Raw genomic sequence first — 72,089 nt, forward strand, 5'->3', positions numbered from 1 at the left:
ATACCAGATTTGAAACAATTAATACTCAAATATCATGTATTTATACCATATTTTCAATGTTTTGTACCGATTTTCATCCGAGAAAAAACAAGTAGGTCTAGGAAGTGCAGAAAATATTTTTGGTGGATCAGGGAGTATAAACACTTTTATTTTCTGACAAGGACTGATCACAAACTTATATTTGGATCTAGGGATTTAAAGTACATTTACCCTTTTTTTTCAAAATTTTATTTTTATTATGTTGAGAACTGGTTTTAAAAAGGCAAAATTTAAGTATTGTAAAAAATGTATTTTAAGAGTAAATTTGTTTTAAATCCTCACATTCAAATATGACTTTGCATTCAATCTCTGTTAGAAAAAATATGTTTGAGTTCTCTGATCCATAGCAAAATGCTTTTGTACTTCTTGGGTCGACATGTTTTTTCTCGGACGAAAGTCGGTACAATATATTGAGAATACAATACAAATATATTATTTGTTATCATAAAGTGTTTCAAATTTGGTACTAATATATGATTTTTTAGTGCTTCAATATGTATGTAAGCATTGATATTAATTTAATATTAATTTTTTTTAATTGAACGATGTGTGATGTTGGAGTATTAACTGTTTTAGATTTGATACTAATATATGATTATTAAAAACATGTGTTGCAAGTGTCAGAAATATTTTTGTGTGGATCGGAGACTTCAAACATATTTTTTTCAGACATGGATTGAATGCAAAAATATGTTTGAGTTTTGGGAAACTTGCCCATATTTTAATGCTTTCTCCATATAATTATTAATTATCAAATATATTCAGTCATTTTATATGTAGCATTTGGCAATGCCTTGATGCGTGTTTGTGTACATTTTTTTTTAAAAAATTCTTTAGATTACAGTTAGTCTTTTTAACCTTTTGGATTTATATTATATTATAAAAAAAGGAGATATTATAGTTATGAAATTTTACTTCGGTGAAGGTATAATAATAATTTTATTTCGATGTGGTGTAATTTGATCGTATCAAAAGGAGGTTGTGACTTATTATGTAATTATTTTTCAACAATTTATATATACTAATATCCTATCGTGTCTTTGTACGATCTTTTATTTTGTAAAATTTTATTTAAGATTTTAATTTTTTTTGTAAATATTTATATTATAAAATAAGAGCAATATTATAATTTTAAAATTGTATTTCGGTAAAGGATATAATGATAATTTTACTTTGGTATAATTTGATGATAATACCAAGAAGAGGTTTGAATAGAAAATGCGTAGTATTGACTATTGATAGACGTGACGACATTATCATTAATGACATATTTTAAATAAATTTTGCAATAGAAGAAAAGATTTTTACATGAAAAGATTCAATAGTGATAGCTACATTAAATTACATTTTTATTTTTTAAAAAAAATCAAAGCCTTGACAGTAAGTTAAAATCTCTCGTCACAGTGGAAAATTTTATTTGGATTTTCAATGGAACCAAACTTTAATGTCAAATTTGAAATTACATTGGCTAGATAACCCTGCGACAGAGTTGTTATTGAAATAATCAAATTTTCTGATGTCAATATGATGTCAGAAACGTAAAGTTTTCAATAGAAGCGAGTTATAGTAACTTCTGCAATTAATTTAACATATTAAAGTAAGATGATGGGAATGAAGCAGAGGAACCAAAGGGGAACAAAATAATAATATATATTAGGCGTTTAAACAAGTAAAATGCACACCATTTTAAATTAATTAAGAAAGAACAAAACTAATACGTCTTACATCAGAATAACCGCACAGCGATCTGGCCAAACGAGAAAAAATTAAAAGAAAAGAAAAATAGACACGAGCACACGGTAAGAGGGATGGGATTGTGAGCAAGTAAATCACTAGCAATTGAGAAATTGCAGTGTTTTGGCGCTGCCCAAAACAACTTCGATAATAATTCACACCCAAGCAATAAAAAAGGTTACTTTTTCCGCATATATCAAATTACTATGACAGGATAGAACCCCTCAAATGCCACAGACCAATATACATTTGCGCTGGAACGAGGACATCCAATCAAGGGACGAATCCAATATCCTTGAAGTACTCGTGCTCAAGAGCACTTCTGGCTGTAGTCCGTTTGCTGGGATCCAAGCAGAGCATTTTCTACAAGAGTGAAAGTATCAGTAACATAATCAACACAATCATTTCTTTCGTAAATACATGCAAGGATTATCCCTCTGGTGGTAATGACATCTATACTGGAGTTCCAATCACAAATATATGTGTGTGTGTTGTGTGTGTGTGTGTGTGGGGGGGGGGGGGTGGGTGTGGGTGGGGGGGGCGGTGGAGGGGGGATATAATATACACATGCAGAATCATTATCCTTCCATGCAACTCCCCGAGGAAAACAATCAAGACGTCTACCATCTAACTCGAAGGGTATATTGTAGTATTTTTCTGCGTATAGATGAGGATCTGGGCATCTGGCTACAAAAGGGACATAAAAAAGTTTTTCTTAAAGCCATACAGAGCCACTTCGCTGAACACACATGCTAAAGTTCTGTTTAGTGTGTAGGATCAAATAGGAATTAGACTAATTCTTTGTTATATTTCTGATTCCTCTATCATATCCTCATCCTCAGACAAAACTTACACCAAGGAGGTTGAGGCCAGCTGCATCAAGATTTGGAACCACAGTAGACAGATCCTGCAAAGAGAGCTCACAATTAAAACTAGTCCTAAATGTTTCAAACAAGAAAGTAATAAGCAGAAATATAATTTAAACAAGGAAAAAAAGCAACAATTGTAATCACCTTTGATGGCCATTTTGGAAATGCTGACTTAAAATCAGGAAGAGAAGTCACTCCTGGCCATGTATCGTCGTTTGGGGTACCCATGACTCTGTTACAGACAACAAAACATAAAAAAGATCATTAATGATACAGAACACGCTTTGGTAAATAAAAAATATTGCAGTTGTTTTGAATTGATCTCATACAAATAGTTGCTGGCCCATCAACCAACTCAAACACAACTAATTCTATGTGTGGACTCTGGAGAAAGGATCGCAAAAGCACAATTATATCGCAACTTTGCAAGGCATACATCAAATTTGTTAAAAGTGCATGCATATCGTCCCCATTCAAGTCAACAATAAAGGCAAAGTATGTCCATTTGAACTTTGATGGATGAGCAAGAAATCATTGATGAAGCACTTTACAGTCTATACACATTAAGTAGCGAAAGCATCATCAGGTTTCTTTGTTATCATGATAATGAAGTGTCAATGGGGGTACGATCCATCTCAAAAGAAAGAGATGCGCTCAAGAAAGAAGACAATTTTAGGTCAGATATATTACCTAAAAATTTTAAAGAGTTCATCAATCTCAGAGTCCCCGGGAAACAATGGTCGCTGATTTACCATTTCAGCAAATATACAACCAACTGACCACACATCTACTGGAGTGGAATAGTGGCGCGATCCAAGTAGTATTTCTGGAGCTCTATACCATAGTGTCACAACCTGCAAAAACAATGGTAATTGAGGCAAACGAAACAGTGCATAGATCAGGATACAAGTTCCTTTCATAGCTGGGTTTAAGATGACAGTACTGATTGTAAACTACAGGTAATATCTAACCCTCTTTGCTTGAGGTAATGAGGCCTACAACCAAAGCGCCTGCAGCTTTGGAGGAACTTGAATTTTGGCCACAACAAATTACTATCAGTGCAACAGCATACTTGTGTAAAGCATATGCTGTATTATTGTTATTTGTCCATAATAAAATCTGCTATTGTTCACATAAATAACCACCAGGCCACTGGAGGCACAAAAATTCCAAGGGTCATGTGCAATAGCTTCAAAGCATCTAGCACATGCGTAAAGTTTAAAAGCATTTACCTCATGCGTAAATGTCCTGACAGGTATACCAAATGCTCTAGCCAATCCAAAATCTGCAAGCTTTAATGCATTAGTCCGGCGATCTATCAGCAAGTTCTGAGGCTTCAAGTCCCGGTGAAGGACACGGTGAGAATGACAATAGGCGATACCACGAAGTATTTGATACAGAAACATCTACAAAAGTGAGGATTGATTCAATGATAATATGGATCAGCACACAAAAGAGAGTTTTCTTTGAGAAACCACCCAATCCCTGTACAACACAGCTTATACTCACACAAATAAAAACAATTCTCAGCTAGTGAACAAAAAGCATTAACCATATCCTTCATTTAAATATGATCAGATATTTTTTTCCCTAGATGATGAATTCAAAAGGCATGAATCTTTCAATCTCAACTCTCCTCAGACGTCAAACTCATCCTCAAAGCATCGCGTTTTCAAACCAGCACTGGCCGCAGAGGTTACTCACTTTGACCAGACGAGGATCCTTTGAGAATTCTGGGCAAGAATCCATGTGTTTCTTCAGATCCAAATCCAGATATTCAAACACCAGATACAAGCGTTTTTCACTGTGCACCACATCCTGCAACCTACAATCAAATAGTGTATTAACGTATTGGTGCATGGCATGGATAAAAAAACATACAAGGAAGAGCCATTTCAATCAAGACATCCCCACAAAAAATATTAATCTGACTTGAAAGTTGTCTTATGTGTTGAATTAGATGCAATCCCGATGTCAACTGGAAATGGCATATGCATGTAAATTGAACAGCCTGCCCTCACATTCGTTTTACAAACATACATCTGTTGCCCTTAAGATTAGTAAGCAGCCAAGTTGATTATAATCACTATGTACCTCACAATATTCCCATGTTGCATCTCTTTCAAGAGAGAAATCTCTCTGATAGCTGTGCTAGGCACACCCTCATCTTCCTGCTCCAAACGGATTTTCTTCAGAGCTATTGTTTCATTTGTTGTGCGATCACGAGCCTTGTACACCACTCCATAAGTACCCTCGCCAATTTTCTCAACTTTTTCATACTGCAGCCAATTTTCAGGAGTATCACAACCCATTATGAGCAATAACTAATGAGAACATACACAAAAGCTAGATAAATTTACCTGATCCATCTATTTGAAAGTGATTGAATTCGCTGATCAGTTGTAGAAACGATTTTGTAAGAAGAAAAGAGAAAGGGAAAAAAAGCACCATGAGGACATGATGCAAAAGTAACACAAATACAGCTTCCAGGTATTTAACTTAAACAGGATCTGTAAACAACCACACATTGGGCATATGTCACTCTGTCTCTTCGATGTTTTAAATTAAGCACATGGAATAAATCTATATGTATGAATAAACATCTCAATCACAAACATCTCAATCACGTGAAAAAGGCTATAGTCAATGGTAGTTAAAATAGCTTCTTCCTACCTTCACATTACCCCCATTAAATCCATAATTTGCAGCAAAATTCACATTAGAAAACCACCACAACAGAAGTTAAAATGCATAACAAAAGTTTTAAGAGTTTAGATCATGCTGAAACTGAAAAGAAATAGCAAGTTTCACGGTGATTCACTTCATAAAGCAATAATTATCCCAAAATAACACTCAGCGAAGCCTCAAAAGATCCGCAACATTTTCTTCACCATAAAAATCAAACATGAAAAACAATACACAAAATGACGAATTCAGTTGAAGCTCTAAACTAATCTCAGTTCTATCAATCAAATCTTCCAATCGCATTAGCACAAAATAAAAATAAAAAAATGACAAAAAAAAAACCTATCAATTCACACAAAATCAACAATCAAACGTACATTATAGCATCAGAAATCGAAGGGTGGGGAACTAGATTGATCGAGAAACCGTTGAAATGAGTTTATCAATGTAAATAATGCAAAGAAAAAGAAAGAAAAAGTTGAGAGACGATTGTTTTAGACATACCAGAGATCGATGAATGTGGGGAGAGTGAAAGAAAGGAGTGAGGAAAAGGCAGAGAGTGTGGCTGTGTTTTCTGCAATAGGGTTGGCTTCTTTTTTCTTTTTCTTTTTCTTTTTCTTTTTTTTTAAATTTATATTTGTATTTCGTTATTTTTAAATTCTGTGATTGGGTGAAAATATTGGCGCTTTGACCAAGAACGGATATGGTAAGTCAAGTCACTCTCTACTTTACTATTTTATTTTTTACCATTTTATAAATAATATATATTTGATATGAGTTTCCGAGTTTAGAAATGTTCAATCTTGGACTTTTATTTATTTTCAATGAATTTTCTGGATTTTAAAATTTTAGGGGTATTTAATCTATATTTTTTATAAACTTTATAGAAATATGGTGGTATACAAATTAGATTTTTGTAGAGTTTTAAAAATCATGTATTGACTATTTAAAACTCTATAATATCTTTTGACATCCAAACTTTCAATAGATTTTTTTAGTATTCTTTTGTTACAAACCTTAAATACTTGGTACAACATTTAAAAATAAAATTCATCTACTCACTCACCCTCGAGATTTCTGTAAACTTTTATATGTATTTTTTTCTCTCTCACAAGATGAGACGTTTTTTTTTTTCTTCAGTGAATGACATATTTGAAGGTTCTAACCTTCGATCAACTTAACAAAAAAAATTATCTACTCACCTTTAATATTTTTGTAGACTTTTAACCTTATATATGTCTTCCTCTTTTCTTCTCTCACAAGACGAGACGTTCATTTCATTTCTCTCCAGAAAACGATACAATCGAGGGTTCTCATAGTCAACTTAATAAAAAAAATCTCACAATTAAGATTTATGTAAACTTTTAACCATATGTCTCCCTATTTTTATCCTGTAACAAAACGAGACATTCTTTTCTCTCCAGAATACGACACAATCGAGTTCTCGCCGTGTACTTTCAAAACCTTTTTTTTCATTCAATCGTAATAAAATATCCACTCTTTCAATTCAAAATAAGGGGGACAAAAAAGAAAATAGAAAAGAATGTAGATATATTATATATATTTCACTGAATTTTATTTAAATGTATTTGAGATGAGTTCACATTTCATAAGTTCAAGTACAATTTATTCTAATAAACTAGCACGTACATGAGATTGACCTTTTGTAGTAACCCGGTCTCCGATTTAAGTAATTAAGTGTCTTAACATGTTGAGATAGTTAAAACATGATCGGAGAATCTTAAGTTGGGTTTATTTGAGTAAGAAATCAAATTCAAAATGTCTCTAGATGATCCGGAAGGTTCCAAGGACCAAAGTGGTTCAGAAGGTTCGAACTTGAGAGCTAGGATGATCGGTGGTTCCGAAGTGATCGGAAGAAGCGATGTAGTTCGGAAACAGAGGGTGATTGCAGAAGCTCCGAACCCACGATCGGAAGTTCCGAAGTCTTGCAGTCAGACAGGGTATGAGTTCTGATTGGGTGATTGGATGGGTGATAGTTCGGAAGCTCTGAACTAGAGTTCGGAAGGTTCGAAATAGTGTCGGCAGCAGTGAATTGTCCAATAAGGGACACACGTTCGATAGTGAGGGATCGGAAGGACGATCAGAAGCCCCGAAGAGCGTTCGGAACGTCCGAACTGGCGATCGAAAGGTTCGATTTCGTCTATAAATAGAGGCGAGATTTCTCATAGTTAGTACGTGTTTTAGGTGTGGGTTTTGAGCCAGTGTCTGATTCTTAGTGTTTTGGTCGTCTTTTCGAGTGCCGGACGTTAGCGAGGTGCTAGGGGGCTTGTAGCTGAGCCGTGCTTGGGTCAAGGTCTTCGACGTCAACGGACTGACGATGGACATGTACAAGTCTGGACTCTTGGTAGTAGCTATTGGGAATAACTATTAGTCTAGTTAAGACTTTTTAGATAAATATTAGTGATATGATGTTGTCTTGACTTGTAGGCTTGGATTGTAGACAGTTGTTTTGCTAGGCCAGTAGTGAGGTACGTACGTACTGACTGAGATAGCCAGCGAGTACGCATATTTATATGTTGCATTACTATCTGCATGAGATGCACGATATTACTGTCCATGGTTTATATTGAGCATTAGAATATCACGTTGAGCCTGCATATTCTTTCAAAAGATAGCCTGTTATTTCTAGGGCCGCTCAGCCCTAGGGTTTCTTTGTACGATCGGGTACCGTGTGACACCCACTGTTTCGACGGAGCAGCGTGTGCGGTTTTACTCAGGACGGTGATAGTCCAAGATCAGATTTTAGTATGTGTGACACCAACTGTATCTTCAGAGCAGCGTGCGCATACTTGAGGTGCTTGTGTTCTAAGTAAAGCCGTCAATTTGGGTTAGGTGGGTTTTTGGTGGGCCGACCCGCCCTGCCATGGGTTGGCCCGTTTGACAGCTCTAGTTCTAAACATGATGTTCTAGATCTTGATCTCAGTATACCAGAGCATTCATTATTTCATGTTGCATGCATTATATTGACTTGTGTACTCGTACTTTGCGTTTTGAGAATTAGCGCTCACGTCTCTGTTTTTATCTCGGACATCACATTCGATGAGACAAGTTTGCAGGTGGATCAGGATCGAGTTCAGTGGTTGATCAGTGACCAGGGCTTTGTAGTAAGAGATAACTAAAGGTTTTCAGTTTTAGACTTTGTTTCAGTATCTATTCGATTGAGTTGTATTGATTAGGTTCAAGTGATTTACCAGTTGTACTCTGTCGGGTTGTTAAGATGGTTTAAGTTTTCTACAATTTATCTGATTATCATTGTTTAAGTTTTAATTGCATGCGTAAGATTTGTTTAGTAGGCGATTTCAGAATGGATCGCTACACCTTTCGTAACTTGAATTCACTTGATCTAAGAGTTTAGTAAATAGAGGACATTCCTTTCCCAGTGTAGCACATGATAGATAGGACTTATGAGGGAGTTGAATATGATTTAAATCAAAATTCAAAATGCATGTATACGATACTTTTGACAGTGTAATGAATCATTTTATCAAGGTTAATATTAAATAGAAGATTTATTATGTTTTGTTTTGTTTTTTTAATTTTCAAACTTTGGATATTATTGATTTATTATTTGTTTCATACTAAGGTAGTATTTGGGAGAGTTTTTAGAAAACGCTTCTCAACTTTTTCTTAACAAAATTTCACAAAATTTCAAAAATTTATTAAGGAAAAATAGAAGTTTTATCAAACACTACCTAAAAGAACAAGATTGATACAAGGCCTAGATACAATATAACTTTCAAAATTAGTCGTGATTAATGGAATTTGGGTCTTGTCTTATATCATATATAATATATTGCAACTGCAAAACGTTACTCCCACTCCCACTTACAATCTACCAACCTGTTTGGTCCAAAATTAGATAAATCCATCTTACCTAGATATAGACACTCAAACATACATCTGTTGAGAGAAATTTCAAGTTACTTTTGGGTATCATTTCAACGGATCATTTGAAAGTGGATCTTTAATAATATATGTGAGCTAGCTCCACTGAAAAATCAATAACTACACTTGTTTTGATAAATGTACATCTTTACACTAAGGAAAAATAGAAGTTTAAGAGTAATATAATCAATAAATATTATTTACACTAAATTAATAATCACATTCCAACTAGCTGTTTATCTAAGATTAGGTCTCATGTGACCTAGTTTATATTATTTGGAGTGAACAAATATATTTTTTTTAAAAATAATGTTTTCTCATAAATCGAATCAAATATAATATTTAACTTACAAAATTAACTTGTGAGACAATATTTTCATACTAGCTTTTATATTTATCTAATTAATTGCCAAGATTACCCCTCATAGATGCTATATAGTTAATTTTAAAAAATTACCATAATTAGTTTTTTCAAATTAATTACAATGAAAATCACACTTTAAGACATAATCACAATTTTTGTCTCATATAATGACAATAATAACCGAAAATCTTGTCTCATTTTTTAAATTGGTATAGTTTCAAATCCATCTTAAATTAGTTTTTTTAATACATCTTAAAATTTAAATGGACATTAGAATTTGATTTAATCTAGCTATAACAGTCCATTAAACAAATTTAAGTTGAAGTTTGTTTTGTTTAATATGATATATTGATTATTAATTCATAATAAAATATTCATTAATTTATTTTCATTCTCTCCATATTTTTATTTTCAATTAAATGATCGATTGAACATGTATTAAAATTAAAACACATAAAAGTTTAACTTCTAATGTAACACGTACAGATCCAATAACCATCATTATTTTATGAAAATATTAGCCAAATTAAAGTAAAAAAACGAACCTAATATCTTTTGACTAATTACGGCCATTTGGATTATAACGAGGGTAATTAATACGGGATATATCGTAGTATGATGATAATTGATAAACAAATGTACGTACCTTATTTAATTGAATAAGAAAAAGACCATAGATCGAACGAATAAATCAGATCAAGAAGATTGCTGTATCAAAAACGCAAAAAGTTAAAAAAAAAAAAAAAAAAAAAAATACAAGCCAAAGATTGTCCAGTCTAGCATTATTCTGATTGAAGCTTTCCAAAAAGGCAGTTGAAACACATTTAATGGCTGGCTTTATTTATACGCATTTTTACAATTCTCTGGCATCTTGAAAACTGCCAAAGAAAATAGCTCATTAACTACACCTACTTTACTCTTCCTTTAACAAATCCAATATACCAAAGTTAATTAAATATTATTCATTCAACGCATGTATTTACTTCTTACTTTCTCAACTATCAATTCAAGGGAAACATTTTGTTAAAGGAAGAATCACTTGTCACTTGTCAACCCAACACACGAATAGTTTGACTAATTTTGAAGTCATTAAATGACGTTTTTTGGATCTTTTTTTTCAGGTCTCTCTTGTTTATGTACATGGCCTATAAATCAGGGTTAGTTCGGTCCAAAATGCTGTGTTATTAAACCTGCATGGCCATTAATTTTCTTGGCAGCTAGTATTAATTAGTTCATAATTAGTAATAAGCTATAAATACCGTCAGATTGTTCAGAGAAACCATTAATAATTAGAAGAGATCATGAGGTTTGTAGATGAAAGTATGCAAGTTGAGGCTTGTGAATCAGCCAGCTTGGGAATTCAGAAAGTTGCCGCTACTGCAGAATTAGATGATGATGGAAAGCAAAGAAGAACAGGTAATTAATTTATAGATCATACAAAAACACATGCATGCATACATGTTTTGGTGATCTACATCTCCATGCATGGCGATTTGGAGGAAAAAGTTTACTGTAGAACATTTTACAGTGAGGAAAGTATTAATATATTTGAGTTTTTTTTTTTTTTTGGAAGAGTTTGATGATGCGGGGTTTTTGTGTGTGTGGCGTGGGTGGTGGTGGTGGTGGTGTTTTTCTTCTTTTTTTTCATTTTTTTTTGAAAAAAAAAGGTGTGGGTGGGTGTTGAATGTTTGATATATTTAGATTTTGATGAAGGGAAAATATATTCTTTAAACAAGTATAAATTTCTCATTCTCACGAAGAGTAATTATTAAGATGCAAATTACAATATTTTACCGGGAATGGAGTTATCGTAATATATATACAATATGGGTGATGTTACAAATACACGGGAGGTTACACATTGGGTTACACATTACACATGAAATTACAAAATTATTCATCCACTTTATTTGAAAAATCTCTTTCCAAAATACATCAATGAAAGTTATGTAATTTCAAGTACAATGTGTAACCCAACGTGTAACCTCCCGTATATTTGTAGCATCACCCTATATATAATAAGGATCTTTTTAATTTTCTCTGCATTAAATTCTTAGAAAAGAAATGCATGCTACTTGCTAGCAAGAGAAGAACAGGGGCCGTGCGGCAGTATCCATTGTTCTTGTTGTTTTACTTTTTTTTTTTTTTTTTCTTCCTAACAAGAATTTTTAATTAGAGACACGAAAAAACATACTTTATAAATTTGTTCCTATATCTTTAGAAACATTACAGTTAAAATATGATTTATTAATTTTTTTTAATAACATCATGTTCAAAGAAACATATAAATATCAAATGCATTCGGATTTGAAAAACGCGATTTCGAAAAGAAATACTAATAATCCGATTATATCTCCTAATATTCCACCATAACTAATTAAATTAAATGGAGCAAATTCCCTTTTTCTTTCTGAATTCTTTATGACTTTATTTTTAATGTTTGATTCTCATTCGATGCCTTGAGGCTTAAAAAAGTTGGAATTATTCTTGCTTTCTTACAGGGAATGTTTGGACTGCAAGTGCCCACATAATCACAGCAGTTATAGGTTCTGGGGTCCTCTCACTAGGCTGGGCTATGGCACAGCTTGGATGGATCGCCGGAGTCACCACCCTGCTCGTTTTTTCCGGTATCACATTGTACACTTCCAGTTTCCTGGCAGATTGCTACCGATCTCCAGTCACCGGAAAACGAAACTATACTTATAAAGAAATTGTCAAAAACAACTTAGGTAATGATAATTACATTCTATTTTATATATACCTTAAAAACAAAAAGATTTCTTGAAACATTGTTCTATTTTTGTTGAGTATATCAGGTGGAACAATGTACGTGGCTTGTATAGTGGCTCAGTATGGTCTCCTTTGTGGAGCTTTGGTAGGATATACCATCACAGTATCAACAAGCATGGTGTAAGTATGCTTATAACAATCTAACTCGAATTTTTTTATATAGTTTGCATTGTTATAACAAGTTATGGGTGACTTGGGACAGGGTTAGATGTAATGATCCCATATTGGATCCGCTAGTGTTTTTAGAGAGGCTTATAAGTTTGATTGACTCTCCAATTTACTAGACTCGTATGCATAAATATGGTTATTTTTGTTAATGTCGCATGGCAGGGCAATCAAGAAGTCGAACTGCTTTCACAAAAGGGGCCATGAAGCTTCGTGCAGTTTCTCTTACAATCCATACATGATTGGAATGGGAATTCTTGAAATATTTTTGTCTCAAATTTCAAACTTCCACAAGTTATCTATGCTCTCAGTTGTTGCAGCTGTTATGTCTTTTGGGTATTCGTCTATCGGCGTAGGGCTCGCCCTTGCAAGAGTCATTTCTGGTGAGTTTTCCTTTCATAAAAATTCATTCTCTGTTTCCAAGGAAATGTTTTCTCGGGCTGGCCAGCATTCGATGGCCAGATAAGGGTATTCAGTAAATTTGCAAGGAGATAAGTATATATTACTTAGAATTTAGAAACTTTTACTCATCACTCATCAAAACATAAACTTAAACTTTTGAAACCGACCACTTCACCCCCACTGCTCAATCCATCCTTGTTGCATTTGAGTTGTGAATTCCTCTCGGTTTGATTACTTTTATATGAGTGTGTAAGTATGTCTATTTGAGGAATTAGAATAATGATTTTTGCAGGAAAAGGGGGAAAGACCACCCTAACCGGAGTCGAGATTGGAATAGGTATATCAGCAGCAGATAAAACCTGGAGAATGTTCAGAGCATTTGGTGATATTGCATTTGCATATGCTTATTCTCAAGTTTTGGTGGAAATACAGGTAAAATGGATCGAAATACAAACTTTTTACTATTACTCTTTTAACTTTGTCAAACTGTGCTCATCAGACAATATATATTTGTTGCTATAGGATACGCTTAAGGCCTCCCCTCCTGAAAACGAAGTGATGAAAAAGGCTAACATCGTGGCAGTGGCAACTACAACAACATTCTACTTACTGTGTGGCTGCCTCGGTTATGCCGCATTTGGGAACAATGCAGCTGGGAATTTACTCACAGGGTTTGGATTTTACGAGCCATTTTGGTTGGTGGATTTGGCAAACGCCTGCATTGTGTTGCATCTGGTTGGAGCATATCAGGTCTTGAATTGTTCTGGTATCAAATTTCTTTGCATAAACAAAGAGCCATAAAAACGATCTGCTTTCAAGAAATTCCCTCCACTGAAATTATATATTTTATATAGGTATATTCACAGCCAGTATTTAGCGCGGTCGAATCTTTGGTCGTGGGGAGATGGCCTAATTCAGATTTTGTAACAAAAGAGTACGGCATAGGAAGTGGCAATAACTCACAAGGTAAGTGTAGCATCAACCTTTTTAGGCTGGCTTGGAGAAGTTCTTTTGTTGTGTTTGCAACGTTTCTGGCCATGATGATGCCCTTCTTCAACGACGTTCTGGCTTTTCTTGGAGCAATTGGATACTGGCCTCTGGTTGTATATTTTCCCATACAACTGCACATAGTGAAGTCCAAAATGAGAACGAGGACATGGAGTTGGCTCGGTCTTCAACTCATAAACTCCGTCTGTTTGGTCGTTGCCGTGGCTGCGGCATGCGGCTCGATTCAAGGAATCAACGACGGTCTCAAAAAATTCAAGCCCTTCGAGGTCAAGGAATAGGAGAAGAATGGACGTGACTTTAAGTTAAATTTTATGTTGCGGGCAACCACTGGTTTTAAGCAATATTGTAGCATCCCTTTGTTTGAGATGAATGAATATGCATATGAAATTTATTTGTGGTCGTACATGTAGAAGTTGAAACCTCTAAAATTGGTAGATTTCAGGTAGTGTTTGTTAGATGGATAATTTGTTGCCTCGAGTAGTAGTTCGTCATGAGTTTCGACAAGAGGGACTGTTATATATACCTACATATGTTATCCCTAAAATAAATATAATTGTAGATTTATCCTATGGTATTTAAATGGCACGATTGATTATGGAATTCATTTGTTGTGTGTGTCATATATCTTCGCATCATTTTCAAGGAATTTGTGATGCTGATTGGGGATCAAAGCGATCTAGATGATAGATGGAAAACTGTCACATATCATTCATCTCGAACATGTTTTAGGCAGTATTTGCAACTTTTACAAATAAGTGATATAAAAATTTTCTTAACAATAGATGTTGCAAATACTATTTTAATTAATGAGTAGCTGAGACAAAGACTGTAGCGGCAGCGTTGCGGTGGCAGCCCGTTCATCTTGCGGCTCGCACCAGATGAAGTGATGGCCAAGGTAGGAGAAAATGAGGGTCGCCGGCATTATTAGGGGTTTCCTATACTTGGATGCTGATTAACTTTCTATTACTATTTGACTAGGTCTCATATATGTTAGAGCAGATATCTTGCAAATTAATTGTTGTTTGAATATTTTATAGAGTCAAGTGTAACAAAAAAAAATTATTTTAATATAATTTTCATCATATGAATTTTGGCATTTTCTTTATATACCTGAGTATCTGACCGATGATTTCGATTAGAAAATTCTAGTAAGTGAACTAGATCAAGTTATAATATAATTGTATTGAGTCCAAGTTGATCTCACCGAAACTATTGTTTAATTACTAAGATATAAATTATTTAATTTAAGCTAAGCAAATCAAAATGAGAGATTTTTATGAATTATTTAACTAATGAAAATAAAATAAATTATTCTAAAGCAAAAATTTTTATTAAATTTAAACGCAGAGTAAATTCAAGAAGAATTCAAATTTCAGAAAAATAACTAGGAACATACAACGGTACCAGACATCAATTATTGTCACGTATTGGATTTAATCAAGCAAGAATTATTCATATTCACGATGAAAATTTACTATAATAATTATTAATCTATTTCTAGAATTAAAAATTCTATTTTTATTTAACAATCCAATTATTTCTAATTGAATTTAATTAAACAAAAGTGCATTTGCAACTATGGAATTTTAGCTTTCGCCTAAATCGCATACTGAAACTGAATACTATTTCTAGTCAGTTTAACCATGTGTTGATTAATATTTTTGAAGCTAATTTCAATCTCTTCTTTTTCAAGTCTTGATCGAACAACAAACATGCAATTAATTGGCCAGATTAAAAACAAAAAATTATGCACAAATATAAATCATGAATATATCATAAATAAAAAATCAATCAATCCAAACATGAACAAAAATCGATAGTTTGGCCCTATCGTGACCCCGGTCAAAAGATGACTACTCCATAATATCAAAATCAAACAAAATTCTAATGTTTGAATTCATCATAAATAAATTAGAAGAAGAAGAATAAAGAAAATCTCAGCGATGGTGCGCGGGTCTTGCTTGTGTTCTTCGTTTCTTCTCTTTCAAGCTCTCTAGCTGTCTTCCGAAAATTTCGCAAAAGTCCTTTAAAATTCGGGCCATCTTTTCTTTTATACTCCCCCCCCCCCCAAAAAAAAAAAAATCCCTGTTTTCGTCCAAATTAAATGCTCAATATTGCCTCAAATAAAATAAAATCTCGAAATTTCCAAACTCTGGCAATATTTTTTTTTCCAAATTCGCAATATACAGGGACCCTGGACATAGGTTTGTGCCTACCTCCGTGTATTTTTTCAACTTATGAACAATAATGGCACGAACCTTGGACACGGGTCCTTGTCCACCTCCGGGTGTCTTCTGTCTCGGAATTCTTGACAAAACGTATGCACGGAGGTTGCTCCAGAAGGAGCACAGGGTCTGTGCATTAAACTGGGCGAATTTCTCTTTCTAACAAAAATGCACGGACCCCCTTCCAGAAGGTGCACAGGGTCCGTGCATTTAAATGGGAACCATGCATTTAACTGGGAACGAATCCTTCTTTTTCATAAAATGCACGGATCTATTTCCAGAACATGCACAGGGTTCGTGCATTAAATTCTCTTCAATCCTCTTGACTTCTTATGATTTTTCCAAGTTTTTCGGCCAAGTTCCGACGTGGCATCACAATATTTGACTTTTTCTTCAATGTTGAAGCTTTCTCAAGTTTCAGTCAAACATAATAAACACAAAAAAATATGACGATTTATGTGCAAAACTCGGAATGAAAATGTCAGATAAGCACGAATACGACAAAATAAAGTGTCAAATAGACTATAGAATGCGTGCTTATCAATACCCATGTAAGATGCATACGTAAAGATCTTGAATATACTATAGTAAATAAATATGAGGTTGTACGTGTGATGACAATCATGAATCACATACTCTAATTACATGTATATATATTCCAAAAATAAGTTCTTAGTCAATTGAGACACCCAAAATAAGGATTAGGGGTGCTCGATCTCGGGACTAGAATCTGTGATGTTGTGTGCCACGTTTCATTGGTATGGACGTGGTGATATTCAAACATGTAGATTGGTGCTGATACGACGAGTTAACTGAACTACTCTTCCTTAAACTTTCCAAGTGGTTATTATTCATTGAGTGCATAAGTCCATGATTATGATTGTACACTATTAGTCCTTAGGACCCGAGACAACACTGAGCTCTAGGTACTAGAATTGTACTTTGACACATTTACCCACCCCGTGAGGGTCACCAGTTGGCGAGGTTAGGTACAGTTGTGACGCATGTAGAAGCCAGTACATTATAGTCAGGAATTCACCGCCCGCCTACAAACATGGATATCCTATGTGATCTTTAGTGCATGAAATCCTTGGCTATAATATGACATGTGCGTGCATTAGGGTAAAGGGGTTCCTTAGTTGCATATGTGATGCCATGATGTATTCTCATATCGTTATCGATGTTCATAAGCAAACTTCGATGAACCAATGGTTGCAGATTCTATCGTGATATGCGAGATGAAGGGATTGTATTGTACGGTCACCATAATCGATTTATTCTTGCAGAAACTATTAGTTATGTCTATGGAATCACGGGGCGATGTTATTAAACGCTCTTATTATGATTTGATTGGTCTAATAAAAAATGAGTTCTATGAAATGAGGTTGATTAGGGTAAGCCCAAATAAGAGACGAATATTATCCTATATCACAAAGATTAGTGAACCAATGACCAGCTGAATCTCTGAACTTTGAGGGTTACACAAGCATTGATTTCCCTGTTCTTGTTGAGGTACACCAATTCAAGGAGTTGAATTTGATAAATGAGTTTGATGGGATCAAACGATAAGCTTAAAAAGGATTTTATAAGAGCTTAATGATATTTTGAGAGTAAGCAGTGAAGGGAGTGCAACTGTCTAAATTGAGTGAAAGTGTTCCAAATAGGCAATTGCCATATTTATACTCAGTGTTTTGAAAAGTTTGAATTTTCATCATAATAACGAGAAAGTTAAACTCGTCAGATCGATGATAGCTGATTGTGGAACAAAATTATGATGGAACGACGATCATGGGATCAAAGTAAGTTACAATTACCATGGCTTGGTTTGACTAAGCCATCTAGCAACTTAAGTGAGCCCATGAATATCAATAGGTAGTTTTCAGTTGACATATTTTCAATTTACTTAGCTTCCAAGTAATTAAGACACTCTTCTCTCTCTCTCTCTCTCTCTCTCAAATTCGACCACCACTCTCACTTAGGGTTTTGGCCGTCGCCGGCCTCCGTCTAGACCGCCTTTCATTTCCTTCTTTCATTCTTTACGGAAAATCTTGCTTTTTTACTAGTACAATCGGCAAGAGAACTTGGTATCCAACCGTGGACTTGATTGGTGATCAAAGGTAAATAAGGGAGATTCAAGTTGATAAGATACAAGAAGAGTATCACAATTAATATCAGAATAGTTGGAGCCAAAACAATTTTTTCTTAAAAGTGAAGTTTCTAAAATACACTACGAATGTTTTTGAATACATGCGATCCATACATGTCTTTATTTATGTGATAAATAAATTTTAAAATTTCGTTGCGTAAAGAGCACGAGAATAAGATACACCAACAATATATAGATCTTTGAGACTGATCAATTTTTATGTGTTAAGGTCTTATATCTGCCTGTGTGGTTGTGTTAATTGTTTATTTTTGTAAACATAATTTCCTATGAACTTGACTTATAACATTTATAAGTTATTCGATATATTAAATATATATAACCTGAAATCTTTACATTTTATAATAAAATGATTATTACAGTTAATAATATAATTAATAATTATTTGATTTTTAACCAATATTCTAAAAAGTGTTGGGCGGTAGGCGGGCGACCACCCATCGCCTAGCGCCTAGACGCTTAGGCGGCCATCTAGGCGGGGCCTAGGTGGTTTTTTTCTTTTTAGGCTAAATATATAATTATTCTAATCTGATTCATCTTAATATTTCTCCAATAATTTGTCTTTATAGAATTTATCTACCCAAGTGTTTTTTTTAGACTAAATATCAAATTATTCTTGTTCATCTTAACATTTTTTCAATAATTCCTCTTTATAGAATTCAAACTTGAAATACATGACATATTTTTCGTCTTCATCTGCTACAAATTGATGGACAAATATGCTAAATAATATTTTTTTAAACAGTAAAATAAAAAATTTATATATATGTTAATCTAGGCGGAACCTAGAAGACGTCTAGGCGGTATAGACGGTCAATTAATGTAATAACTTTCAAAAGCTTCAAATGTCTAAAAATCGGGATGGTAGGCAAATCCGCCTAGCGCTTATGCGGTCCTAGACGCCGTCTTTTAGAACACTGCTTCTAACAATTCAAAAATAATTAAAACTTTTTATATTAAATCCATTCTAATAATCATTTCATTGAGTTATTTTTATTCTACAAAAGTATCGGATTAATGTCAAATTATCATAGAATCCCCAATCCCGTCGACATTTTCCGACGTTTACTGCATATATACACAAGTTTTATTATAATTTCTGAAAGAGTTTGACATCTCAATTACAGAAATAACAAACATAAATTTCAGAGTTAGTGTTGTCTTGCAGTGTTGTCAACACTTGAAGAAAACATACCGTTGCATAATTTTGTGCCTGCAAGTGCACAATGTCAAGTTTTAATATATGATGAGTAGAATATCGTTCCCACGAGGATTGAAAATTTATATTCACACTAAATACTGTAATTAAAATAATCTCAACTTTGTTTAGAAAATCAAAGTTTAAAATTCAATAAACTAAAATAAAATAAAATAAAGAATCCAGAATTTCAAGGATGACTTTGGGTGCACGATCTGAGACGGGTTCTAGATACAAGATATCACTCGATTTTCATTCATACAAATCATATCAATTGATTATATCATCTATTCCAATTTATAGGCCAAGAACCCTTAATTTTTATTTACTGCCTCTCTCGAGCGCCGAGTAAATGTTATTATTCTAATGCTAATTTCGATATCCTTATCAGAAATCAAACAACAAAATAATTTAATCAAGTTCTATGGTTCTCTTTCAATGACCTCAAAAGAACTTGTAAGCCTCTCGAACTGTGAGACCTCGGTTCTAAACAACTAATCTCAGATTAAACAACAATTAAGTAAACAAGATCCAAGACTAGAAGCAATAATAATTTTTTTTTAAAATAGTGCCTCGCTCGATCGGTAGAATTCAACCGATCGAGCGAGCCAAAAGTTACAAACTTTATGCTCGACCAAAAACCAGCATCGCTCGATCGATAAGAATCAACCGATCGAGCGGGCACCCTTTTTCAAAAACAGAGAACAGCAACAAGACCACCGCTCGATCGGTCAAATCTTACCGATCTAGCGGTGACAGTACAGAGTAAGAAAACACAATAGAAATCATGTCAACGCTCAAGTTCAATACATTCAAAACATAACGAGGTTCATAGTACATGCAACTACGATATTCAATCCATAATATTCGAATAATAGAAACTACAAACCACAAAAAGTTTGAGTTCTAACATGCTTCAAATCATAAACTAGATTAACATGCTGATTCGACTTCTAAACCAAGTCCCACTTCTATCTCTCGCTCTTGACGCTAACCAGGTCTTCGCTGACTTGAACCTGCCCCACCTGTTGCCAAGTACACATACAAAACAAAGCAACAACTGGATAACTCCGGTGAGAATGATATTCCCAGTAAAAGCAGCATAACAAGCAAAATAACAACAACATGCTTTTAAGACAACGACATATTCAATATCAATGTAAATGCAATGCATGTCTTTAAAAACGGGATATCAACTCTGATAAACAAGGGATTGCTGCTATGCTTTTGGGATCCCGAGGATGAGATCACGTAACAACTCACCGACTCTCCCAATCGAGGTGGTGCCACGTATCCCAATCCCCTAGAATTTGGTGCGACTATAAGGAGTATGCTGATACTAGGTGAACTTCTACAACCCAGGCCACTCGCAGTATAGCCCCCAAAATGTCTAAATAAAAAGGGTCGTTCTGCCCGCTGAAATCAAAGGTTTGGCTCAAGATGAATGCATAAGAAAACATAAAACATTAAGCCATATAACAAAAGCTCAATCAACAACAAAATACAAGTTCCACATGCTAGAAGAAGTATTGATGCAAGTATGTGATTTTAAGGGAAAACTCAAGAACCAACTGTCTCGAGTACGCTATCCCACTAAACGATGACTGCTTGTACCTTTCGATACGAATAACTTCAAATCTGTATAAGCTACAATAAAAGGTTATATCAAAAACTATACAACCTAACAACAACAATGACTCAAGGTAATCTCTTTACCGTTCTTCATCCAATTCTTTGACGATCGACAACTACTAACTCTGGGCTCAACAACTTCAAACGAATCTGTTCAAAGACAATAGATGATCAACAACGACGATCAAACTCACAAGCCAAAGTTCAACAACTCAAAACGGTTCGAAATCCCAAAACTCAAACCGGCGGCATAACGACTATAAACTGAACAAACCGAAAACGCAAACAGCAGTACATCATTGTAAATAACTCAATTCAATGCTAATACAACAATAACAATTCAAATCCTTCAAATCTCAAAACTCAATTTTTGAAATAATCTTTCAAAAATCATAACAATTCCGAACGTCGCTCTATTTCAAACCGACTGAGAATAAATGATCAGAACTCTGTAAAGAAAAACATACTCAAAACTCAATCGATTCTAACAACATCCAAAAATAGAATTCTAACTGATCGAATGAAAACTTACTATATAACGGATCTCTCGCTGCTGTTATCGCTAATCTGCCTTCAGAAATAAATTTCAACGGACGGATCGAGCTCGAGAAGAAATCTGGAAGCTTGAAACTCAAAAGGGGCTCTTCAATGGTGGGAGACGGATAAGGGAGGTGGTGGAGGAGAAAAGAATTGTCAACCCTTGTATAAATATCTAATAAAGTCCAAATTTGCATTTTAGTCCCTGAAAAATCCAAAAATTGCAAAATAGACCCTGATCAAAATCAAGTCGGCTCTTGAACTCTGTAATCTCCGATTATCTCAAATAATCTCAATTAAGATAATTTTTGGCGTTACAATTTTCTCCCTCTAAGAAGAGATTTATTCCTCGAAATCAATAAGAATCACAACTCATAAGATAGAATAAAGAACAAAAGATAGTAAGAAGAACTCACGTCATCCGAATAACTCATAAAAATGATGTCTCATGTCAGATTCTGTCTCCCAAGTCGCTTTCTCGACTCCGTGATGGCTCCACTGCACTTTCACCAAAGAAATCAACTTGGTTCTGAGCTGCTTCTCCTTCCGATCAAGGACCTGAATCGGTCTCTCAAAGTAGCTTAGAGTCTCGTCAAGCTCGGCTCCGTCAGGCTAAAGAATATGAGAAGAATCTGGATGATACTTCCGCAACATAGAGACGTGAAAAACGTCGTGAATACCAGATAAAGACGGAGGAAGTGCAAGTCTGTAGGCAAGATAGCCTAACTTCTCGAGAATCTTGTACGGTCCGATGAATCTCGAAGATAACTTCTCTCTCTTACCAAATCTGACAGTGCCTCTGAAAGGAGAAATTTTAAGGAAAACTCAGTCTCCCTGCTCGAAACTCAGAGGTCTACGTCTGACATTCGCATACTTTGCATGTCTATCCTGAGCTAACTTCATTCTAGTCTGAATGATCTTCACTTGCTCTGCCATATCTCGAAGCATATCCGATCCCAAATCAGGTGACTCGGACACATCGTCCCAAAACAAAGGAGATCAGCACTTCTTACCGTACAAAGCCTCAAAAGGCGCCATACCGATACTCACTTGGTAACTGTTGTTGTAAGAAAACTCGACAAGAGGCAAAGAATCCTGCCAACTAGTGCCAAAGTCTAGCACTACTTCTCAAAGCATATTCTCTAATGTCTGGATAATCCGCTCTGACTGTCCGTCGGTCTGTGAATGATTCGCTGTACTCAGATGCAATCGAGTACCAAGTGCCTCCTGAAGATGTGCCAAAAGTGCGAAGTGAATCTAGGGTCTCAGTCTGAAACGATCGACTTCGGCACACCATGCAATTTCAAAACATTGCTAACATACAACTCAGCCATCTGATCATGACGATACATCATCCTTTACGGAATAAAACAAGCAGACTTCGTCAATCTGTCGATCACTACCCAAATAGCATCGCATCCTCGAACAGATCGCGGTTAGGGGTGTTCATATTTCGGATAAAATCGAAAAAACCGGAAATCCAAATGGAAAAAGTCAAAGATCGAACCGAACCGAAAACCGAATTTTATAATTCGGATATAAATATCAAAACCGAAATTTATTTGGTTCGGTTTTGGATTATATATGTCAAAACCGAACCGACCGAAAAAACCGAAATTGAATTAAATTAATAATTTTATTTATATTTTTTATATATATTATATATGTTATGAGATGATATTTAGTGAATGAATAATCATTTTGAATAATTTTTAGTTGATTGTTATTTATTTAATTTATTGTTGTTGTTTATGTAATTTTTTGTTGATTCTTGTTTATGTAAGTTATTTAAACTTTATTTTTAAAGTTTTTACTAAGAAATCATGTAAAAAACATATTATATTTTACAATGTATTTATATTATTAATTAAACGTATCAAAATTTGTTTTGTTTTTTTGAAAATATTATAAGATTGTGGTTGGATATTTATCTTTGTATTGTTTGATGTTTTTTTATTTCTTCACCATATGACTATAATTTTAAGTTGTGTATTGGGGTATTTAAATTACATGTTGGATGGAATTTATATTTCTTTTATTGTGTTATGTATTATTAATGATAAAACCAATCAAACCGAACCGTATAAACCGGTCCGTTATAGTATAAAAACCAAACCGAACCGAAGTAAAACGGTTTGACTTCGGATTGTATTTTTCATAAACCAAAAATCGGAAAACCGAACCAAAATTAGACAAATTCAAACCGAACCGACCGATGAACACCCCTAATCGCGGTAGCTTCGTTACGAAATTCATAGAAATGTGATCCCATTTCCATTCAGGAACAGATAGACTGTGCAAAAGACCACCCAGTCGCTTCCTTTCTGCTTTCACTTGAGACGGTTCAAACATCGAGATACAAATCTCGCAACGTCGCTCTTCATTCTCTTCCACCAAAACTGATTCTTCAGATCGTTGTACATCTTATGACCTTCAGGATGAACACTAAACCGACTGCAATGTGCCTCTCGAAGAATACGCTACCTCAACTCCGAAATATCAGGCATAACAATATGGTTATTCACAAACAAGACGTCATATCTAACCTGAAATTCAGACTGATTCCCAAATCTGACTTTCTCTACTAAAATCTGAGTGCTCGGATAAGACTTCCGTGCTTCTTTGATCAAAATAAATAACTCTGGCTCGGCTTGAATAGCAAATACTCTGATAGTCTTACTATATGTTTCAAACTCTAAATTCTGTTGGTTTTTCGTACAGGCGGCGCTGGAACGCCAATTTCTGACGCTGGAGCGCTGCTCGGCATAAAAAATTCTCGAAAAAAAACGTCAGGCGTTGGAGCGCTAGTTTTATGTAGCTGGGGCGCCGCAGCTTGTGTCCAGCGCTCAGCATTCTTGAACAAATCGTATCCAGAGTTTTAGCCGTCGGATCGAGCTGAAATTTTGACAGCAGCTTCAAAACATCCTAAATTTGTTATGAACGGTGAAGATTGGATTTGGATGTCTAAAAAATGCCCAATAATTTTCTGAGGTTGCAGCTCCATAATTAGAGCCGTCAATTTGGGTTAGGCCCGCCAGATCGGCCCGTCCGCCACATAATTTAAGTGGGTTGAGTTAAAATTTTTTCAACCCAACAAAAGATGGGACTAGATGGGCCAATTTGCCTAAACCGCGACCCGCGTGGGTAGGCCCGCCGTGGGCCAACCGGGCATGGAGAATTAATATTTTATTTTTATTTTTATTGTGATATATGTATTTTTTAATGAAATTTGTGAATTTTTTTTGTTTTAATTACTTGATATAAAATTTACACATATGAAATCAATAATTAAAATTTTTATTAATATGTTTCTTTTAATATTTATTTATGAAATGATATTTATAATTAATTATAATAATATTTATTTATTTTTATTTGTAGTGAGCCAACCCGCGGGTCGGTCCGCCTAACCCGCAATCCACATTGAGTTGAGGATTTTCAGCCCGCCGGGATGGTGGGTCGGCCCGCCCTCGACCCGTCAAAAGATGGGTTTTTGGTGGGCCGGCCCGCCCCACCATGGGTTGGCCCGTCTGACAGCTCTATCCATAATTCATCATTCCCTTCTTCTCGCTACTTTTCTTCTAATCCTTTCATCTCACAAAAACAACAACAAATATGCATAAAATTCACTCGATATATGACAAAAGCCAAGTAAAATCATATATAAATTAAGTGCATAAATTGCACTTATCACATACGCAACGGAATAATTAAATTTTAAAATAGATAACACAAAGATATTTATGCACAAATAATTAATACTTGTGCGATGCCTCAGGAAAAAATAACCAATAAAAAAATAAATCAATTTACACAAAAAAAAAACCAACTAGTGATTGTATATGAAAAGCTATTTTTCTCAACAATTTGAGAAAATAAAGAACATCCTAAAAACTAGTAGATACTAGAATAAAAACCAATTGGATGTCTCCAACAATGAGCCGTAGAGAAAAAAATCAAGGATCCACTTTCAAAACAACACTTCACTCGCGTGTTCTTCAGTATCTCCAACACTCCGGCAACACTGTATCACGGCACAGATTACTGCAGGATTTTTTTAGTGACCTCTGATCTTCACAGCTTCAGAATTCCTTCAGTGTTCTACTTTTCTTTTTTGCATTGTGCGTTCTCTGTCTGTCCACCATTTTTGTAGGATTGTTCTCTTAAATAGATCTTTTTAAAAATCCTACCAAAAATTCAAACACAAAAGTTGTTAGGATAAAATATGTTATCAACAAATTTGATAAGATATAACTAATCTCTTTAAACAAGAGATAAATTATTCAATTCTGATTAATCATGATAAGATAAATATGATAAGATCAATTTAAACACATGAGATCAATTTAAACACATGTCAAGAAAAGACAAAATCTAAACGATAAAGAAACGTGATATGCACGTTCTTTCAAACTCTCCCCTTTTGCCTTTTTGGACAAAACACACAAGTGCAAATAACTCCCCTGAGTTAGATAACTACTGCCACCCCTGAATTTAACCATGTCAGTACTAAGTGTTGTGAAGTAGTGTTGGCAACACTCAACACTTACTGTCAAAACTTAACAAATGAGAGCAGCAAGGTGCAAAAAATATATCATGTAAAATACTTGACAATTTAAACAACACAACATATAAAACTTCAGAGCAAGACAATGAGCAAAACAATTTTATCACTAATCAGAGAAAAACAAGAAAGTCACTAAGAGTAAGAATTGGAAGAACCAACTCTAGCTCCTGATTATTCTGATTCATCATCGTCATTTGCTCCAGAAGGTGCATCATCTACTCCCCTTTTTTGTCAAGAAATGTTCAGTCCAAATAACAAACAATACTCAGCCAGTAAGGCTTCATAATACAAAGAGTGAACTAAAAAAAATCAGTGTCTGGAGCAGTGTAGCGCGGAGCTTCACCAGTGTTGAATTATCGTGTTGGCAACACACAACTCAACACAAAATGCAGACCAAGTTAGGTCTATATTCCTCTTTCATTTCAGCAAAATATTAGGAACCTTCAATTCTTCACCAACCAGAGACATAGACTCATAGTGTCTCAGGTAAAACCATGTGATTCCAGAATCCCATAGACGAGGGTAGCAACCTCCGGTGCTGTAACACAAGAAGAAGCATCGTCAATGTGTCTAGTGAAAAAAAATATTGAGCAGGGAGTTAGAGAGCAAATTGAACAGATGTTAATCAAATTTGTGCAAAATATGGGGGAACAAATCATCCATTTAACAAAACAATTCCATTATCAACCTTTCACTTTCTAAATGACCCATGCAAACAGTTATCAACATGAACAAATCTAATAGGTAAAACTTATGAATTTAAGAAAATAAAATCCAACCCAAATATGGTAATAATCCGATATTAAAACAGCCAAATATTCCCATGAAAAACTCCACATCGGCTCAACTCCATTAAATCATTGTCAATCACAAAATATCATTTTTTAGTAAATAGAGTATTTCACCAAATTTTGTTTGTTTAGAACCTCAAACACTGAACATAAAATATTCACAATTCTGAATACATATGCTTGTCTTTTTTTATGCCTAAAAACAGAATGTAAAATAAAAATAAAATGCAACCACATGCACATGATATGTTCACAAGTATAGTGTTGTCTCTCGTTGACAACATCATCATCAACACCATAGTTTTTCAAAAAGTATTTGAGATTTACACACTTGATTACCCTTGATTTCAAAAAATTTTCAGAAGTGGTAGCCTGCACAATAAAAAAACAGTCTTCATTGGACTCAATTAGTTAGCTTTTTCCATTTTTTTCCGGTGATTTACAAAGTTTGTATATATGATGATATTAATCATCAAACTTATTAAAAAGTTGAACACTGAATTTGCGAAACCACCTTTCACATGTGATAAGAACATGGAATACACGTACATCCCTCAACTATTTAGTTGTTTAGTCAGAGTTTGATTTGCAAGGGCTAGTGTGTTTCAATAAAAATTTTCTGAAAAACTTGTCATTAGTCGAATAACTGTAACAGAGATTAAAACACTACACATCATAAAGTGAATGTAGAATGCTTAAAATCCTAAACATGCATAAAAAGAAAAACAACAGTGTTGTCTATGGTGTTGTAACACCGGCGACAACATCAGCAAATGATTATAATGCACACATGTTGAGAGACCTCCAAAGAGTTGAGAATCTCTTGAAATCTAAAATATTTGTGAATATAACTGCCAGTTGGTTATTAGTTCCAACAAAATCCATTCGGATCACACCTTTCTCTACTAAATCTTGAATAAAGTCATTTTCAATGTCAATGTGTTTTGTGCAAGAGTGTTGAGATGGGTTCTTTGAATGTCAATTTCTCTCGAATTATCACAATAAAAACTTTCACATAAACACATACTGAGCATAACATCAAGAAAACTAATATTCAAGCAAAAAATACTTCAAACAATGTTGCACTATCTAGTGTTGTCAACACAGTCTACAACATTGTCCTTACACAGATTTTCATTTGAATCTGGTGTTTTATTTTGCACAATATTACAGATGAAATATGAGTGTCTTAACTGTGAGTACACATAACTCATGCATACTAACTCAATCATCTTTCGATAGTCAACCTTTTCTTTGGTGAGCTAGCAAGAGATATCCTATCCAAGTTGATAAAAATTGTCCGATGATCTAGTGCCTGCCAAAACACAAGAATTATTCTTATCAAATACTTGACAAAGATTCTTATCAAATTTGACGTAAAGATCATCATCACAAAGTTGACTAATGCTAATGAGATTAACATTTAATCCTTCAACATGTAGAACATTGTGAAGCTTGGGCAGTCCATCTATGTTCAATGTGCCTCTACCAACAATCTTTCCATTAGCTCCTCCTCCATATGTCACTTTTATTTTATTTTGTTCAACATAATCAGCAAGATACTTCTTTGATCATGTCATGTGACAAGAACTCCCACTGTCAAAATACCAAAAACCTGCACCATTAGTTTTCAAGGAAGCATAAACAACATTACAGTTAGATTTAATTTTTGGAACCCAAACATTTTTCTCAGTATTTTTCTTCCTGGCAGTGTTTTGGTGCAGTGTTGGCAACACTGGTGACAACACTTGCCTGGTATTCCAGTACATATAGTCATACCTGAGCTTAAAACAATAAAGCTTTATGTGACCTGGTTTGTGACAGTAGTGACAGATGAATCGACATTTCCTTTGCTTGGTCCTCTGAGCAGGAACTTATGCTTTCAATGGAATTGGTTTTGGCTTAGGAGATTCACTTGGAATACTAGCAGAGTTACTGTTCTCCTTGACAAACACAGTTTTTGATGACTCTCCCACTTCAAACTTGCTGTTCTCAAATCCTAGTCCAGTTCTATCATTCTGTCCCATCACTAGCATTGATTTCAGTTTGGCTTTGCTTGAGTTGAACTTGGCAAGTGTAGCTGTAGCTTTTCCAAGTTTCTATTTTATTATGTACAACTCCAAATATTTTTTGCTCAGAATAACTTCAAGTCTAGCAACTGCTGCCTTTAGTTCACTGTTTTCTTTTGATAGAGCAGAGTTTGACTTGATTCTCATCACCCAATCAACAAACAAATCTTCATACATCTTTTGGATATTTTCAAGAGAAAGCTCATCCTCACCATCATCCTGATCATTCAAATCTTCATTTACTGATGCATTTAAGCACTTCTGTTTTCTATGAGTGTTGTGGCTAAGTATTGCAACACTGGCAACAACACTGCTTTTATTTTGCATCATAACAGTCAGTGCATTGTGAGTTTCTTCTTTTCCTGGTTCTATACCCTCTTCAACTTTGTCATCTCTTAAGAAAGCATTCATCCCTCTTCGAAGTTTGGTTGGACACTCATCCGCATAGTGACCAAAACCTGTGCATTCATGACACTTCACAAAATCAATTCTCTTGGATATAGTCAGCGTTTTTCCTTCACTCTGTGTTCGAAATTGACTCTTAGATGGGGTGGTGTTCTGTTCTGGTCCACCAATTCTTAAAGGTCTTCCAACAACAGAAGTGATTGGAGTTTTATATTTCTGTCCAGGTTTCTTTGAGTCTCTCATCCTCTTTAAGTAGTTACCAAGTTGTTTGGTAAGCAAGTCAATGGATTCATCTCCTAAGTTAGACTCATTTACTTCCTGTGTCAAATCAACAAAATCGTTGTATGATTCGTTAGAAACTTGTAGGGCAATAGACTTACCTTTGTCCTTTCCCCCCATATTCATATCTAACTTATACGTTCACAGTGAACTCATCAGTTCATCCAAACTCAGAATTGATGTATCCTTAGATTCATCAATAACACATATCTTCATTTGAAATCTTTCTGGCAGTGATCGCAACACTTTGCTTACAAGGCGTTCATTTGATATAGCATCTCCTAGATCGATTGCCTCATTTTCAATCTTCCTCAAGCGGCGTTCATATTCATCAATTGTCTCACTTTCATCCATTCTCAAAATTTCAAACTGAGTAGTGAGAATCCTTCTTTTGGTTCGGCGCACACTTTCAGATCCTTTACAGTGCATTTGAAGTTTTTTCCAAGCCTGTTTAGCACAAACACAGTTAGTCACCAGTGCAAACATGTTAGAATCAAGAGAAGTAAATATAGTATCAAGAACTTTGTTATTCATGTTTGAAGCGGCTGTTTCTTCAGCATTCCAATTTGTTTATGGTTTGAGGAGAAAATCTCCTTCTCCATCAGTTCTTTTGGGTAGGGGTGGAATCGGGTCGGGACCCGTCCCGTAACCCCCTTACCCGATTTCCGTCCCTATAGGAATTGTGATATTTTTTTTCTTCCGATCTTGCATCCGAGAAGTGTCGAGACCCGAATATTCGGGATCCCGTCGGGTCGGGAGAGGGTAATCCCGAACAATATTTTTTTTAAAAAAAATTTCTATGAAAATATTTTTTTTAAAAAAAAATCATGAAGAAAATCAAACAATTTCTTAGTACATTACAAATAAATTAAAATTTCTTTGTATATAACCATTAAAAAACTAAAACATCTTCTTAGTACATTATAAATAAATTAAAACAACTACTTAATAAATACAAAAAACATATAATTATTCATAATAATAAAAAAACAAAATAAAAATTTTTAACTCAATGTTATATTAAAAAATATAAATATAAAAAAATTATATGGTAGATAATTATAAAACATTAATATTAAAACATAAAATTATAAAAAAAATTATTTTTTTAATTAAAAAATATTATTAAAAAATATTATTTTTATATTCGGGTCGGGAATCCCGTCGAGAAGGGTTCCCTATCCCGATCCCGATCCCGAAATTGATCGAGTCGAAAAAAATCCCGACCACTCGGGTCGGGAAAAGTTTGGGACGGAAAACATTCGGGACGAGTACGAGTTAGGAATCGGGAAGGGTCGGGATTTTTGTAAAATTTGCCAGCCCTACTTCTGGGTGGACTCCAGCCTTGTAACACACGTTTTCAGGCTTTTTCATCAATGAATTTGATATATACTCGCATCCTGACTTTTCAGATAGCATAATTAGATCCATGCAAGGTTGGTGGTCTTTGAGCATCCCCGAAATATGGTATTTCCATAATATACTCTGTCAAACACAAAAATCAGAATCTCACTTAGTATCGTCAAGTGTATGACTCTGATACCACTTGAAAGAGTTTGACGTCTCAATTACAGAAATATCAGACATAAATTTCAGAGTTAGTGTTGTCTTGCAGTGTTGTCAACACTTCAAGAAAACATACGCAGCGGAATAATTAAACTTTAAAATAAATAATACAAAGATATTTATGCACAAGTAATTAATATTTGTGTGATGCCTCAGTGCAAAATAACCAATAGAAAAATAAATCAGTTTACACAAAAAAAAAACCAACTAGTGATTGTATATGAAAAACTACTTTCTCAACAAGTTGAGAAAATAAAAAACATCCTAAAAACTAGTAGATACTAGAATAAAAACCAATAGGATGTCTCCAACAATGAGCCACAGACAAAAAGAATCAAGGATCCACTTTCAGAACAACACTTCATTCGCGTGTTCTTCAGTGTCTCCAACACTCCTTGGCAACACTGTATCACGACACAGATTACTGCAGGTTTTCTTCAGTGACCTCTGATCTTCACGGCTTCAAAATTCCTTCAGTGTTCTACTTTTCTTTTTTGCACTGTGCGTTCACTGTCTGTCCACCATTTCTGTAGGATTGTTCTCTTAAATAGATATTTTTAGAAATCCTACCAAAAATTCAAACACAAAAGTTAGGATAAAATATGTTATCAACAAATTTGATAAGATATAACTAATCTCTTTAAACAAGAGATAAGTTATTCAATTCTGATTAATCATGATAAGATAAATATGATAAGATCAATTTAAACACATGAGATCAATTTAAATACATATCAAGAAAAAACAAAATCTAAACGATAAAGATAAAGAAACTTGGTACGCACGTTCTTTCAATTTCACTAATTTTCATTAAATAATTAAAATATAGTTTTAAAATACCCATTTTCACACTTCTCCAGCATCTTGAAAACTGCCAAAGAAAAAGAAAAATACAGTCAAAGAAAAATAACTCATCAACTACGTCTACTTCACTCCTCTAACAACAAATCCAATAGTCTAACAAAGTTAGATATCATTCATTCAACGCATGCTTTTACCACTCTTCACTATTTTACTTTCTCAAACTATGAATTCAAGGCAAACATTTTTAAAGGAACAATCACTACTTTTCGACCCACACACGCATCGTTTTGACAAATTTAATTTTCCAGTCATTAAATGACATTTTCTAGATCTTATTCTTTATATTTTTTTTCCAGGCCTTTAATTTCTTGTTCGTGTACATTGGTCTCTAGCTATAAATTCAGTCCCAAAATCTTGGGTTATTTACTCTGCATGGTCATTTAGAGAAACCAGTGATTGGAAGAGATGAAGTTTGTAGATGAAAGTATACAAGTTGAGGCTTGTGAATCAGCCTTGGGGATTCAGAAAGTTGCAGAATTAGATGATGATGGAAAGCCCAGAAGAACAGGTAATTTTAGTTTAATTTTGGGTTGTATTTGGATTTGAAATGAAGGGATAAATTTGAAATTAAAGCCAAAAAAATGTGGCTAACATATGAGATTTCAAGTCCTTCATTCGAATTTTGAACCAAATGTATACGGTAGATTTAAAGTGTGAATTTGAAATCAAATAAAAAAAAAAATGCAATTTGATGATATTTCTGGTCGCGCATATATGTTTAGTTGACATCCATCTCCATGCATGGCGATTTGGAGAAAAGAAATTAATGTAGAACTATTTACAGTGGAAAGCATTATATTCGATTATTTTAATTATGTGTTTATGTTTATATTTTGAAGAGTTTGTTTATGCGGGTGTTTTTTTTTAGGTTGGGTGTTGTTGATTGATATGTTTAGATTTTATAAAAATTACAGTTAAAATATGAAAAAATTATATTTGAATAACATCATGCAAAAAGAATCAACGTATAAATACCAAATGCATTCGGATTTGAAAAGGAGCAAATGTATTTTTGTTCTTTCGCTGAATTTTTAATGATTGTTTCTTTCTAATGTTTGATTCTCATTCGATGCCATAAACCAGCTTTATTCTTGCTTTCTTGTAGGGAATGTTTGGACTGCAAGTGCCCACATAATCACAGCAGTTATAGGTTCTGGGGTCCTCTCACTAGGCTGGGCTATGGCACAACTTGGATGGATCGCCGGAGTCGCTACCCTGCTTGTTTTTTCGGGAATCACATTGTACACTTCCAGATTGCTGGTAGATTGCTACCGATCTCCCGTCACCGGAAAACGGAACTATACTTATAAAGAAATTGTCAAAAACAACCTAGGTAATGATAATTACATTTTATTACATACCTTACTTTTTACCAAAAACAAAAAAATGTCTTGAAACATTGATCTGTTTTTGTTGAGCATATCAGGTGAAACAATGTGTATGGCTTGTATGGTGGTTCAGTATGCTCTCCTTTGTGGAGTTTTGGTAGGATATACCATCACAGCATCAATAAGCATGGTGTAAGTATGCTTATTATAATTTAACTTGAATTTTTTGATATAGTTTGCATTGTAACCAGTTATGGGTGACTTGGGTCAGAGTTAGATGTTTTCTCATATTGGCTCCACAAGTGATTTTAGAGAGGTTTGTAAGTTTTTTTTGACTCTCCCATTTATTAGAATCGTATCATGTCAGGGCAATCAAGAAGTCGAACTGCTTTCACCAGAGGGGCCATGAAGCTTCGTGCAGCGTCTCATACAGTCCATATATCATTGGAATGGGAATTGTTGAAATATTTTTGTCTCAAATTCCAAACTTCCACAAGTTATCTATGCTCTCAGTTGTTGCAGCTGTTATGTCTTTTGGGTATACGTTTATTGGCATAGGACTTGCCCTTGCAAAAGTCATTTCTGGTGAGTTTTCCTTTCATAAAGTTTGTTCTTGGTTTCCAAGGAAATGTTTGCTCGGGCTGGCCAGGGGAGGTGAGAACAGATAAGGTGATTCAGTAAATTTGCAAGGAGGTAACTTAAAATTTAGAAAGCTTGCTCATCAAAACTTAAATATTGAAAATTTGAAGCCGATCACTTCACCCCACTCTTCAATCCACCCTTGCTTATCTAAGAACCTTTTCATGTCCCTCCCCTTTAAGGAGACATACTTATGCATTCGATTGTGAATTAATTCCTCTAGCTTCGATTATGTTTACATGAGTGCGTAAGCATGTCTATTCGAGGAATTAGAATAATGCTCTTTGTAGGAAAAGGAGAAAAGACCACCCTGACCGGAGTCGAGGTTGGAATAAGTATATCAGCAGCAGATAAAACCTGGAGAATGTTCAGAGCATTTGGTGATGTTGCATTCTCTTACTCTTATACTCCAATTTTAGTGGAAATACAGGTAAAATGGATTGAAATACAAAACTTTTACAATTATTCACTTACCGTGCTTCTTAGACTGTGTGTATTTGTTACTATAGGATACGCTTAAGGCCTCCCCTCCTGAAAATGAAGTGATGAAAAGGGCCAACACTGTGGCAGTGGCAACTACAACAACATTCTACTTAATGAGTGGCTGCCTAGGTTATGCTGCATTCGGGAACAATGCAGCTGGGAATATGCTCACAGGGTTTGGATTTTATGAGCCATTCTGGTTGGTGGATTTGGCGAATGCGTGCATTGTGTTGCATCTGGTTGGAGCATATCAGGTCTTGAACTGTATCAAATTTTTTATAATCAAAAGCGCCATAAAAACGAATTACTTTCAAGAATTTACCTCATTTGAAGCAATATATATTGTTCATAGGTAATATCACAGCCAGTTTTTAGCGTGGTCGAATCTTGGGCCGTGAGGAGATGGCCTAAGTCAGAATTTGTAACAAAAGAGTGCAACATTGGAAGTGGTAAGCACTCTTGTAGCATCAACCTTTTTAGGCTGGTGTGGAGAAGTTCTTTGGTTATGCTTGCAACGTTTCTAGCCATGATGATGCCCTTCTTCAACGACGTTCTGGCTCTTCTTGGAGCAATTGGATACTGGCCTCTGGTTGTATATTTTCCCATACAAATGCACATAGTGAAGTCCAAAATGAGAACGAGGACATGGAGTTGGCTCGGTCTTCAACTCATAAACTCAATCTGTTTAGTCGTTGCGGTGGCTGCAGCCTGCGGCTCCATTCAAGGAATGAACAAGAGTCTCAAAAAATACAAGCCCTTCAACGTCAAGGAATAGGAAAAGCATGCTGATTTTAATTAGTATGTGTGGTCACCAGGCTATTCTACCGTTCTACATAATATTCCTATTTTATGCTATTGTGTGATTGAATTATTGATAGAGACTTGAAGTCACTGATTTTAGATTCATCTGATACTCTTTTGTGTTTGGAATGATGAATCTGATCTCAACGAATGATTTGATGGATGACTTTCTTGTTTGTTTGGACCGATGAATTTGATCACGACGAAAGATTTGATGGATGAATTTCTAATAACAGCACAAGACAATTTCAAACCTTCAAATAAAATTCCGAAAAATTATAAGAACTTTTGTTAAGAAAACTTGCTGATGTCAATTGTCATGCTTCGAGTGCAATCTGAATAGTGGACTACAAAAATAGTTTCTGATAAAAGTAATTTATAATTACATATATATACTAATGTTAAAATCTTTAAATTATTTGACCGGAACATAACCGGAGAATGTCGTTGACCAGAATCTTCAACAATCCACACGAAACAACTATTGTACCTCATGCTTCCATACTTATACCACTAGTGGCGACACCGGTTTTATTATTTAAAAAAATTTATAAATCTGTTTTTATTTTTCACAATCAAAATTTAACCCTAAAGTCAAGGGCCCACGTGAAGCTCAGGATCATTTCCACTTTCCAAGCACCGATTTTTAAATGCTTGAATACCATTTGCAGTAGTCACTATTTTCGTCCTAGTTTTTTTTTCTCTCTTGTATTCGTTGATTCTCATCAAGAGGAAGCTGCAGATTTGGGAGGGAATATGGGATCGGAGGACAATTCTCAGATGAAGGTGGTTACCGGAGAGTTTGGATACGTTCTTCAAGACGTACCTCATTTGACCGACTACATATCTGATCTCCCTGTATGTTTTTCGCTTCATATTGCATATCTTCATCTGTATTGATGATTATGCCTGCTTAATGATGTTTGTAATATGTGTAAATTCATTGTGTCACGGTTATTGTTCTGTTTTAAAATGCCGTGGTGTCTACTATTGTGTGATTTGTTAGGAACTATAATGCGTGAGCATGTTTAGATTGATTTGAATCTATCAAAGCTTTTGCTAACATGCCTGTTTTGCGTTTATGATGTATGTTTATGCATGTTGTGGTGGCATCAAGTTTTTGACCCCCCCCTGCTTTATACAATTATGATTTGATTAATTTAGTTTGGTGGTTTGGCTTCCAGTTTTCAGTGATGCAAAGGAATTGATGTGTAATCACAAAATTTTTTTGTTTTGAAAGTGTGTATTTATTGCATGATCATGCTTCCATGGATTTTGGTTTTGTAACCATTTTATGTTATTGTAGGATTATTATATGTATCTTTTATGCAGTACTGGTGCAATGAGTTTAAGTATTGGACAGATCTGATATTGTCATGGAAATATGATATTGATCCCACACTTTTATGGGACCTGTAGAGTTGACTATCGATTTGAAGATTATTTATATTTTCTTTGATTGCGAGAAAAGGATTTTTAGTGTGGTAATTTGGGTTTTAGAATTATTTGGCATCTTGGTGAAGTTATTTTAAGAGTGAGCGGAATTAAAACCGCATAAAGCAAATATAGCAGTTCAACATGACACAAGTGCTTGATGTTTTTTTTTACTGGTGAAAATGTAATTTATGATTGCGAAAGGTTGATATAAATTATGATGTATAACGAGATCAATTTTGCAAGTGAGCATAATTTCTTAAATTCATTGGTAAATTTTTTACGGGGTAATTGCATCCACACCCCCTGTGAAAAGTCTAAAAGACATAAAACCCCTTAAGAAATATTAATAGGTTAATGCATCCCTGAGTTTTTTAAAATGTAGCATATTTCACCCTTATGTTATACAAACTCGGGCACATTTATACCCTCTCATAGGGGTTTTTATGCTAATTTTTTTAAAACATAGGGTCTAACATGCTATTAATTTTACACATAAGGTTTTATGCCTTTTAGACTTTTCATAGGGGTTTGGATGCAATTAGCCCAATTTTTTACCTATCTGTCTTTTGAAGGTAAGCACACACAAAGGTACCGTCAGTGGCAGTGGCCTAAATAAATAAACATGTTACAACACTTATTTTTTGAACTTGGGTTGAATATTTTTTGTAAAATTTTTTTGGCAATATGGATCAGTGAAATGATCAATTTACTCAATTAGAAAGACTGAATGTAGTAGAATGGTTTCTCTCTTATCCATGTTTCTTGGTAGTTATGTCATTAATTTTGTTGTCACTTGATTTTTGGCAGACTTATCCTAATCCACTACGCTCCAACCCTGCATATTCAGTTGTTAAGTGAGTTATACTTACTGTTATCTTTTCTTATATGCGTATCTTGTCGCTTGTTTACCACGTACTTTTGTTTATGATAATATATGGTTTGTGATGTTTCAGGCAGTACTTTGTTGACATGGATGACACAGTCCCCCAAAAGGTGAATTAATACCGTTCAGATTTGCTTTTTAACATCTTCAAAAAATTTAGTAAAATGGAAGATAAATCAATAATTTTTCTACATTGATATTGATGCAATTCCCATTTCTCTGGTTTGGCGTATAAAATTGCTGTAATTTGTCTAGATGAGTATTAATTCATGTCGTTGAGTTTTGGGGTGTGAGATTTGTGAAGTTTTTATGCTTGTGTATGGTATTCTACTTCAATAATGCTAGTCAATGATTTCTGAATCATTTTTCAGCTTGCATCTTCACAATTTCTCGTCAGTTCATTATTATATGTGTATCACCATTTCAACTCTTCAATAATGCTAGCCAACTATTTCTGAATCATTTTTCAGCTTGCATCTTCACAATTTTCGCATAGGTTCATTATATAATATGTATCACCATTTCAACTCCTGTTAATAATGTAACCTGATCCAGAAGATTCAAACGTTTTCCTTTCTTTCCATCAGTAGTTATGAATTGCTTTACAGGTCGTTGTTCACAAGGACACTCCAAGAGGAATACACTTTCGGCGAGCTGGGCCTCGTGAAAAGGTGCGTGTTCCCTCTACTTGTGTTCAAACATCAGGAAAATTGTAGGAATTTTGGTTAGATACTTCGATGTTGTGCAGGTGTATTTTTCTTCAGACGAGGTGCATGCTTGTATTGTGACATGTGGCGGTTTATGTCCAGGACTGAACACTGTGATCAGGGAAATTGTACACAGCCTCGATTATATGTATGGGGTCGACAAAGTTCTTGGAATTGATGTAAGTTGGCTAATTATTATTTTGATCATGATGATATCTATTTTAGAAGGTTCCGTATTGTCTTCATCGCTTAGACATTTAGATCACGACACTTGCTCTATTGCTCACTGTTTTCCCTTCCAAACATCGTTTTGATTGCTGCTGTGAATCTCGTAAAATCAATTAATCATTAACATGCCTTTTTTTTTTAAATCATAATTATTATATTCACTTTTGTGAAAATTTCTCTTAGGGAGGCTATAGGGGTTTTTATTCAAAGAACACGATTAATTTGACACCGAAGGTTGTGAATGACATACATAAGCGTGGTGGGACAATCTTGGGAACATCTCGAGGTGGTCATGATACCATTAAGATTGTTGATAGTATTCAGGACCGTGGAATTAACCAGGCAAGTGTCTTACTTAATATTATAAGAATCATCTAGTGTTTTGGCTTATAATGAACTGCACTTTGGTTCTGATGAACAGTATTACTGGCTCAGGTTTATATAATCGGAGGAGATGGCACCCAGAGAGGAGCAGCCGTAATCTATGAGGTATCATTATCTAGGGAGTATGCTCCTTACAATTGACTAAAAATGCGTTTCATCAAGCATCTTTCTGAAGAGCACCATTAATTGGTGGATATATTGGAGATATATGTGTAGCAATTTGTCCTGATTGACGATTCAAATTGAGGGTTATTTTCCTGTTATGGATTTATTGATTGAAATAGCACGCTGGTTCAATGCAATTTTTTCATAAAATAGTTTATTTGGTATTATAATTTTCTTTGGTTGATGCTTGATTCTTGACGAGATATGGGGAATGGCCATAACATATATATTTTTTTCATAGGAAATCAGGAAGCGAGGCCTAAAGGTTGCTGTTGCTGGGATACCCAAAACAATTGACAATGATATTCCGGTAGCACTCCAGTTATTATTTGGTGGACTATTTCTTGCAGTGGCTCTTCACATGTTATTAACTCAAAATAAACACCAGATGGCACTTCGCATGGAATGCTTCTGTTTTTTAACTTTGAACTTCCAGCTTGTCTTAATTCAAGATGCAAATTCTGTGTTTTCTAAGACCAATCATAGTACTATATCCAGCAAACTGGCTCTTATAAATTTTCTGGCTAATAAATGACCCGTATCTTCTGAGATTTTTCACTTTTACTGCTATTTGAGAGCTCTGGAGCCTTTTGATTTTTGGTATTCTTAGTGCATAGAACTTATTGCTTTTCATTCTGGAAAGATTCAGTCATTTCTTGGCTTCTCTTATCAGGTTATTGACAAGTCATTTGGTTTTGATACCGCTGTAGAGGAAGCACAACGTGCCATAAATGCTGCGCATGTTGAAGCTGAGAGTGCAGAAAATGGAATTGGTGTAGTGAAACTAATGGGTCGCTATTGTGGTAAGATGGGTTTGTGCACTTGAATATGTAGTCATCAGCCATAAATGAGGCATTATTATTCGAATGACTTCATTCTCCACCATTTTGTGGTGTGGTGAAAAACTGACTTTGCTTGTACTTTAGTACATAGTTTTATATGCTTTACAGCAACAGAAACATTTGGAGACCTAAGAAAAGCATGAGCTGCATCCTCTTTAAGCTATACAATTACTGTTGCAATTTAACATGTTTTTATGCTTGCATAATTGTTATTTCTTATATGCTTGTTGGGATTCATGGTGCAGGATTTATCGCAATGTATGCAACTCTGGCTAGCCGGGATGTTGACTGCTGCTTGATTCCGGAATCACCCTTTTATCTTGAAGGAAAAGGTGGACTTTTTGAATACATTGAGAAAAGGCTTAAAGAAAATGGACATATGGTCATTGTTATAGCTGAAGGAGCAGGACAAGAGCTTCTTACAGCAAAAAATGAACAAGATGCTTCAGGGAATAAGCTACTTCAAGATGTTGGGTTATGGATTTCCCAAAAAATAAAGGTAGACCTTCATCAGGCTGTTCATTATTACCATTCTATATGTGTCTTGATAATGTCAAATGGAACAAATATGTTTCAAAAACAGAGAGCAAAGCTATTCATGAACTTGGAATTGATATTATGTTCATGAATTGAATGGTTGTCTCATTTCTTGTAACAGGAAAATTTTTCACGGCATCGTAAAATTCCAATCACTCTTAAATACATTGGTCAGTACACTCATTATGAAATTATTTTATCCAATTTCTTGCCATTATTGACAGCTAACTTAAATATCTGGTGCCAGATCCAACATACATGATACGTGCCATTCCTAGCAACGCATCCGACAATGTGTATTGCACACTTCTTGCTCAAAGTGCTGTTCATGGAGCAATGGCAGGGTACACTGGCTTCACTAGTGGGCTTGTAAATGGCCGGCATACATACATTCCTTTCAATGTGAGTGTTATCTTTTTTTACAAATCAATTGATCAATTGTGTGATCTCATGCTCTCTGGTATTCAATCGACAATCAGTCACGAAGTCAGAATTTCATCACGGATGGTGTAAATAAATACTACATGAGTTATATTTAGATTTTAGATAGTAGAAGAAAAGGTAAATGATTTTGTCAAAATATTTGGAGAAAAAGTCATTTAATGGAAAAATGTTTAGTGATTAGCCCTACCAAAAAATTATACATTGTATCTGAATTTATTTTGAATTGTTTATAGAAATATATTGCTGGAAAATAAATTGAGGAATGTTATGTGAATTTATTCATATAATATAGATAGTTTAATTGTAAATAACACGCTATACAAGTCTTGTGGAATCGTTTAAATTTTCTAGTAGTTTGTGGGGTGTTTTCGACTTTCAAAATTGATTTGGTTAGATTATATGATGATAGACTTACTTTCGGGAGTGATAAAAAGTTGAATAGGAAAAATTGATGATACAATACAAGAAAATGTGGAAAAAAAGTCGGGTGTTCTTCAGAAGTTATTTGGTTACAATTTAATTTGTAATTTTTACAATTTTTTATTTATTTTATGTGAATCGTTGTAGAACATGTAGTAACATTCATATCTTTATCCGCCTTAATTAGTATGACTAACATGAATTATTTGTTCTGGGCTCGATATCGCATGTTCATAACCAAAAACTGTTTGGATGCAGCGCATTACTGAAAGGCAAAACAGTGTTGTCATTACTGACCGGATGTGGGCGAGGCTTCTATCTTCAACCAATCAACCGAGCTTCCTAAGCGCAGACGAGGTCGATGAATTCAAGAAAGAATTAGAACCCCCAACTCCATTGCTAGATGATGGAAGGAATGGGGAAGACGAGATCTCAGGTACCACAGACATGAACATTAATGAAAACAATAGCACAATGATGACTGAATAATTCACATTTTGGCACCAAGATTGATCTCCGTGCCATCTCTCGAAACTAATGAGATGTGTACCATAATACTGGATTAATTGGGTCGTGTAGGAACAAATTTCAAGGTTATCGCTCTGTTAAGATGCCTCAGCTGCGGGCACTAAATTTATCTTGTACGTATTTTTTTTTTTATATTGTTGTTGATTGTATAATATTTGGAACAGTGAGTGTGTCCCTTCAATTTTACATGGAGTTGTTTTTAATTTTAAGGTCCTTGGGTGTCGGCCGATTAACTAGTTATGCTGTGGATCAAGGTTAGTAAAAGCGAAACATTGATGCAGGTCCAAATGTCTTGTTGCACATCCTCATGCTTTTGTTGTATTTCTTGAAAAATTAACAATTATTTCCATTTCATCCCGGGGTACGTAATACTTATTTAAAATATTTTCTTAAAATTATACATTTAAAAGACATTAAATTATTCATTACTTATTCAAATATTAACTTTGGATCGGTCTTGCTTCTCAATTCAATTCCGACGGGAAATCCAATTTCAAGACGAGCCAGTCCATTCGGAGGAAATTTCGAATTAAAAGGTTCAAAATTATGTGACTAGAGAGGATGTGAACGCATTATTTGAACCTTCAAAAGGCTGAAATTGTGAGTAACAGAATCCCAAAGCTAGTATGTTCCTAGTTTCGATTTATCTGTAAACAATGAACTTTTTCTTTAACTATCGTCATATTTAAATATACCACTATTTCACTTGTTGAGAATTCGCTATAAAAAGTAGATTTAACACAGTTTTTTTTTACAATAAAGCTTCAATTGCTACAAACTCAGGGAAAGCAAACTTATTGATGATAGGTTGAAATCTACCCTGATGGATTCAGCTAACCAACTTTATAGAAATGACGAAATACGACTTATAAATGCATCTTTAGCAATTGAAGCTTTTTTTCTTCTTTTTTCTCTCCCCCGTTTCAAATTAATTCTTTGACTTGCTTTTAGATTAACAAAATTCAAGTCAATTTTAAATATATTACATATCAGATCAAATAGTAATTAATTACAGTATATTTCAAATGTACACCTAAGATGATTGTTATTAAAATACATCTCAGCTCGAATTCTTATTTAAATAAAAAAAAATTATCTCTCAATCAAAACCATCAATCCAAATACAACCCATAATAATACGCATTGGTGTAAGCTTAAAATCCAAGTGTTCAAAATTTAATTGAATATATAGATTTATATAAATATATATGGACCTTGCATTGTCAAATTAACACTAGACTATTTTTTTCTTTAGAACAACACTAGACTATTAAATATAGTGTGAAGGTAATATGCTTATACTGACATCTGATTAACTCTAAATAAACATAATTATATGTTTTATTTTTATTGAATATTGTTTATGATCGCCGCCAAAATTAGGCGGATCTGAAACTACAAGGATTCCCCCGTCGCTTTCAAGGGGGACATGATGCCACCACAAACGTGTGCTTCACTGCGCTGCTTCCCCTTATGTCATGTCGTTATGGACGCGTGGCGCATTGTGTAAAATGAACACACGACCAAAAATATTCTCTTTCCGTCCAAATTGTGTATTTTCATTTTTCACATATACTAACATTAATAAAGTGTTTTGAAAAATTAATTTTTTTTTAAAATTCTTATTTGATCTTTGTTTAATAAAAATTTTAATAGAATAAAATAATTATACAAGTAGTTGATGATATTAATTTAATATAGATAAATTAGTAAAAGAATAAGAGATATAACATTAAATATGAAAACTAGAATATACATTTGATACGGATGAAAAAGAAATGTAGTCTAAATGAGTGAGACGAATAAAGTGATAAAAATAAGTTTATGTTTGGATTTGCTAAATGAATTGCATGCATTTGAAATGATTACGTTAAAGAGTGAATTGAATATATATATATATATATATATATATATATATATATATATATATATATAGTTTTGCTATGGTGAGCAACCACTGTGAGTATTTATGTGAGTACCTACTCACAGGGGCGGAGCCAGGATTAAAAATTATTTGGGGCTGACTCCGCCCAACGTTAAACTATAAATTATATAATAAATTAAATAAAAAAATCAATATATGTTTTTTGTTTAAAATTAAATTGATGGTTTTTCTTCTTTTAATTTTATGATTTACCCTGCTGTAAATTCAAAAAAAAATTCAAAAAATAATTATTTTTCAAATTTCACAATTATTCAACTTTTGGCTTTTTTTAACTAAAAAATCGCAATACAAGCACAATAATAATTTTATATAAATATTCTCAAATATCGCAAACAATAGATTATTTTCTCAAAATTCGCAAAAATATATTTTTAGGCTAAAAATTCAAACTCGAAAATTTATTAAATACATCACATTGTATTAAAAAAAAAAACAAACACATTGTGTTTCGAAATATGTAAATATTAAATTAGTTATATATTTAAATAATCTAAAATTTAAATTTTTTATTTAAAATAATTTTTAAGTTATAATATGTTAGTAGCTTAAAACCTTCCGTTAATGAAAAAAAAGCCTCAACAAGTAAAATTAAGGAGATTTCGGTCAAATTATGTGAATAAATTGACAGAAAAACTAGCAAATAAATATTTCAATATAGGATGTATTCAAGATGAAATTTGAAAATTGAATGGTTCATTAACATATTAATTTAATTTAAAAGATTTTATATTTTTTTTGTAAATGATATAAGAGCTAGATGAAATTTTTAATTTTTTACATAGGACTACAAAAAAAAAAAAAACAACACTATTTTTTTTTAAAATTTAGGTGGGGCTGGAGCCCACCCTAGCCCATAGGGTGGCTCCGCCCCTGCCTACTTATGTGACATTTACCTATTGGATGCATAAGATGCCATATCAGTGGTGCTCACAGAAGTATTCACGGTGATTGCTCCACCACAATCATCTCCTCATGATTTGAGCGAACTGAGAAATTGTCATCCAATTTGTCTGTTTGGCTATGCAGGACAGGTCCAGCTCATGTTGACGGATCTAGTTATTACTTGTGCATGTGTGTAGTGTAAATAAATAATGTTAAATTTGGATTGATAGATTTGAAGTTCGAGATTTCAAATTCATATTTACAAATATTTTATTGGTTTTGTTTGAATAAATTCACCTGACTATGGATTTCAAATTCCAATAGTCATTTTTTGAGCTGATGATAGATTTCAAAACGACATCAGCATGAAATCATTTCAAATCATCCTCTAAAATGCACAATTTCAAATCCTCTTGTCCAATTTATTTTTCAAATCCAAAACTTTGGATCTAAACAAAACCTAAATTTAGATATTAGGATGAGCCTCGCAACCAACACGCGGAATCCCAAATCCTTTTGTCCATGTATTTTTAACGGATTTGTTTAGACAACACGTTTGGTGCAGCCAATTAAGGATTTAAAATGGTATATGTTAGGCCACATCGTATCCAATTTTACTTTCCTGATTAGCCAAAGGGTTCAATTATAGCCACAGTTTGATTATAATTAAGGGATAATTGCATCTATCATCTATGTGAAATCATGAGCTTGTTAAAAATCCTCTGTGACTATAAACCCCTCGTGTTTTCAAATTTTGTGCACAAATATTTCTGAAAACACGTACGGACAAGAGGTTGTGTGCTCAAAATTCGAAAACATAGGTATGCATGTGCTCAAAATTAAAAAAACACGGATAGCTAATAGATCATTCTTTTTTCATATATGTGATTTTTAGCAATTCCATATTTGACGGAGATAATGTATGCAAATATCCCTATAATTAATCCGTACGTACGTAGACAATAAAGTTGCAAAATAGCATGAGAATATTCTGATTGTAAATATAATAATTTGTTAACGGTGAATTTAACAACGTAGGAAAATAAAATTCTGGAAATTTTACGAAGTTTTGCTGAAAAAAGATACTTTAACCTGATTCAATAAAAGAAGTTTGAGCTCAACCTTGACCTTACGAGTTTATTTGCTAGAAAACAACTCGAGATTTAAACAAATCTAAATCCAAGATCTTTCATATCAAATCAATGCATCAAATAACAGTATAACTTAAGCATGCATAAGTCCATAATAGATGCATGTTTGATGGAGATACCAACAATGAAATCTTCCAAATCAATATGCACTCTCTAAGAATTTTATGATAATGAGTTAGCAATAAATTTAAAGTTACATATGAAACGAGGACCTCCACCCATATTTATGGAAAAATTAATAAATTTCTCTGATTTATAATTCAATCCATCATAAAATTAGTAAAATAGAAAAAACAGACATCTACACAACTTATTTAAATTTGATGCTCTAAACTCGATAAAATATATCCAAATTAAAATAGATCACTTAATAGGGTTCTACCTTTGAAGATAAAAATTCATAAACGCATTCAAAAATATATATATAATTAAGCTCGTATGATTATATTTCAACGTAACTTGCATTCGCAAGAAGAGTTACGTACGTTATATGTTTCCGAGTTAGGATCACAAGTACAACTCAGAGAGCTATAGAATTTATGAATGCATTCATGATCTACGTACTATGGTTGCATTTGAGTTTCACCACACATGTTTTCGAGTAAAATAATTGATGAATATATAATTGTTTTTGCACATCTCATTCGTGTAACCTCAAATTTAGGGTTAGTTGCACCCCTATATGAAATACCTAGATTGTTAAAAACCCATTGTGTGATACTCCATCCCACATAGCAAAAAATTGATTACTTAATTGAGTTAAAATGAAATAAAATTGTTGTTCAATCGAACATGTATATCTCCATTATATTGTCTACATTAGGCATATATAATATCATAAATGATAATCCCTCGTGTTTTTGTTTTTAAACTTCATCCAAAATGATATGAATTCTTAATGTATGGAAGGCAAACACGACTATATTAAAATCGTACCCTCAATCCAATAACAAAAGAAATCAAGAAATTTCCCGATCTTGAAAACAAGTAAAAAGTTTTGGATTTACCACCTCTAGCTTACAACGAAACTAGCAACAGTAATCACGAAGAAAACAATTGATCACAACGGGACCTTCAGAAAACCTGTTTCTGACAACTCACGAGGATAATCAATCGACAAACGCCACAAAGTTGAAAACTTTGATAAGTTTGATTTTTGGGTAAGCAAAAGCTTAATAAAATTCTAGAGAGAATTTTGTATTGAGTAATCAATAATCTGAAATCTTAAAAACAACGGATCAGGCACGGGCGCGCGTGGGCAGGCGCGAGCGTGCATAAGGTCCTGTCCGTCATGCGCGGGTGCGCGTCAATGAGGCGCGGGCGCGCATACCTCTCGGGTCTTGTCACCTCTTTTTATGTTTTCTTTGATATTTCCTCTACTCTCTTGACTTTTTTTTGGACTTCAATAAGATTATAACATCCCTCCAAATGATCTTCAAGCATTCCAATGTCCATTATCAACGATTGAAGCGCATATTTGAATTTCTTAGCTCGTCCTCTCGTAATCGGTCCTCTTGGCATCTCCAACGGATCTTTAATCACTTGATCAACAGGCGAGCTATCCATGATCGCATCATCCTCCCCTTCTTGAAAATGATTTGTCCTCAAATCTTGATCATCTCCTACATCAAATGGAGACAAATCAGAAACATTGAAAGTAGCACTGACGTTATACTCACCTGGTAGATCTAATTTGTAGGCATTATCATTGATCCGCTCCACGACTTGGAAAGGTCCGTCGCCTTTAGGTAACAATTTAGAACGCCGCTTCTCCGAAAAATGCTCCTTCCTCAAGTGCAACCAAACCCAATCACCCGGTTCAAATACAACCTTCTTTTTACCTTTATTTGCTTGTTTTGTGTATTGCAAGTTCTTTTTCTCAATGTTTGCTTTCACCTTCTCATGCAAATTTCTCACAAACTCAGCCTTTTTCTTTTCATCCATACTAACCCTTTCACTCATAGGCAAAGACATCAAATCCAATGGGGTTAAAGGATTAAAACCATACACAATTTCAAATGGTGAAAAATTTGTAGTAGAATGCACACTACGATTATATGCAAACTCCACAAATGGCAAACATTCTTCCCAACTCTTCAAATTCTTTTTAATTATAGCACGCAACAAAGTTCCTAATGTCCTATTAACAACCTCAGTTTGACCATCCGTTTGAGGATGACATGTAGTCGAAAACAGTAATTTAGTACCAAGCTTGCACCATAATGTTTTCCAAAAGTAACTCAAGAAGCGAGTATCTCTATCAGAAACAATACTCCTAGGCATGCCATGCAATCTAACAATTTCATTAAAGAACAAGTCCGCAACATGAGATGCATCATCAGATTTATGACAAGCAATAAAATGAGCCATTTTCGAAAATCTATCAATCACCACAAACACAGAATCCCTCCCCTTCTTAGATCTTGGTAATCCTAAAACAAAATCCATCGAAATATCTACCCATGGTTCACTAGGAACAGGAAGTGGGGTATACAATCCATGCGATTGTGTCTTAGACTTAGCTTTCCTACAAGTCACACATCTCTCACAAATACTCTCAACATCATGCTTCATATATGGCCAATAAAAATGTTCATGCAAAGTATCATAAGTTTTAGCCACACCAAAATGCCCCATCAAACCACCCCCATGTGATTCCCTAACAAGTAATTCACGTATGGACGATTTAGGAACACATAATTTATCTTCCTTAAACAGATATCCATCATGCATGAAAAATTTATCCTTCGGACCATGCAAACATGACACATAAATCTCACCAAAATCATGATCATTGGCATACAACTCCTTCACATACTCAAATCCCAAAAACTTAGAGTCCAGAGTAGATAGAAGCACATACCTTCGTGATAGAGCATCTGCTATCACGTTTTCTTTTCCTTGCTTGTACTTGATAATATAGGGAAAAGTCTCCACAAACGCCACCCACTTGGCATGTCTCTTGTTCAGCTTTTGTTGTCCTTTGAGATGTTTCAAAGACTCATGATCCGTATGAATCACAAATTCTTTTGGCCTCAAATAATGCTGCCACGTTTCAAGAACACGAACCAAGGCATAGAACTCTTTGTCGTAGGTAGGATAATTCAAGGACGCTCCACTTAGCTTCTCACTGAAATATGCAATCGGTCTCCCACCTTGCATCAAGACACCTCCAATTCCTACACCTGACGCATCACATTCAATTTCAAAAGTGTTAGAAAAATCAGGTAATACAAGTAAAGGAGCATTAATTAATTTCTGCTTAATGATATCAAAAGACTTCTCTTGCTCCTCGCCCCAATGGAATGGAACGTTCTTCTTGATCACTGCAGTCATAGGAGCCGCCAAAGTGCTGAAGTCTTTTACAAATCTCCTATAGAAACTTGCAAGACCATGAAAACTCCGAACTTGGCCAATCTCGAATTGCACTTACCTTGTCCTCATCAACTTTGACTCCTTGAGCACTCACAACAAAACCAAAAAACACAAGTTCTTTTGTACAAAACACACACTTTTTCAAATTAGCATACAAATTCTCAGCCTTTAATGTGATTAGCACAATTCTCAAGTGTTCAACATGCTCATTCAAATTTTTGCTATACACCAAGATATCATCAAAGTATACCACAACAAATTTTCCAATATAAGCACGCAAGACATGATTCATCAATCTCATAAAAGTACTAGGTGCATTAGTTAACCAAAATGGCATAACCAACCACTCGTACAATCCATATTTTGTTTTGAAAGCAGTTTTCCACTCATCTCCTTCTCTCATCCTAATTTGATGATAACCACTTTTCAAATCAATTTTACTAAAAATGCTAGAACCATGCAATTCATCCAACATATCATCTAGCCTAGGAATATGATGCCTATACTTGATGGTAATATTGTTAATGGCTCTACAATCAACACACATTCTCCATGAACCGTCTTTCTTAGGCACTAACAAAACAGGTACAGCACAAGGAGACATTGACTCACGCACAAACCCCTTATCGAGAAGTTCACTTACCTGCCTTTGTAGCTCTTTTGTTTCCTCCGGATTACTCCTATAAGCTGGACGATTCGGTAACGCACTTCCGGGCACAAGATCAATTTGATGCTCAATTCCCCTCAAAGGTGGTAGTCCTTGAGGTAAATCCTCCGGAAATAATTCTTCAAATTCCTGCAAGAGAGAAACAACATTGCTCGGAAGATTTCCGGCTATATCACTTGTGTTAAGGAGAATCTCCTTATAGAAAATCAACACAAGTGGAGTATGCACATGTAAAATCTCTCGCAACTCACTCTTTTGGGCCATATATATTTTTTTATCGGCCTCTTTCCTCTCAATTTTTTTCTCATCTTTTTTTCTTTCATTCTTTTTTTCTAAGGCCACCTCACTTTTTTGTTCACTCTTTTTTTCGGCCTCTTCTCTCTTTTTCTTTTTCAAATGATCCTCCAACACTTGCTTTGGAGTCATAGGCAACAATACAACAGAGTCCTTTTTCATAGTAAAAGAATAACGATTTTTAAAACCGTCATGTATCAAATTGCCACGGTCTTCCTAACAAAATTTGACAAGATTGCATAGGAACAACATCACACAACACTTCATTCTCATATTTACCAATTGAGAAAGGCACTAAAACTTGCCTAGTCACTCTCACCTCCGAACTATCGTTAAACCACTGCAATTTATATGGTTGAGGATGCTTTAAAGTAGGCAAACTCAACTTTTCAACAAGCTCACTACTTGCCACATTAGTACAACTACCCCCATCAATGATGACACTACACACTTTGTTTTTCACGAAGCATCTAGTATGAAACAAATTTTCCCTTTGATTTTCTTCCTCCTCTTTTTGTTGCACATTCAACACTCTCCTAGTCACCAACAACTCTCCAACCACCGCATCATATCCCTCATCATCGGGATCCTCCAACGCAGGCATACGATCATAATTCTCCTCCTCACTCTCAGACTCAAACTCACCACAAGCATTCATTATCATAATTTTTTTATTCGGACACTGACTAGCAATATGACCAAGACCTTGACATCGAAAGCATTTAATGTCCCTAGAACGATTATTAAGAGTTTTAGATTTACCTTGCACTCCTTGCTTTGGTGCTTCTTGCTTGGTGTCGATTTTTGGTTTGGACACCGGCTTGACATCCTCTCGTTTGCCAACGTTTGGACGCCAAGGAGTAGAAGAACCCACAACAGTAGAGTTTCGACCCATACCTCTCCTTTTGAGTTGTTGTTCCACTTTCATGGCCAATTGTACCATCTCCTCAAGATCCATGCAATGTCTAAGCTCCACTTGGTCTTGAATCTCCCTATTCAAACCACATAAGAAACGAGCCATAGTTGCTTCACGATCTTCTTCAATATTAGCTCGAATCATGGTGACCTCCAACTCCTTGAAGTAATCCTCAACACTCTTCGAACCTTGCTTCAAATTTTGTAAACGCCTAAACATATCACGATAGTAGTAATTAGGCACAAATCTCTTCCGCAATATTTGCTTCATCTCCTCCCATGTCTCAATGGGACGCTCTCGATTCCTCCTCCTAGAAGTAACAAATTGATCCCACCAAATGAGAGCATAATCCACAAACTCAACCACCGCCAGTTTTATTTTTTTCGCATCATTGTAGTTGTGGCAATCAAACACCGATTCAACTCTCATCTCCCACTCCAAATAAGCCTCCGGATCAGATTTCCCATGGAACGAAGGAATCTTCATCTTAATCCCACTAATATTCCCATCCTCTCGACTCCCTTCGATGTATCTTCCTCTCACAGCTCCTCTTCTATTTCTGTCACCCTCATGAACCCTCCTATTTCTACCCCAATTTTCACCCAAACTCTCTTCATCCTCTCCACCATCATCATCTTCCTCAAATATTTTATTTTTATTTTTACCATCACCTCCACTAACTTCAAGCTTATCCAACTTCTCATGTATTGGTCCCAAAGCCGCCATCATCATCTTGGTCAATTCATCCATTTGACCTTGAGAAAAGTTTTGGCTAGAAGAACTCATCGTACCTGCAAGAAAACGTTAGTAATAAAATTACCTCACACAAATTCTCACAATTCACTCCAAAGAATTCACTCAACCACTCTTTTTTTTTTCACTCAATTTATGCAGGCTTTTGCTTTATGTAGAATTCAATCAAACTTTCAAGTTTACAACTCGTAGACACTTGAAGATTGACTCTCGAAGACTGACAAAAACAAGATGAAGAATTTTTATGAACACTCGAATTTTGATTTGAACCCAAGGATGAACAATTGACAACAAGTTATCTTTCTTTTTCAATATTTCTTTTTTTTTTTTGATCGATTTTTTTTTGTTTTTTTTTTAACTTGTAGCACAAGACACGATACTGGGATAACAAGTTTGAAAGAAACGACACAAAAATTCGACGAAGGAAATATTCCAACGAAGAACGATGAAGAACGGGTAAGAAGAACGAAGAACGCGAAGAACAGAGATAGATGAAGATAGATACTTACTTGATTCAAAACCTTTGCTTTGATACCAAATGATATGAATTCTTAATGTATGGAAGACAAACACGACTATATTAAAATCGTACCCTCAATCTAATAACAAAAGAAATCAAGAAATTTCCCGATCTTGAAAACAAGTAAAAAGTTTTGGATTTACCACCTCTAGCTTACAACGAAACTAGCAACAGTAATCACGAAGAAAACAATTGATCACAACGGGACCTTCAGAAAACCTGTTTCTGACAATCCACGAGGATAATCAATCGACAAACGCCACAAAGTTGAAAACTTTGATAAGTTTGATTTTTGGGTAAGCAAAAGCTTAATAAAATTCTAGAGAGAATTTTGTATTGAGTAATCAATAATCTGAAATCTTAAAAACAACGGATCAGAAGCGGGCGCGCGTGGGCAGGCGCGAGCGCGCAAAGGTCCTGTCCGCCATGCGCGGGTGCGCGTCAATGAGGCGCGGGCGCGCATACCTCTCGGGTCTTGTCACCTCTTTTTATGTTTTCTTTGATATTTCCTCTACTCTCTTGACTTTTTTTTGGACTTCAATAAGATTATAACATCCCTCCAAATGATCTTCAAGCATTCCAATGTCCATTATCAACGATTGAAGCACATCTTTGAATTTCTTAGCTCGTCCTCTCGTAATCGGTCCTCTTGGCATCTCTAACGGATCTTTAATCACTTGATCAACAGGCGAGCTATCCATGATCGCATCACAAAAGATCTTATATCAATAAAAATATCATGTCTTCTTATTAACTCACGAACTTTTTCTTGATTTTTCAAGATGTAATTTTGATTGCATTCGTTATTGGACAGACCTAAAATCAGGACGTGACATTATTAGCTTCTCTCTAGTAAATAAGGCCTACTATTTCTCGACATAAACATGCACGATATATGAGGCATATATATATATTATTGGATATCTTAGTACGTACAATTATCTTGCGTATTTAATTCATACAAAGATGCATACGACTTCAATTAACAATCCAACTTCTTGTTTTATATCCTTGAATTCCCTTTCTAAATCTAATTGTCTTTATTTTTTATTTGTTTCTTTTTTTTTTAAAAATTCCTAAAAAAGCATTATTTTTATAAAAAAAATCTCAACTTCATGTCTTTCCCCTAAATATCTATTTGTAATTAGTATTGGCTGCTTCCAACAGTCAATCCCTACTCCTTTTTACGGGTTTCTCATTGCAGTAAACGAAAAAATCCAAAATTAATTAATGGTGAATGATATTCGGCCGATGAAAAAAAATGTTTTGGATGATAAAGGGTCAAAGAGTACACGATCGAGCAAGATTTCAACAGTGAGTCATTTGGCTGCATATATGCTCCCTTCACATTTAAAAAATATAATTTTTTCATATATTTGTCTCAATTATAGTAGAAACGTTTGGGAAATATATTTTTCATATATCTCAAAATAAAGATACAATGTATATTTATATACAATCTCAAGAGATAGAGATAAGAAAACAAATAAATAAAAAGATACAAAAGATATACACAAAATTTATACAGATATATTTTCAATAGGCCCCCTCAAGATGGTGGATGCGGAGAGATACCAATCTTGGAGCAAAGTAGAAAAAGACGGGAACTAGCAAGCGGCTTTGTCAGTGCATCAGCAAGTTGGTCAGAGGAGGATACATGAGAGACACAAACTTTACGACGTTGAACAAGCTCACGAACAAAATGATAATCCAGAGCAATATGCTTCATGAGAGAGTGAAAAGCTGGATTATCACAGAGATAAGTAGCCTCAACATTACCACAGTAGATAGAGGCTGGAGATGAGACAGTAGTGAAATCGAGTTCATCAAGTAGCGAACGAACCCATTGTAGTTCCACAGCAGTGGAAGCAATGACACGATATTCAGCCTCGATAGAAGAACGAGCAACAGAGCCTTGCTTGCATGAGCACCAGGAGACAGGATTGGGACCCAGAAAAACAATATACGCACCAGTAGAGGTGCGATCATCAACATCACCTGCCCAGTCAGCATCACAAAAGGCATGAAGTGATGACGAGTTGTGTCAGCGAACCATTAGACAGTAAGAGCGAGTGCCATTAAGATAACGGAGAAGACTCTTGGTCGCCCCCCAATGTAGAGAAGTTGGAGCATGCATGAATTGAGATAGCTTATTAACTGCAAAGACAATATCCGGACAAGTGAAGGAGAGATACTGCAAACTACCAATGATCTGACGATATAGGATAGTATCAGCAGGAGGCGATCCATCCAAGAGGTGTAGAGGAGCATTCGTGGCAAGGGGCGTGGAGACAAACTTCGAATCAGCCATGTTTGTCTTGGTGAGAATGTAAAGGAGATACTTTCGCTGAGATAAGAAAAGGCCCCCTGAAGTAGTAATAACTTCAACACCCCAAAAATAAGAGAGAGAACCCAAATCTTTGATGGAGAACCGAGCACCTAACTGATCAAAGAAATTCTGAAGTGCAGTAGCATCATTGCCTGTAAGAATTAAATCATCGACATATACTAGGAGATACATGATGATATTGCCAGAACGAAAAATAAATAAGGATGTATCGCCCAAAGAGGCAACAAAACCAAGACTGATCAGAAACCGATGCAGGGACGTGTACCAGACCCTAGGTGCCTGTTTAAGACCTTAAATCGCTTTGTTTAACTTGCAAACATGCCCCGAAAAATTAGATTTAACAAAGCCAGGCGGCTGAGCCATATAAATACATTCGTCCAGCTGACCCTGTACGAAAGCATTGTTCACATCCATTTGACGAAGAAATCAACCACTGGAAACAACCAAGGACAAGAGAATTCGAACAGTGGTGGGTTTTGCCACAGGACTAAAGGTGTCAGTGAAGTCAAGACCAGACGTTGATGAAACCCCTTGGCAACCAGACGAGCCTTGTAGCGATCAATAGAACCATCAGACTTCCGCTTAAGCCAAAAGGCCCACTTGCAACCAACAACATTTTGTGTCATATCCGATCAAACAAGATCCCATGGCATGATTGTTGGTATATTTGTTGGAAAAAACTTGAATATGGCAGAAGAAAACAGAAAAAAAATTCAACAGTTGAGGCTCGTGTTGAACACGATTTCCTTAAGAAGATTTTGCCCCGCTCTTGGTGCTTACGGTGTTTGGCAATTTTCTCCCAAGATACAACAACTTCTACTTGTGAATATAGCGCTATATATCACAAGTTCTTACAACCAGAAATGATATGAACTCTCTTTTGTAAAAAAAGAAGAAGAAACAAAATATGTGAAGAATGTATTTGAAAATCTGAGAATCTGATTATCTATATCAAAAAGATGTTTGATTCTCATATTTATATTGTTTATATGTAAAGACAAAACTTTTCACTCATGTGGTATGTCTTTTGGTAAAAATAACTGACTAAAGTCACCAAAAGAAGTCAAAAATATCAAAAAATTCGAAAAAGGATGCAACTTTTCGTGTGGCCAGAAGCACCGGTGCAGGGGCGCAACATATTGCGCCCTTGAACCACTCTAGGTGCCTTGGAAAATTCCAAGGCAGAAGCTCAAGTGCAGGGGCGCAATATACCCTGTGTGCCCAGGCAGCATGACTAGTGCAGGGGCACAATTTTCTGCGTCCCTGCACCTCAATCAAATTTTTTTTTTCAGCTTCTCAATCATTTTTCCTTTTCCGAACTTCGCATTGCTTAATTTCAATTCATTAAGCACAATCAAATTTTCCAACAATCCCCCACATGAATGAAATTAATGCATGAGCATACATGATGTCAAAGAGAGTCTACACGAAAATTCAATGCGTCAGGAGAGGTAGCTTATGGTTTTGAACCTTCCGTAATAGAATACTATTGGATTTACTAGGCCACGAAGTGAACATGATGTCTTGAACTTCTTGGCGGTTTATGTAAACCCAAACAATAGTACCTACACAATGAATTTTCTTCATTTCTATTGGTTTTCCGGTTGTGTCCGTTTTGGCCATGGAACACATCTTGGCTTCATAAATGTTTCATTGAGGTGACCCGTCCTCACACTTACATAGGTGGTCTCCGTTGAAAATTATCCTACAGTACTCCGCCATTTCCAGGCAAGGAACCATTAAAAGTTCAAACTTAACCTCACTACATGCATAGGCTACAACACTCCTAGTCCTAGGAATGAGTTGGAAAAAATTCCAGAGTGTTAACTCAAGTTCTCATAATTTAGTTGTCCCATTGAACCAAGATTTTGGGATTTCCAATCAACAAGGTTGGGTTACCACTATGAGAGCTTTATTTTGTAGACTTTAAGCCCATTCCTCTTGACAAGATGTACATTTGATCTCTATTCAATGCTTTTGTAAGCGGATCCGCTAAGTTATCTTTTGATTTGACGTAATCAATTGTGATAACTCCATTTGAGATCAATTGTCGTACGGTATTGTGTCTTCGACGAATATATCGAGACTTACCATTATACATAGCATTATGTGCCCTTGCAATTGGCGATTGACTGTCACAATGTATCATAATTGCAGGCACTGGCTTTGACCAACAAGGAATATCCTCTAGAAAATTCCTAAGCCATTATGCTTCTTCTGCGGCTTTATAAAGTGCTATGAATTCAGATTTCATTGTTGATCTAGCGATGCAAGTTTGTTTGGATGACCTCCAAGAGACTGCGCCACCACCAATACTAAAAACATAGCCACTTGTGGATTTAGAGTCTTTGGTGTCAGAAATCCAATTTGCATCGCTGTATCCTTCAAGCACCGCAGGATATCTTGTGTAATGCAATCCATACTCCAGAGTGTGCCTTAGGTATCTAATGTTGGAACATGTTTTCAGATCATAGATCTGATACCCGGTGCAGCGGAAGTTTAAAATTTTTTATATGGAACGATTCCATATCATGGGTATCAAATCCTAATGATTAAATTATGCAAGTAAAATAATAATCACAATTAAATATTTTACCTCTTCAAGCTAAGGCTTGATTATGGACTCCAACAGAATTTTTTGCTCTTGTTGTAAATCCCAAGAACTGATGACTACTCGATCAATCTCCGAAATTAGGTCCACGAACAGAAAACTGAAACCCTCTGATTGATTGCACTAGAAATCAATCAGATGTTTATCGAAGAGATTAAACAGATTTGATTTGTCAATTCAAAATGTAATTTTTCAAAAAAATCACAGACTGAATTTTCTCAAAAAGGAGAAGAGGATTTTCGAAAAACCCTCTAGAATATATTTCAGTATTTTCGAAAATTGCAAGATGGAATCATGTTTTGTTTTCGAAAACTACACATATATTTATATATAATTTTTAGACTGGATTAAGTTATATCTCTATTAGGACTCTAACTCCTTAGGGCCCATAATCCATAACTTAAGCCCAACAAGCCAAGCCCGTTGTTATAGAAATTAATATAAAATTCATCATGACTCCGATTGATAAACCGATTTCACCAATGTGCACAGAAACCATTTCTGCACCTTTTAAAGTCAAGACAATTTTTCTGAATCCGAATTCAGTGATTTCCAAAAATGCCCATCCCTATGTCATTTTAGTAAATTCCAATCCCTTTAGTTAAGAAGTCCAACTTCTCTTTCATTAAATTTAACTCTTTAAATTTAACTATCTCAACGGGGATTAGTAATCCATTACTTGTGTGACCCTCAATGGTTCAGGGATACAGCTAGCCATGGGCTCACAACTCCTTGTGACTCGGAACAACAATTTCCGACTTACCCATCGAATCATGGTAAGAGCGCCTAGCAACATCGCCCCATAATTCCCTAGGTATCACTAATAGTACCTGCAAGAACCAGTAGGTTTTGGTTAGAGCACAGTACGGTCCCTTCATCCAAATATTCCGATCGAATCAACAACCATTGGTACATCGAGAGTCGTTCGAGATTCGATAACTATGCAATGCATCTTGAAGATCAAATAGTGACATCGCATGTGCTACTAGAAAAACAAGTAACCTAAATCACATCGAGTACTCTGGCCAGAGATTTGTCACACTAATATCTCCTCAGATCGCATAGGATATCCACACTCGCAAGCGTGTGGTGAATCCTTGACAATAAAGCATCGACTCCTATATGTGTCGTAACTGTATCCAATCCCGACACCTGATGACCCCAATAGAGTCGGTAAACGAGTCAAAGTACAATACTAGCATACAGAGTCTCCATGATGTTTCAAGTAATAAGGACTAATGGTGTACAACTAAAACCGCGGACTTATCCACTCAATTAATAATAACCACTTGGAAAATCCGAATAGGGTAGTTCGATCATTCATCATATGAATATCCATTTGCATGCTTTGAACATCTCTATGTTCCATACCAATGAAACGTGGTACTTGGCATCGCAAATGCTAGTCTCGATCTCGAGCGATCCTTATCCTTATTTGCGGACGGCTCAATTGACTAGGAACTATTTAGAATATACAGTGACTATAAGATGTGTTTCATGATAGTGATCTCTCTTTATTCACTATCTCATCTTACTTACACTATAGTATATTCAAGGTCTTTATCAAAACAACAATAGTATATCACAATATAACATTATGAAGAAAGATAAAAAAAATGTCATTAATGAATGTAAATTATATTAAACAAATATTGTTTACAATAAGAAACTCTCAAAGCCCTTAGCCACAACTTGGCTAGCGGGACATCAACTCTTTCAATCTCTCACTTGCCCTATTGCCAACTAGTCATACTACGTAGTCCCATTGCTTCGCGATGTTTGTCAAACAATGGTCCTGGCAAGAGCTTAGTAAGTGGACCAGCGATATTGTCTGCAGAGGCCACTCTCTCGACAGTGATGTCTCCTCTTTCCACGATCTCCCGGATGATGTTGTATTTCCTCAGTATGTGTTTGGATCTTTGATGAGACCTTGGTTCCTTTGCCTGAGCAACGGCACCAGTGTTGTCACAGTACACCGGGACTGGACCAACAGCTTCAGGAATTACGCCCAACTCTTGGACGAAATTCCTCATCCAAACGGCCTCTTTAGCAGCAGCTGATGCTGCAATGTATTCTGCCTCAATGGTGGAATCCGCTGTGGTGTCCTGCTTGGAACTCTTCCAAGAAACAGCACCACCATTGAGCATGAATACAAATCCAGAGGTTGACTTCGAGTCATCCACGTCACTTTGGAAGCTAGAGTCGGTATAGCCTTCCAATTTCAATTCTCTTCCTCCATAAACCATGAATATATTCTTAGTCCTTCTCTAGTACTTTAGAATGTCCTTCACAGCTTTCCAATGAATTTGATCGGAATTGGCCTGATATCTGCTCATGACACTCAGAGCAAAGGCTACATCCGGTCTGGTAGATATCATCCCATACATAATACTACCTATTGCTGATGCATATAGTATGTGTGTCATTTTCTCTATCTCTTCATCAGTCTTGGGAGACATAGACTTGGATAGAGAAACTCCATGACACATAGGTAGATGTCATCTCTTGGACTCATCCATAGAAAACCTTTTTAATATGGTGTTGATGTAGGTTTCTTGAGTGAGTCCTATCATTCTCTTAGATCTATCTCTATAGATCTGTATTCCTAGAATATAGGACGCCTCACCCAAATCCTTCATCGAAAATCTACCTGATAACCATATCTTTGTTGACTGCAACATCCCTACATCATTCCCAATGAGTAGGATGTCATCAACATAAAGTACTAAGAATGTCACAGCATCCTTAACTACTTTCTTGTACACGGATGGTTCCTCCGGGTTCTTGATGAAACCAAAATCCTTTATTGTTTCATCAAATTTCTGGTTCCAACTTCTTGATGCCTTTTTGAGACCATAAATTGATCTCTGAAGCTTGCATACCTTATGCTCGCTTCCCATGGATGTGAATTCATCGGGCTGCATCATATAGATTTCTTCCTTAATGTTTCCATTAAGAAATGCAGTCTTCACATCCATTTGTCATATCTCATAGTCATACCAAGCTGCTATGGCAATAAGGATTCTTATGGACTTGAACATTGCGACTAGTGAAAAGGTTTCATCATAGTCAATTCCTTGTCTTTGAGTATAACCTTTTGCTACCAATCGTGCCTTGTAGGTCAGTACCTTACCATCAGGCCCAAGTTTTCTCTTGTAGATCCATTTACACCCTATTGGAAAAATTCCATCGGGAGGATCTACTAAAGACCAAACTTGGTTTGTATGCATCGAGTCTATTTCCGACTGCATAGCTTCAAGCCATAAATTCGAATCCGCATCAGAAATTGCTTCCTTGAAGTTGGATCACATCCAATGTCGGGTTTATTTTGATCCCCTTCAAGAAGTAGACCATATCGAATAGGAGGTCTAGAAGTCCTCTCGGATCTTCTAGAAAGAGGCGTGTCATTTAATGGTTCTTGAGGTGTGGGATCGTTATTTTGTATCTCGGGTTCTTCTCGAATTTCATCGAGTTCCATCATCTTGCCTTTCTTATCAAGTAAGAACTCCTTCTCCATGAAGGTGGCATTCCTCGAAACAAACACTTTTGTTTCAGTCGGATGATAGAAATAATATCCGATTGAATTCTTCGGATGCCCTACAAAATAACATTAGGTGGATCGACTATCCAACTTATCTCCCACTGTCCGCTTCACGTAAGCAGGACATCCCCAAATTCTTAAGTACGAATACTTAGGAGCTTTGCCATTCCATAACTTGTATGGAGTTTTATCCACTGCTTTAGTGTGGACATTGTTCAACAACAATATCGCCGTTTCAAGCGCATAGCCCCAAAACGAAGGTGGGAGCTCAGTGAAGCTCATCATGGATCGAACCATGTCCAACAAAGTTTGACTGCGACGCTCCGAAACACCATTGTTGAGGTGTCATAGGAGGAGTCCACTGAGATAGAATCTCATTCTCTTTTAGATAGTCCAAAAACTCGGTACTTAAATATTCTCTACCTCGATCCGATCTAAGTGCTTTAATACTCTTACCTAGTTTGTTTTCTACTTTATCCTTGAATTCTTTGAACTTTTCAAATGCTTCAGACTTATATTTCATCAAATATAAATACCCATACCTAGAATAATCATCAGTAAAGGTAATGAAGTAGGTGTGACCAAATTTAGTACCAATACTAAATGGACCGCAAACATCTGTATGGATCAAATCCAACAGATTTTGACTACACTCAGGTTTTCCTTTGAAAGGAGATTTAGTCATTTTTCCTTTTAGGCAGGACTCACAAGTAGGTAGAGAGTTAATATCAGACATATCAAACATGCCCTCTCCCACTAGCTTGTTCATCCTCCTTGAGAAAATATGACCTAGCCTAGCATGCCAAAGGTTTGCCGGGTTTTGACTATCATTTTTCCTTTTATTTGTTGTTGCCGGTTTATCAACATAATTAATTGGTACGTCTTTTAATTTTAAGTTATATAGATCGTTTTCAATTTGTCCACATCCAATCAAACATTCATTCTTGTAAATATTGCAAATCCCATTCACAAAATTGCAAGAAAAACCATATCTATCAAGCATAGAAACAAAAATAATGTTTTTAACTAAATCTGGCACAAATAAAACATCTCTTAAAAGTAACTTAAAATTGTTCTGCAAAACTAAATAAACGTCTCCCACAGCTTTGGCTTCAACTCTAGAACCATTTCCGAGCCTTAGCTGGGTCTCACCCATCCTAAGCTTACGACTTCTTGTCATCACCTGCAAATCATTGCAAATGTGAGATCCATATCCGGTATCCAATACCCAAGAAGTAGTATTAAGTGAAACATTTATTTCAATGTAAAACATACCCTTTGCAGTTCGCAACTGCTCGAGATATACTTTGCAGTTACGTTTCCAATGACCGGGTTTCTTGCAGTGATGACAAACATCTTCAGATCCGTTCACATTTGAAGCCTTTGTTTTGATCTTCTTCTTTGGTATAATTTTCTTGGGTGGGGCAGAACGTTTCTTACCCTTTCCACTTGTCCCTTTCTTAGAGTTAGAAGAGGAACCAACCAAGAGTACCGGTTTATCCTTCTTTAATGTGGCCTCAAAAGTCACAAGCATATTGACCATCTCTTCAAGGGTGGCCTCTATCTTGTTCATATTGAAGTTCATCACAAAGCCGTCAAACGACGAAGGAAGAGAAAGAAGTAACAAGTACGCGTTCAGTTCATGCTCCAATGTCAAATCGAGTGTTACCAACTTTTCAATGAGCCCAATCATGTGTACCCCATGCTCACGGACCGAAGTCTCATCTCGCATGCGGCATATCATGAGCTCTTTGACGGGGGCATACCTCTCCGATCTTGACTGAGCTCCAAAAAGTTCATTGAGAGTATCGTGAATGTCAGCAGCATTCACTGTATTCTCAAATCGCCTCTAAAGTTCATCAGACATCGAAGCCTGCATGTAACATTTGGCCTTGATATCATGGTCCCACCATTTGTCAAGTTTGGCCAATTCTTCCGGACTCACATCAGTCGGGGCTTCTTTCGGAGGAGGCTTTTCTAACACGTAGAAAACCTTTTCTGAACTAAGAACAATCCTTAACTTACGGAACCATTCCGTATAGTTTGCACCAGTCAGTTTGTTTTGTTCGAGAATTGAGAATAGTGGATTGCACGAATTCATTGTAATGAAATACTGAAAAGAAACAGACAATAATCAGTGATTGCTTAATTAATTTACTAAGACATAAAATATGGCGAGATTTAATTTTATGAATTTCACTCCCACTATTTTAACGATTTCACTACCCTCTAGTGAAAACGAGAAACCGATTTCCTTAGTGGGAACATGAAGTCCAATTGACTAATCATAGTCCCGAATAATATCAGCCAACCATAATTTTCAAAAGGTAGAGCCTAATTTCTTCCAAAGCAACCCTCATGTTTTTACCTCATGTCCAATAAGGGCCCAATAATATGACGCCGTTTATTGTGACATGTCAAGATGACCCATCAATATTAAGTTGTGATGGACGGTCGCCATGTGGATCCCCAATAATATGAGCCAATCCCATGGGAGTTCCACCCAACTTACAACATGTGTCGATCCAATGTACAACTTTTCGACGAACGGGCCCCCCCAATAATATGAGCCGGACCGTGCCCGCGGGTAGCATCTCATACATTGATCATTGATGGAAGGAAGGAATATTTAAACAATATTTAAATTCTTTTTTTTTTTATCTTGATATCAATTTTAAATCATATTTAAAATGAGGGATTTTTAATTTTGAAAAATTGTCTCATCATATCATATTTGTATGCTTGCGGGATTCATGCAATTTAGTCTAAACATGCATACAAAAATAATATCATATATTATATTTAGGATGATCGACCCCAAAACTAATCGACCCGTGGTTTCCAATCACGAGTCTAAGTCCAATCCTAGGTGATATGCAAGTATGCAATGCAATCCTATTACATTGAGCTTCCAATTTACATTTTTTCGGTCTTTATTGTCTGCTGGGCCCACCTTTGTATTCAAATCTTTATCTCCAACTAAGTCTAATAAATTTACAATAAATTTCGATGACAAGTGGGGATACATATTTAAGGGTGGGAACGGACCATAAACCAGGGCCACTTTTTATTACAAATGACAAATCAAATTGGGCCATAAACCAAGCCCATTAATAAAATCCAACAACAATAACAAAAAACCAAATGTAAATTTCCTAACATACACCTATAAAATTGGTCATGACAATCGATCATCCTCTATCCAATATTTAATTCAATAATTAAATCATTGGATAACATGTAATGACAACATTATTAAAAGATAAAATCAAATTTTATCTAATATATACATAAGATCATATCTTATCATCAATTGTTCCAAAATAATTAATTTTATAAAATCTAATTTAACGGATAAAATTTATAAATTTTCCGAAAATTCAAATTTATCAAAAAATCAATTTTAAAAATTTCGGACTCAAACAATTTGACCCGATCCCTCGTGGATCAATCAAAAACAATTTTCGATCGGACCAAAAACTAAAATTTCAAAAAGTTAAAATTCTAATTAAAAAAAAATCAAATTTTAATTTTCCGGGCTGCCCGGGACGTTCCCGGGCAGCTGCACCCCCACGTAGGGCAGGGCAGCCCCTTCGTTGCCCTGGGCAGCAACGATTGCTGCCCCTTGGGCGGCGATCTTGCTGCCCTTGGGCGGCCATCTCGCTTCCCCGGGCAGCGACGATCGCTGCCCCGTTACCCTCTTCAAATTTAATTTCAAAAATTTTTGTTTTGGTTTCTAAAACCCGAGGCTCAAAAATTTTTCACAATCGATTAATTTAATCGTTTGATCTGAGAGCAACCTGGCTCTGATACCACAGTTGGAACACATTTTCAGATCATAGATCTGATACCCGGTGCAGCGGAAGTTTAAAATTTTTTATATGGAATGATTCCATATCATGGGTATCAAATCCTAACGATTAAATTATGCAAGTAAAATAATAATCACAATTAAATATTTTACCTCTTCAAGCTAAGGCTTGATTATGGACTCCAACAGAATTTTCTGCTCTTAGCTTGTTGTAAATCCCAGAAACTGATGACTACTCGATCAATCTCCGGAATTAGGTCCACGAACAGAAAACTGAAACCCTCTGATTGATTGCACTAGAAATCAATCAGTTGTTTATCGAAGAGATTAAATATATTTGATCTGTCAATTCAGAATGTAATTTTTGAGAAAAATCACAGACTGAATTTTCTCAAAAAGGAGAAGAGGATTTTCGAAAAACCCTCTAGAATATATTTCAGTATTTTCGAAAATTGCAAGATGGAATCATGTTTTGTTTTCGAAAACTACAAATATATTTATATATAATTTCAGACTGGATTAAGTTATATCTCTATTAGGACTCTAACTCCTTAGGGCCCATAATCCATAACTTAAGCCCAACAAGCCAAGCCCGTTGTTATAAAAATTAATATAAAATTTATCATGACTCCGATTGATAAACCGATTTCACCAATGTGCACAGAAACCATTTCTGCACCTTTTAAAGTCAAGATAATTTTTCTGAATCCGAATTCAGTGATTTTCAAAAATGCCCATCCCTATGTCATTTTAGGAAATTCCACTTCCTTTAGTTAAGAAGTCCAACTTCTCTTTCATTAAATTTAACTCTTTAAATTTAACTATCTCAACGGAGATTAGTAATCCATTACTTGTGTGACCCTCAATGGTTCAGGGATACAGCTAGCCGTGGGCTCACAACTCCTTGTGACTCGGAACAACAATTTTCGACTTACCCATCGAATCATGGTAAGAGCGCCTAGCAACATCGCCCCATAATTCCCTAGGTATCACTGATAGTGCTTGCAAAAACCAGTAGATTTTGGTTAAAGCACAATACGGTCCCTTCATCCATATATCCCGATCGAATCAACAACCATTGGTACATCGAGAGTCGTTCGAGATTCGATAACTATGCAATGAATCTTGAAGATCAAATAGTGACATCGCATGTGCTACTAGGAAAACAAGTAACCTAAATCACATCGAGTACTCTGGCCAGAGATTTGTCACACTAATATCTCCTCAGATTGCATAGGATATCCACACTCGCAAGCGTGCAGTGAATCCTTGACAACAAAGCATCGACTCCTATATGTGTCGTAACTGTACCCAATCCCGACACCTGATGACCCCAATAGAGTCGGTAAACGAGTCAAAGTACAGTACTAGCATACAGAGTCTCCATGATGTTTCAAGTAATAAAGGACTAATGGTGTACAACCAAAACCGCGGACTTATCCACTCAATTAATAATAACCACTTGGAAAATCCAAATAGGGTAGTTCGATCATTCATCATATTAATATCCATTTGCATGCTTTGAACATCTCTATGTTCCATAACAATGAAATGTGGTACTTGACATCGCAAATTCTAGTCTCGATCTCGAGCGATCCTTATCCTTATTTGCGAACGGCTCAATTGACTAGGAACTGTTTAGAATATACAGTGACTATAAGATGTGTTTCATGATAGTGATCTCTCTTTATTCACTATCTCATCTTAATTACACTATAGTATATTCAAGGTCTTTATCAAAACAAAAATAGTATATCACAATATAACATTATGAAGAAAGATAAAGAAAATGTCATTAATGAATGTAAATTATATTAAACAAATATTGTTTAAAATAAGAGACTCTCAAAGCCCTTAGCCACAACTTGGCTAGCGGGGCATCAACTCTTTCATCTAAGCACCCTTGTCAAAGCTTTCCAATGAACCTCATTTGGATTACTTGTGAATCGACTCAACTTGTTTACTGCACAAGCAATATCAGGTCGAGTACAATTCGTGATATACATGAGGCTTCCAATAATTCTGGAGTATTCCAATTGAGAAATCGGTTCTCCACGATTCTTATTCAAGTGGACGCTCATATCAAGAGGCGTTTTTACAGGGGAACAATCATAAGCATTAAATTTTTTCAAGACGGTCTCAACATAATGAGATTGAGACAGGACTATCGCCTCAGATGTAACACCCGGTATTTTAATACGTAAATTCGCATGCATAATTAGGAAATTTATTTAATTAATTTAAAATTTTAGATTTATGGGTTAAATAATTATGTGAATTATCTGTGCTTATTTAAATGATTTTTTTTAAGTATTTAACCCATAAATAGAGATTTTTCCTGATTTATGATATTGTATTATTTTATCGCGTTGACGAGACCGTGGACGGACGGGATGACAAATTTCTATCCAAATTATTTTATGAGTCTTTCAGGAGCTCGAAAATATTATTTTGAGTTTTATTTCCTCAAAATTATCAGTATTTAATTTTATATAATTTTAGGAGTCCATTTTTACCCAAATTAAGCCAAAATAATGACTTTTAATTATCTTTAAAATTTTCTAAATATAATATTTCGGGATTTTTATGATTATTATGATATCTATTTTTTTTTTTTAAAGCCTAGATATATTTTTATTTATGTCATTATCTTGAAAGTTATTCCCTATCTACCCCAAGGCCCACCCTCACACGCTCAAATCACTTCTCCCTCACCCTAGCCATCTCCCTCACCTCTCCATTCTTTTCCATCGACAGCAACATCAAGGAGGAAGCCATAGACCTTTATTTTTGAAGTTTTTTCGAAGGTTTCTCGTCGTAGTCGTCCGAAATCGTCTTCACGTTCTTCCCATCTACTTTCTACGATTTAAAGGCGTGTTTTTCTTCCCTTTTTAAGCACCATATCAGTATTTATTATGTAGGTGTTGTGTACGTGTCGAAATCCTCAAATATTTTCAGATTTTAAATGGTATCGTTTAATGTTTGCACCTTGTTTATGTGTTTTGTCATCATCTCACGTTTTTTATTTAGCATGGGCGTGCATGACTGCTCGGCCAAGATTCATGGGTGTCCTAGGGTCCCTAGACTTGGGCTAGTTGATCGGTTAAGGTTGGAGAAGGGCTGGAACGAAGCAAATCTAATTCTGTCATGGGTGGCTCGCGCAGGTTCGGTTCGTGCAGGTTTTGGGGCTGTGGGATAATGCTTCGTTCTCCCTCCTCAGGCCATGGTTTAGAGTGAGGTTTGAAAGGTTAGAACCCCCTTGATGTTGGCGAAGATTGGGAAGTGATTTCACAAAAAAATATGGTTAGAGTAGGGAGAACGATCGAATTTACGGCAGTCGCTCAGGGCTGGGCGCGAGCTGGGGGATAGCCTGTTGCAAGGCTTCGTTATCCTTCCTCGGACCACGGTTTGGGATGGTTCTTGGCTTGATGGAAATGTCTAGATGTGGGCTAGATCTTAGGTGTGGTTCTCCGGCCGGTGGGTGGCCGGAGCAGGGCGGCCGTTGGTGTTCTTTGCAGCTGCTCGCGGCCGAGGGCTGTGCAAGAGGGGGAAACGGGTTTAGGGTTTCAGTGATGGGTCCGGGTCGGGTTGGTGGTCCGGGTCAAGTCAGTGGGTCTTGGTTATGTTAGTTGGGTTCGGGTCCGGGTTCGGGTCAAGTTAGTTGGGCTCGGGTATTTTATTTTTAAGTTAATTAATAAGTCTAAGTGTTTAATTGGGCTATATTAAATTTTCTTAGTGGGCTTAAATAATTAATTTAAGTTAGTCCACTAATTTTTATGGGCTTTAGAACCCATGGAAATTATTGGGTCAGTCTTTGGGCTTTTGAGCCATTGGGCCAGAATAGAGTATTATTGGGCCAGGAAATTTTATTGGGCTTAGAAATGTGTTAATGGGCTTAAGTATGTTAATGGGCCAGTCTCAGTGTTAATGGGCCAGAATTTAAGAAATTGGGCTTGAGTGTTAGGGCCAGCAGTTCAGTACAATCCATGAGAAATTGCATGTGTCCTGAATATATATTTAATTATTTTTATGCATGGAAGTTATTTTTAATATTTATACGTTAGTATGAAATTAAATTAAATATATATGAAGGACATACATTTTATTTAAGTACATGCATTCATGAAATAATTTTTATGCATGATTTAATGTTTAAGGTTGAGCAAAAGAAAATAATTTTATGTTGAAAGTTGAAGTAGTGTGACAATTTAAGGAGGATTCATCCCCATATGTAAACTATTGAAGGGCAGTTTACTGCCAATTTAAGAGGTGATTCGTCACCGCCACGTACGTTGGTTTACCACGCTGATCAGTATTTAATGTATGTATGGTTACACTATGGATACGACCTTTCGATGTTAGAAAATACTTTGCTCAACAATGTTTATGTATTATTATGATATTCAAGTTTAATTTAAGTTTATGTTATGTTCATGATATTTTTTAAGCATGCTCATTTATGTATATGTTATGTATTAGTATTAAAGTGATTTAAATTATTTTAAACCCTTGTTATGTTAGCATGTTGGGCCTCTAGGCTCACTACACTGATATGGTGCAGGTGAGTACGTAGAGGAGGATGTAGTACCCACCGGCGGCGAGGACCTATGAGCGGACATGCAGTGACCCCGTGACCGTTGTCTGAGTCTATATGCATGTTTTGAATATTTTATCATGTTATACATTTTTATTTATTTTCAGTAATTGACACTATTGTATGTTTTTATTTAAATATTTTCAGTGCATGTAAACTTTAATTTATGTTGCTTTTGTCAGTATTTTATTAAATGCATGACTCAGATATTTAATTTATGAAATATTAAAGTTTCGAATTGTTGCATTATTTTATTCAAGTTATTTATTTTTAAAAACTACTTATTTTGTGCATATAGGCATGGGCATGTATGTACATATTTTTACTTAATAAGTATAAAAAAAAAATTCCGCATATTTATTTACATTTAGAGAGTTAGGGTTGTTTCAGTTGGTATCAAAGCACGGTCCTTGGAGGGGTCATTACTGCTATGCGAGCTCAGAAATCCACGCTACCGGTCTGTAAGTTTTAAGTGTTTATAGCATGATTTACTTTTAAGATTTTAAGTTAGCATTAATGTTAAAACACTTAGTTATGCATGGCGATTTACGTAAAGAAATATGTGGTGGTGCAGAATGCCTCCCAGACCGATGAACAGACGTGGGGAATCTACACCTCCACCTCCACCTCCACCTCCACCTCCACCTCTGCAGAACCCACTTGCAGCATTGGAGCAGGCCAATGCTACTTTGATGGCAGGGGTTACTGCTCTGTTAGAGCAGCAGGCTTCACGTCCCAGAATGTCCCATGAGGAGGACGTAGCTGAGCGGTTCCAGAAGAAGGGGCCGAAGGAGTTCATTGGTACCACCGATCCTTTGGTGGCTGAGGGGTGGATTCGTTCTTTGGAGTCCATCTTTGCATATATGGGGATAACAGATGCGGACAGGGTGAAATGTGCGACGTATATGTTGAGGGGAGACGCAGCTCTTTGGTGGGAGGGTGCTGCCAGGGGAGTACACCTCCCTACACTGTCTTGGGCGGAGTTCAGGCGTGTCTTCTACGCCAAGTATTTCATGGTGGATGTGAGGAGTCGCATGATCCGGGAGTTTATGAGTCTCCGGCAGGGGGACAGGTCAGTGGTTGAGTATGTGAGCCAGTTCGAGAGGGGCTGTCATTTTGTGCCTCTGATTGCAGACAGTCCACCGGAGAAGATGAGGCAGTTTGTGGAGGGACTGAGAGCGGATATCAAGCACGACGTACATATGATGGACGTCGCTACATATGAGGCGGCAGTTAGTAGAGCACTGAGGTCAGAGAAGGGTAGGAGAGAGATGCAGCGAGAGCAGCAGGGGAAGAGACAGATTCAGTCGGGGTATCAGCGACCATCTTCGCAGCCTCCTGCGAAGAAGCAGTTTACTGGGCCGGCTAAGGGCCCGAATCCGCAGCAGAGGCCGCAGCAGCAGAGGCCACAGCAGCAGAGGGGCGGGGCCCCTAATGCTATAGGTTTTCCTACTTGCCCAAAGTGTCAGAAGATGCATTCGGGACCTTGTCTGTTGGGAGCAGGAGTTTGTTAACTCTGCAGGGAGCCAGGGCATCAGATAGCTAACTGCCCGAGGAAGAAGAACACGGCTGGTAGAGTGTTCGTCATGCAGGCAGAGGAGGCAGACCCAGACACCTCCTTGATCACCGGTATATCTTATCCCTAGTATTTTATAATTTTTTCTTTGGTTAAGAATCTCGTTTTCTTGCGAAATTGTTGTTATTTGGGTTATCTATCTGCATGTTAGAATAAGAAGCATGTTTTACTTGTGATTAGAATTAAGGGTTATTAGTGTCTCGTTGGGGGAAATTTTAGTAGTGGCATAAAGTTGTTGGGAATTTTCTGCGTGCAGGGAGAATTCTAGTTGGAGGCAACTCCACGTTTGCGTTGCTAGATTCTGGGGCTACACATTCGTTTATCTCCCTGGAGTTTATCAGGCGGATAGGTATCACACCTGAGATTATTGACAGTGGGTATGATGTTACTATGCCGTCAGGGCAGATTATTTCTACCTCGAAGGTCATTCGAGAACTGGAGTTGGAGCTTCAGGGACACTCCATTCGAGCAGATGTGGTGGTTTTGCCATTGAGTGGTTTTGATTTGATTTTGGATATGGACTGGTTGACAGTCAATGGAGCTTCGATTGACTTTCGTCGAAGATCAGTGTCAGTGAAACCATCAGAAGGCGACCCGTTTACTTTCCATGCATCTCAGAGCAGTGATTTTCCTCAGGTGATATCTCTTATTCAGGCGAGGAAGTTGTTGAGACGGGGTTGCCAGGGGTTTCTAGCAAGTATTGTCACGGCCTCAGAACCATCTAGCAGATCATTATCAGAGATATAGGTGGTTCATGACTTTCCGGATGTCTTTCCGGAGGATGTTGCAGGAATTCCACCAGTGAGAGATGTGAAGTTCAGCATCGACTTAGTGCTAGACACCGTGCCTATCTCTAAGGCACCATACAGACTTGCTCCTACCGAGATGAAAGAGTTGAAGGAGCAGATACAGGAATTATTAGAGAAAGGCTTTGTTCGTCCTAGCTTTTCTCCATGGGGAGCTCCAGTGTTATTTGTGAAGAAGAAGGATGGCAGTATAAGACTGTGCATCGATTATC

The 72,089-nt window shown here is 35.7% G+C and overlaps 5 protein-coding genes across 6 annotated transcripts; 3 read left to right on the forward strand and 2 right to left on the reverse strand.

Moving 5' to 3' along the window:
- Positions 1–1,830: 1,830 nt before the first annotated feature.
- Positions 1,831–5,917, reverse strand: LOC140877354 (cell division control protein 2 homolog A). 2 transcript variants are annotated; one of them, XM_073280893.1, is made up of 9 exons: positions 5,832–5,917; positions 5,003–5,034; positions 4,737–4,921; positions 4,347–4,467; positions 3,875–4,048; positions 3,333–3,496; positions 2,787–2,874; positions 2,627–2,680; positions 1,831–2,136 (listed from the first exon to the last, which is right to left on the reverse strand). In XM_073280893.1, the coding sequence occupies exons 2-9, from the start codon at positions 5,009–5,011 to the stop codon at positions 2,047–2,049; spliced, it is 885 nt and encodes a 294-aa protein (XP_073136994.1). In that variant the 5' UTR covers positions 5,012–5,034; positions 5,832–5,917; the 3' UTR covers positions 1,831–2,046. The 2 variants fall into 2 exon arrangements, with proteins under 2 accessions (XP_073136994.1, XP_073136992.1); XM_073280891.1 differs by having other exon boundaries at positions 5,003–5,152; positions 5,832–5,879.
- Positions 5,918–10,705: 4,788 nt separating this feature from the next.
- LOC140869062 (amino acid permease 8-like) lies at positions 10,706–14,519 on the forward strand. Its single transcript, XM_073272947.1, has 7 exons — positions 10,706–11,013; positions 12,099–12,326; positions 12,414–12,507; positions 12,718–12,935; positions 13,247–13,386; positions 13,477–13,704; positions 13,809–14,519. Exons 1-7 carry the CDS (start codon positions 10,899–10,901, stop codon positions 14,238–14,240), a joined length of 1,455 nt encoding a protein of 484 aa, XP_073129048.1. The 5' UTR covers positions 10,706–10,898; the 3' UTR covers positions 14,241–14,519.
- A 15,451-nt stretch (positions 14,520–29,970) lies between these two features.
- LOC140872771 (uncharacterized) lies at positions 29,971–30,363 on the reverse strand. Its single transcript, XM_073275656.1, has one exon. It carries the CDS (start codon positions 30,361–30,363, stop codon positions 29,971–29,973), a length of 393 nt encoding a protein of 130 aa, XP_073131757.1.
- A 2,003-nt stretch (positions 30,364–32,366) lies between these two features.
- LOC140874914 (amino acid permease 8-like) lies at positions 32,367–35,714 on the forward strand. Its single transcript, XM_073278435.1, has 7 exons — positions 32,367–32,767; positions 33,365–33,592; positions 33,686–33,779; positions 33,955–34,172; positions 34,517–34,656; positions 34,736–34,963; positions 35,062–35,714. The coding sequence occupies exons 1-7, from the start codon at positions 32,665–32,667 to the stop codon at positions 35,482–35,484; spliced, it is 1,434 nt and encodes a 477-aa protein (XP_073134536.1). The 5' UTR covers positions 32,367–32,664; the 3' UTR covers positions 35,485–35,714.
- Positions 35,715–36,116: 402 nt separating this feature from the next.
- On the forward strand, positions 36,117–42,405 carry LOC140874841 (ATP-dependent 6-phosphofructokinase 6-like). The gene is made up of 15 exons (XM_073278321.1): positions 36,117–36,368; positions 37,755–37,801; positions 37,901–37,940; positions 38,439–38,501; positions 38,579–38,716; positions 38,949–39,107; positions 39,201–39,254; positions 39,556–39,624; positions 39,988–40,117; positions 40,402–40,655; positions 40,815–40,863; positions 40,941–41,095; positions 41,816–41,993; positions 42,137–42,198; positions 42,296–42,405. Exons 1-14 carry the CDS (start codon positions 36,267–36,269, stop codon positions 42,187–42,189), a joined length of 1,491 nt encoding a protein of 496 aa, XP_073134422.1. The 5' UTR covers positions 36,117–36,266; the 3' UTR covers positions 42,190–42,198; positions 42,296–42,405.
- Positions 42,406–72,089: the final 29,684 nt, after the last annotated feature.

This window comes from Henckelia pumila, chromosome 1 (genome assembly GCF_033568475.1).
Source record: "Henckelia pumila isolate YLH828 chromosome 1, ASM3356847v2, whole genome shotgun sequence".
NCBI classification, from domain to species: domain Eukaryota; kingdom Viridiplantae; phylum Streptophyta; class Magnoliopsida; order Lamiales; family Gesneriaceae; genus Henckelia; species Henckelia pumila.

What these genes read in the sequence shown, in the direction of transcription:
- LOC140877354 (XM_073280893.1), bottom strand. An exon ending in TCAGGACATTTACGCATGAG is followed by an intron (nt 3,497 to 3,874) that starts GTAAATGCTTTT and finishes TTGTTTTTGCAG; the next exon opens with GTTGTGACACTATGGTATAG. An exon ending in CTGGCCTCAACCTCCTTGGT is followed by an intron (nt 2,137 to 2,626) that starts GTAAGTTTTGTC and finishes TCACTCTTGTAG; the next exon opens with AAAATGCTCTGCTTGGATCC.
- LOC140869062 (XM_073272947.1), top strand. Translation starts at nt 10,899, where the DNA reads ATGAGGTTTGTAGATGAAAGTATGCAAGTTGAGGCTTGTGAATCAGCC. An exon ending in CCTTGCAAGAGTCATTTCTG is followed by an intron (nt 12,936 to 13,246) that starts GTGAGTTTTCCT and finishes TGATTTTTGCAG; the next exon opens with GAAAAGGGGGAAAGACCACC. An exon ending in AAGTTTTGGTGGAAATACAG is followed by an intron (nt 13,387 to 13,476) that starts GTAAAATGGATC and finishes TTGTTGCTATAG; the next exon opens with GATACGCTTAAGGCCTCCCC.
- LOC140872771 (XM_073275656.1), bottom strand. Translation starts at nt 30,363, where the DNA reads ATGAATAACAAAGTTCTTGATACTATATTTACTTCTCTTGATTCTAAC.
- LOC140874914 (XM_073278435.1), top strand. Translation starts at nt 32,665, where the DNA reads ATGAAGTTTGTAGATGAAAGTATACAAGTTGAGGCTTGTGAATCAGCC. An exon ending in TGGAAAGCCCAGAAGAACAG is followed by an intron (nt 32,768 to 33,364) that starts GTAATTTTAGTT and finishes GCTTTCTTGTAG; the next exon opens with GGAATGTTTGGACTGCAAGT. An exon ending in CAATTTTAGTGGAAATACAG is followed by an intron (nt 34,657 to 34,735) that starts GTAAAATGGATT and finishes TTGTTACTATAG; the next exon opens with GATACGCTTAAGGCCTCCCC.
- LOC140874841 (XM_073278321.1), top strand. Translation starts at nt 36,267, where the DNA reads ATGGGATCGGAGGACAATTCTCAGATGAAGGTGGTTACCGGAGAGTTT. An exon ending in ATGACACAGTCCCCCAAAAG is followed by an intron (nt 37,941 to 38,438) that starts GTGAATTAATAC and finishes ATTGCTTTACAG; the next exon opens with GTCGTTGTTCACAAGGACAC. An exon ending in ACAAAGTTCTTGGAATTGAT is followed by an intron (nt 38,717 to 38,948) that starts GTAAGTTGGCTA and finishes AATTTCTCTTAG; the next exon opens with GGAGGCTATAGGGGTTTTTA.